At 46.6% G+C, this 72089-nt stretch overlaps 1 protein-coding gene across 1 annotated transcript; it reads left to right on the forward strand.

The window, feature by feature from the left end:
- Nucleotides 1-3685: 3685 nt before the first annotated feature.
- LOC141221152 (microtubule-associated serine/threonine-protein kinase 3-like) lies at nucleotides 3686-52177 on the forward strand. Its single transcript, XM_073666498.1, has 16 exons — nucleotides 3686-4435; nucleotides 43411-43512; nucleotides 43664-43733; nucleotides 44308-44375; nucleotides 44568-44653; nucleotides 45482-45690; nucleotides 47628-47766; nucleotides 47856-47988; nucleotides 49289-49454; nucleotides 49561-49659; nucleotides 49902-50024; nucleotides 50169-50278; nucleotides 50380-50471; nucleotides 50867-51003; nucleotides 51491-51583; nucleotides 51817-52177. Exons 6-16 carry the CDS (start codon nucleotides 45537-45539, stop codon nucleotides 51912-51914), a joined length of 1344 nt encoding a protein of 447 aa, XP_073522599.1. The 5' UTR covers nucleotides 3686-4435; nucleotides 43411-43512; nucleotides 43664-43733; nucleotides 44308-44375; nucleotides 44568-44653; nucleotides 45482-45536; the 3' UTR covers nucleotides 51915-52177.
- Nucleotides 52178-72089: the final 19912 nt, after the last annotated feature.

Raw genomic sequence — 72089 nt, forward strand, 5'->3', positions numbered from 1 at the left:
GTAAAGAGGTGACTAGATCAGAGTTGCTGTACTGAGATTCATAGTTTGTGTGCACCGTACTGTGTATAAGGACGTCCTCTGTACAGTAACCTCAATCTAGATGTCTCAGTACAGAGGTGACTAGATCAGAGTTGCTGCAGTAAATTTCATGATTTCTGTGCACTGTACTGTGTATAAGGACGTCCTCTGTGCAGTAACTTCAGTCTAGATGTCTCAGTACAGAGGTAACTAGATCAGAGTTGCTGTACTGAGATTCATAGTTTGTGTGCACCGTACTGTGTATAAGGACGTCCTCTATACAGTAACTTCAGTCTAGATGTCTCAGTACAGAGGTGACTAGATCAGAGTTGCTGTACTGAGATTCATAGTTTGTGTGCACTGTACTGTGTATAAGGACGTCCTCTGTGCAGTAACTTCAGTCTAGATGTCTCAGTACAGAGGTGACTAGATCAGAGTTGCTGTAGTGAGATTCATAGTTTGTGTGCACCGTACTTTGTATAAGGACGTCCTCTGTACAGTAACCTCAATCTAGATGTCTCAGTACAGAGGTGACTAGATCAGAGTTGCTGCAGTAAGGTTCATGATCTCTGTGCACTGTACTGTGTATAAGGACGTCCTCTGTACAGTAACTTCAGTCTAGTTGTCTCAGTACAGAGGTAACTAGATCAGAGTTGCTGTACTGAGATTCATAGTTTGTGTGCACCGTACTGTGTATAAGGACGTCCTCTGTACAGTAACTTCAATTTAGATGTCTCAGTACAGAGGTAACTAGATCAGAATTGCTGCAGTAAGGTTCATGATCTCTGTGCACTGTACTGTGTATAAGGACGTCCTCTGTACAGTAACCTCAATCTAGATGTCTCAGTACAGAGGTGACTAGATCAGAGTTGCAGCACTGAGGTCTATGATCTCTGTGCACTGTACTGTGTATAAGGACGTCCACTGTACGGTAACTTCAATTTAGATGTCGCAGTACAGAGGTGACTAGATCAGAGTTGCTGTACTGAGATTCATAGTTTGTGTGCACTGTACTGTGTATAAGGACTTCCTCTGTATAGTAACTTCAGTCTAGTTGTCTCAGTACAGAGGTAACTAGATCAGAGTTGCTGTACTGAGACTCATAGTTTGTGTGCACTGTACTGTGTATAAGGACGTCCTCTGTGCAGTAACTTCAGTCTAGTTGTCTCAGTACAGAGGTAACTAGATCAGAGCTGCTGTACTGAGATTCATAGTTTGTGTGCACCGTACTGTGTATAAGGACGTCCTCTGTACAGTAACCTCAATCTAGATGTCTCAGTACAGAGGTGACTAGATCAGAGTTGCTGCAGTAAGTTTCATGATTTCTGTGCACTGTACTGTGTATAAGGACGTCCTCTGTACGGTAACTTCAATTTAGATGTCTCAGTACAGAGGTGACTAGATCAGAGTTGCTGCACTGAGGTCCATGATTTCTGTGCACTGTACTGTGTATAAGGACGTCCTCTATACAGTAACTTCAGTCTAGTTGTCTCAGTACAGAGGTGGCTAGATCAGAGTTGCTGTACTGAGATTCATAGTTTGTGTGCACTGTACTGTGTATAAGGACGTCCTCTATACAGTAACTTCAGTATAGATGTCTCAGTACAGAGGTGACTAGATCAGAGTTGCTGTAGTGAGATTCATAGTTTGTGTGCACCGTACTGTGTATAAGGACGTCCTCTATACAGTAACTTCAGTATAGATGTCTCAGTACAGAGGTGACTAGATCAGAGTTGCTGTACTGAGATTCATAGTTTGTGTGCACTGTACTGTGTATAAGGACGTCCTCTATACAGTAACTTCAGTATAGATGTCTCAGTACAGAGGTGACTAGATCAGAGTTGCTGTACTGAGATTCATAATTTGTGTGCACTGTACTGTGTATAAGGACGTCCTCTGTACAGTAACTTCAGTCAAGTTGTCTCAGTACAGAGGTGACTAGATCAGAGTTGCTGTACTGAGATTCATAGTTTTTGTGCACCGTACTGTGTATAAGGACGTCCTCTGTACAGTAACTTCAGTCAAGTTGTCTCAGTACAGAGGTAACATGATCAGAGTTGCTGTACTGAGATTCATAGTTTGTGTGCACTGTACTGTGTATAAGGACGTCCTCTGTACAGTAACTTCAGTCAAGTTGTCTCAGTACAGAGGTGGCTAGATCAGAGCTGCTGTACTGAGATTCATAGTTTGTGTGCACCGTACTGTGTATAAGGACGTCCTCTGTACAGTAACTTCAGTCAAGTTGTCTCAGTACAGAGGTAACTAGATCAGAGTTGCTGTACTGAGATTCATAGTTTGTGTGCACCGTACTGTGTATAAGGACGTCCTCTATACAGTAACTTCAGTATAGATGTCTCAGTACAGAGGTAACAAGATCAGAGTTGCTGTACTGAGATTCATAGTTTGTGTGCACCTTACTGTGTATAAGGACGTCCTCTGTACAGTAACTTCAGTATAGATGTCTCAGTACAGAGGTAACAAGATCAGAGTTGCTGTACTGAGATTCATAGTTTGTGTGCACCGTACTGTGTATAAGGACGTCCTGTATACAGTAACTTCAGTATAGATGTCTCAGTACAGAGGTGACTAGATCAGAGTTGCTGTAGTGAGATTCATAGTTTGTGTGCACCGTACTGTGTATAAGGACGTCCTCTGTACAGTAACCTTAGTCTAGATGTCTCAGTACAGAGGTGACTGGATCAGAGTTTCAGCACTAAGGTCCATGATCTCTGTGCACTGTACTGTGTATAAGGACGTCCTCTGTACAGTAACTTCAATTTAGATGTCTCAGTACAGAGGTGACTAGATCAGAGTTGCTGTAGTGAGATTCATAGTTTGTGTGCACCGTACTGTGTATAAGGACGTCCTCTGTACAGTAACTTCAGTCTAGTTGTCTCAGTACAGAGGTAACTAGATCAGAGTTGCTGTACTGAGATTCATAGTTTGTGTGCACTGTACTGTGTATAAGGACGTCCTCTGTACAGTAACTTCAGTCTAGATGTCTCAGTACAGAGGTGACTAGTTGGGAGTTGCTGTACTGAGATTCATAGTTTGTGTGCACCGTACTGTGTATAAGGACGTCCTCTGTACAGTAACCTCAATCTAGATGTCTCAGTACAGAGGTGACTAGATCAGAGTTGCTGCACTGAGGTCCATGATTTCTGTGCACTGTACTGTGTATAAGGACGTCCTCTATACAGTAACTTCAGTCTAGTTGTCTCAGTACAGAGGTGACTAGATCAGAGTTGCTGTACTGATATTCATAGTTTGTGTGCACTGTACTGTGTATAAGGACGTCCTCTGTACAGTAACTTCAGTCTAGTTGTCTCAGTACAGAGGTAACTAGATCAGAGTTGCTGTAGTGAGATTCATAGTTTGTGTGCACCGTACTGTGTATAAGGACGTCCTCTGTACAGTAACTTCAGTCTAGATGTCTCAGTACAGAGGTGACTAGATCAGAGTGGCAGCTGTAAGGTTCATGATCTCTGTGCACTGTACTGTGTATAAGGACGTCCTCTGTACAGTAACTTCAATCTAGATATCTCAGTACAGAGGTGACTAGATCAGAGTTGCAGCTGTAAGGTTCATGATCTCTGTGCACTGTACTGTGTATAAGGACGTCCTCTGTACAGTAACTTTGTTAAATGGTTATTTATGGAAATTCATTTGGAATGTTAATTAATAATCGATAATCATTTTTCTTAAATTTGAGTTCTATACAAGGATTGCATCAGCCATCGTGTCTAGTTGACATGCGCTATTTGTGTGTGTATTTTTGGTTCACTACCATATGTAGAACAGGTGTCCATACGACTGGCTATAAAAGCCCATGGTACAGAAAGGGGGGGGCTCTCTTGTTCTTCCCACCCCACAAGAAGAATCTTCATGCTGAGAAACAGATGGCATGTAGGCCTGGACACGTGCTGGACAAAGACATGATTTACCAGCCAGGATCCAAGGAAAGATGGGTGAATCTCAACAATGAAGCTAATTATGGACAATTACTTTATAACTAATTATTATATGTACCTGCTGCAATCTGATTCTTTTTAATGGACAATCCAAGAATAAATAGATACATTTTTTTATAAGAATATCGTGATATTGATACTTTGAGAAGTCCTCAGTAGAAAAAATAATACAGAGAAGAGTATTATTTTACAATGGTGAGCCAGCCAGCCCTGTTTTTTCCTTTTTTTAAATTAAGTAAGTGAATTTCTTCCCGTGAACAAGGGGGGAAGTCCTGACGAGCTGAACAGCTGTTGTTCACGTGTCAGTAAATTCACTAATTTGTCACGAGAAGCAGAAAGGAGCCTACAGACTGAGGACTAACGGGAAGCAGAGGTACTAACAAGGAACAGAATCAGACGAACTGAAGACAGGACGTGCTGATAAAGAAAAGCTAAGGAATCTTAAGGTAAGCAAAATATGGGTATAATTTCTTCTTTTGCTAAACAAAGTAATATTAATTTTCAAATTAATGTAGGAAATGACTTAGACGTTTTGTGGCTCAGTTTATACAAAGAATGTGAATTGCAGAATTTACAGTTAACTTCTAAATTGGTAAATAGAGACAAACAGAAATTGAGAAATATTCTACATTTGGTAGATTTTTTTCATAGTCTTGTGTCAGAGATATTTAAGCAGAAAAATAGTGCAGAAGTGTCAGATGGTGACAATGATTCTGACTGTAATGTGGAAAATGAACAAGAAGTAAGACACGTGTCTGTAACTGAAGGTGACCTTGGGTCTGACCAAGAGACGGACATACAGAAACCTGACATGGGAGGAGACATGACTGACATACGAGAAACCGACATACTAGGTGATGTGGGAGGAGACGTGAGTGACGTAGGAGGAGCGGACGTACAAGAGCCACTAAAAATATCAGAGAATTCAGGAATTACCCAGGCTCAACTGCAAATTAAAAGGAGGAAAAATTTGCTGAAATTATACAAAATCATGCCAAGATATGATGTCAAAATCCATGCCTGTAGAAATTCAGAGACATTTGAGAGCTTTTCTGATAAGTTTGATCTAACCAATGAGGAGAGGAATCAATTATTTAAAATATGGATTCCTGTGACATTGTCCAGATGTTACTCTCCTAATGGATGGGAAAAATGATTCGGACAGGTTAAGATATTTGATTTATTGTGTCACAAAGGATTTTCCCAACATAGAAGATCTGCAGAAACTAAGGATTGGTAGGAAGGAATGTACATATACATTCATGTCCATATTTGAACGGTTGTACAAAGCTCTTATCAAAAATGGAAAAGTACAACAAATGGTAACAACTTTTGTACAAAAATTGAAATTCCTAGATCCAGTATCTAGAGTTATAGCATCACAAAAAGAATCCCTATTCAAATGTGTGCAGTTGCTGGATTATGTTAGAAAACATGAGAATCGTGCAAAGAAAAGAAATCAAGTTAAATTTATAAAACCAGGAAAGGTAAAATCTTACCAAAAGCCAATATCAAACTCTTCTAGACTGAGTCATCCACATAGTGAACTCTATCAAATACGCAGGAGATTTCATATCTGTTATAAGCCATATCAGCCAGGGCAAAGGTCCATCTCTTCACAGAAAGAGTTAAAAATCCAAAGCTGTGACTTCTCCCTGGAAAGGAAAATGGCCGAAATAGATGGACAGAGACAGGTGAGACGACCAGGTGAGAGTGACGTCAGGGAATGTGGACAGAAGGACAAGCAGTTCTCGGAGGTTTTGAAGGATAGAAAAATGTCTTTCCTAAATAGGACGTTCCTGGAGATATTTGAGAGAGACAGAAGATTTGGTTTAGGGAGTGGCTAAGGAAAAACTGTAATTATAATGTAGCATAGAAGTGTTACAATGTCTCAATATTTATTTATAATCTTATACAGTAAAATTGTAGTTACATAGTTTCTAATAGTTCATATATATATATGACGCGCCCCTGGGCCTGCTGTGTCGCGCAGCGTCTCGCGCACGGGGGCTTACCCGGAACCGGATCAGATGAGGGTTGTAGTCTCCGAGTGGCGGGGACCCGATCCGTGCCCAGGGAGTCAACTCAGTGTGTTGCAGTCTTGATAGATGTTATTTGAGTGTCGACTACGCCACCCGTTGATTTGCAGCTATGGAGCTGCCGCTGCAGGGCAGACCGCTGAGGCCGGTGTAGAATTGTGCAGCGTGATAGTATAACCCCCAACGGGAGGGGTATGGCCTCAGGGCAGCCGACGTGGAAGATGAGGGTAGCAGGAACCACTCAGAGACGGTGCGGTGTAATTCAGGGTCTTTACTGGTAACAACGATAGACCCTCCCGGAGTACTTGCTAGCGAACGGGGCCTGGTCAGTCCTTGAGCAGATGGGATCTCCCCTGGCCAGGCGGAGTTGTAGGCCTCCCAAACTGACTGTACTCTTCTGGCTACCTTGCTAGAAGCGGATATAAGTAGCCCACGTCCCTGAGTGCACCGTGTGGTGCTCACCCGTATGGCCGGTGACTCGGGGCCTTCTAATGGCTTCCGCTCCACGATGGCGGTGCTGGTCCCACGCGTGTGACCGTGCCTTCGGGTTTCTGGGCCTGAGGACCTGAAATCCCCTGCCGGTCGGCTTCTGCTGCTGGGTAAGAGTTAGTCCCCACAGCCTCGGACGCCGGGTCCGGTAAGAAAGCTTCTCAGTCAGGGCGAGCTCTGCAGCTGCCAGCCCCTGACTTGTAGTAGTATTGCTCCCACTGAGCTTCTGCTGTTTCTTCCTGTGACTGTTTCTTGTCTCTACTCTCCTTGACTGACTAACCCTGCTTCAGCCCCGGGTTTATATAGGGGAAGGTCTTCCCCTCCCAAGACTGGGCAGGAGGTGTGGCATGCACAGGATCCCTGACCAAAGGACCTCCCACCTGCTCTCAGACATAACATTACATTACTGTGGGAAACCAGACCCCTGGGGTGCCACATTCCCCCCTAGTGAAATTTAGTACTCCGGGACTAAACATATTTTAGAAAAACATAACAAGATATAACAACAATAATAGTACAATAAGAAGAAACACATAAAGGTGGTCACGGCATGTCCGTAACCGGGTGTAGTCTTTGAAGAAAAGCAAGGTGTCCATTTCACCAAAACAGGGAGACGTAACCAGGTAGGGGTTTGTCCTGCCCCGAGTCCTTAACAGTCTTTAGTCCGTCCTGGGTTACGCTCCAACTATGTACAAAGGATTCCCGGTAAATCCACCAAGGACTCCTACAAATAACTAGAAACTCAAAATTATACACAAGCAACAATACACAGGTAAACATAAATAAAACAATTTATACACTTCAAATCCTCCAACGTGCGGGTAACTGGCCTCTAGTGGCCCTAGTGGACCTACGGAGCTGACTGTCTAGCCCTGAACTACAGGGTGTAGGAGCTGTCAAGGGTAAACTGGGCAGCTGTCTACCGGCTCTTTGGCTCACTAGGGATATGGCAGGCTCACTGCAAGCAGAGGGTTGATCCTCCTGGTCTGCGGGTGTGGGGTCTTCTGCCTCCTGGACCGGCTGTTCTTCCAGCTCTACCTGTTGCTCCGTAGGTGCTTGGGATGCTGGTTGGAGGAAGGTGAGTACGGGTACCACAACTGCACCATTGACTTGAGTCCAAGACCGAGGGAAGTCCCCGAGCACAGTACTAACCATATCTTCCCTTTCCTCTACGGGTTGATGGTCTTCTTGTTCCTCTTCAGGGTTCCTCAGTTGTTCGGGACACTTCTTCAGGTGGTCCCGGGATACAATGGCTGTAGTTTCCCCTCCGTCTTTACTGATGGTACAAACCTTCGGGTTCTCGTGGCTTGAGGGCAGTACGGTGTACGGGTCCTTCTCCCACTGGTCGTCCAACTTGTGGAGCCGTCTCTTCCTCTTCAAGACCTGCTCTCCGGGTACCAGGGGAACAGCGGGAGCATACTGGTTGTAAGTTTTCTCTTGTCTTTCCCTAGCCTGACAGAGACTTCGCTCCACGCTCTCCTGTACTCTCCGGTACTGCTGCTGCCTCTCTGTGTCCCAGTCTGCTTCTGGTGAAGTGTCCTCGGGTGTCAGGACTCCCATTTCCAGGTCAACAGGTAACTTACCAGGTCTTGCCCTCATTAGGTAAGCCGGGGTACAGTTGGTGGAACCTACCGGGATGTGGTTGTATAGGTCCACCAGATCGGGCAGCTTCTCAGGCCACAGACTGCGTTCTTCCAGGGGCAACGTTTTCAGAAGATCCATTACCACCTGGTTCATTTTCTCACAAAGTCCATTAGTTTGCGGATGATAGGGTGTCGTCCTTATCTTCCGGCAAACATACAGAGTGCAGAATTCTTGGAAGACCTCCGCTTCAAAGGCAGGACCCTGGTCTGTCAACACTTGGTCCGGGTACCCGTGTGGACGGCAGAAATGCTGCTGGAAGGCTCTCGCTGCTGTTCGAGCTGTTAAGTCCTTGACGGGGACGACAACCAAGAACCGGGAGTAGTGATCCACGATGGTTAGTGCGTAGACGTAGCCACTTCTGCTTGGGGTCAGTTTTACATGATCCAAGGCTACCAGTTCCAACGGCTGCCGGGTGACGATGGACTGCAGGGGAGTCTTCTGGCTGGCACGATCCTTCCTTCTTAGGTTGCACGGGCCACAGTCTCTGCACCACTTCTCAATGGTTCCCCTCATGCCTACCCAGTGGAATCGCTCGCGCAGCAGGAACTCCAGCTTCTTCCACCCGAAGTGTCCAGCTCCGTCGTGGTATGCCTCCATCACCATGGCTGCGTCTCTTCGTGGCACCACTACTTGCCAGAGTAGTTCATGCGTCCGGGAGTTAACCATTCTGCGGCACAACTTCCCCTTGTAAAGGAACAGTCGACTCCTCTCTGCCCATAGTTGTTTGGCTTCCTCCGGAGCGTCTGGTTCAAGGCAAGCCTCCGGGCGAGTCAGCATCTCCTTCACCAGTCGGACGGCAGGGTCGCTGTCTTGCGTTTCCGCCCAGTTGTAGTGAGGTAAGGGGTTCAACGTAGCAGCCTGCTTACTCCTTACCCGGTGGGAGTACTGGATAGTCCCATGACGGTGGAACGCAGGGAGTTCAACTTCTTCCAGTCCCTCCGGATCTTCTCCTTCGTCCGGCAGGTTGGGCATCCTGGACAGGGCGTCCGCGTTGGTATTGGAGCGTCCGGCCCGGTATTTGATTGTGAACTCGTAGTTGGACAGACGGGCCATCCACCTCTGCTCCAGGGCACCGAGTCTTGCCGTGTCCAGGTGTGTCAACGGGTTGTTATCCGTGTACACGGTGAACCGGGAAGAAGCGAGGTAATGCTTAAAGCGCTCGGTGACTGCCCATACTACGGCCAGGAACTCTAGCTTAAATGAGCTGTAATTCTCGGGATTCCTTTCGGTGGGTCGCAGCTTTCGGCTGGCGTAGGCGATTACTCGTTCCTTCCCCTGCTGGATCTGGGACAGTACGGCTCCTAGCCCGATGTTACTGGCGTCGGTGTAGAGGATAAAGGGCTGGCTATAATCCGGGTACGCCAGGATTTCGTCCCCCGTGAGGGCCATCTTCAGCTGGCGGAAGGACTCTTCTTCCAGCTCCTCCCATTTGAAGGGCGGCTTCTGGTTCTTGGCCTTCCGGGACTGGCCTATCAGGAGGTCCTGCATAGGTGCTGCCTTTTTGGTGAAACCGGGAATAAACCTTCGGTAGTAGCCTACCAACCCGAGGAACTGCCGCACTTCTTTTACGCTGGAGGGGCTTGGCCATTCCTTAATTGCGGTGATCTTATCAGGGTCGGGAGCCACTCCGTCAGCGCTCACCACGTGTCCCAGGTACTGCACCTTTGGTTTCAGGAGGTGACACTTGGAGGGTTTCACCTTTAGGCCGTAACTCGCCAGAGCTTCGAACACTTCCGCCAGGTGTTTCAGGTGGTCCTCATACGTCTTGGAATATACGATGACATCGTCCAGGTACAACAGGACCGTCTCGAAGTTTCTGTGGCCCAGACAACACTGCATTAGTCGTTGGAAGGTTCCTGGTGCGTTGCAGAGTCCGAACGGCATGCAGGTGAACTCGCTAAGTCCCATCGGGGTGGTGAATGCGGTCTTCTCCCGGTCTGCCTCTGCTACAGGAACCTGCCAGTACCCGCTAGTGAGATCCAAGGTAGAGAAGAAGTTAGCAGATCTTAAAGCAGCCAATGACTCCTCTATCCTTGGTAAGGGGTACGCATCCTTGTGTGTGATACGGTTGATTTTCCGGTAATCTACACACATCCTCATGGTGTTGTCTTTTTTTCTGACTAAGACTAGTGGAGCTGCCCAGGGGCTACAGCTATCCCTGATCACCCCAGCCTCCTTCATGTCTCTAAGCATCCCCTTGGCGTGTTGGTAGTGTGCAGGGGGTACGGGTCGATACCTCTCTTTTATGGGAGGATGGTCTCCCGTGGGGATGTGGTGTTCTACCCCCTTGACTCGCCCGAAGTCTAACGGGTGTTTACTAAACACTCTCTCGTACTCTTGAACCACCCGATAGACTCCCTGTTTCTGATGTGAGGGAGTGGAGTCAGTACCCAAATGTAGTTGCTGACACCAGTCCTCCTTTGTTTTCTTAGAGCCGTTACCTTCCTCCGGGTGAGATGGAGGCAAGGGTTCCACAGATTGTATAGCATTTTGGTTAATGGTATATAATTTGGCTAGCGTGGCATACCGGGGCAGGTACACTTCCCTCTTCCCGATATTGATTATGCGAACGGGCACCCTCCCATGGCGTACATTAACCACCCCCCGTGCTGTCAAGATGGTGGGCCTACTGTCTGAGTAAACTGGTTCTACCATTGCCTGGTAATCTCTACCTCTCAGACCAATAGCTGCCCGGCACCAAATCATCATTTCACTTTTTGGGGGCATGGCAATAGGAAAAGGGTCACACATTCTTACGCTACCAATCTCACCGCCGGAGAGTTCCACCTGTTGCCGTCGCATCAGTGCCCGGATCTCTTTCTGGAGCACTCGCTGCTGGCCGGAGCTGGCGTTCTTGGCAACCTGCTGTAAAAGGAAAATCACCTCTGCAAGACAATTTTCAATTACATTAGTTCCTAGAGTTATTTTTGGGTGACTCTCATGTTTGTCAATATCTACAATGATCAGTCCCTGTGCTGCCAGTTCGACTCTACCGATTTTGATTGTCACCTCTTTAAATCCGATCTGTGACACGGGCTGGCCATTGCTGGCGATGATACTCAAGTCGTCGTCAGGGTAGCGGGTAATATCCGAGTCATTCCAGTACTGCTTAAAGAGCACGTACGGGATGGTGGTGACCTGTGACCCGGTGTCCAGTAGGGCACTCATAGGGATGCCATCCAGTACCACAGGCAAGACTGGACGTCCTCCCACATATCTGTCGCGCCAGTTCGATGGGCCTGGTGATCTTTTTCCTGGGGGTTGGCCCTCTACCCCAGGTTGTGCCCGTTTAAAGAACAGTACCTTGCCATATGTCCGGGTTGATTGCAGCGGCGGCAGATGGGTCGTCCGTCTTCGCTGTATCGGTCACTGGGTCTTCCTCTGGCCGGTGGGGTCCTCCTTGGTCGACGCCACGGGATGTCCTCCGGTCCGGATGCCAGCTGGATCTTCCCTGGGGTGGAAACCTGTAAAGACTGCACAGTTCGGGTTAGCGCAGCAACGCTCTTAGCTAGCTCTTGGACCTGATGGTGTAGGTCTGGAGCCGGGTCATTGTCCAAAGCCTGCGCATCAGCTCCCACAGGCCCTGCCGACAAGGGCGCCGCCTCCTGGTGGTAAGTGATAGCTGGGCGCCTGTGGGTCACAACGCCACCCGGTGCCGGTTCTCGGAGCACCCGGATGGCTCTGTCCTTGAACTGTGCAAAGCCCAGATGGGGATCCTGTAAGGCCATCGCCCGCAACTGGGTTCGGTGGGAATTACAATATAGTCCCTCTATAAATTGTTCGGTCAACAGCCTGTCCTCGTTTCCCACTCCATCAGGGTCGGTCTGCTTAATGGCCCTCAGGGCCTCTTGAAGGTTTAGTGCATAGTCCCTTATACTCTCATGCGCTCGCTGCTTGCACCCGTAGAATCTAAGCTTAATCTCGGCTGAGGTGCGGGTATCAAAGGTATCCTTCAGCCGGGTTAGTATCCCTGCGACAGTCTTCCTCCCAGGTGGCCAGGATTTTACTTCCCTTTTGGCTGCCCCGGTTAGTTGGGCCACCAGGATGCTCACTTTTTGCTCTTCTGTGAGGGGGTACACCTGGAAGAGGCTATCCAGCTTTTCTCTAAAGTCATGCAGGGTATGTGACTCCCCTGAGTACTGGGGTAGCCAAGCTGCTCCCGGGATATAGGGCATGGTGAAGGGCATAACTGCAGCAGCGGTGGCGCTGGCGGGGGTTGAGGCAATGAAGCTCTCCTCCGCATCCGACATCTTCCTCCCCCCTAGTGGACCGTGACCTACCTTGCGATGATCCTGTTCCGTAGGCCGCGGCTCCGCAGTAGATCGTCAGGGTTGAGGACCTTCCGTCGCGCTCCGGTGACGTCGGCGTCTGCTGGGCTCCTTCCAGGACCTTACGCAACGTCCGGACGTGAGGCGGGGCTTCAGTTCTCGCGCGCTTTCGGAGTCCACGCCCCTCTTCTTCCCGCGCGGCGTCCTCAAGATGGCGTCCAACGGCGGGAAAACTCCACGGATGGCGGGAAGAAGGCTGAAGATGGCGCCGGATGGCGGGAATCTTCACAGATGGCGGGAAGAAGGCTGAAAATGGCGCCGGATGGCGGGAATCTTCACCGATGGCGGGAAAACTTCACGGATGGTAAGTTTTAAAAGTCTCTTTTTCAGGCACGCAGTACCCGGTGGTTGCGGGCACGAAATCCTGCCGACTACGCCAAAGTTGACGCGCCCCTGGGCCTGCTGTGTCGCGCAGCGTCTCGCGCACGGGGGCTTACCCGGAACCGGATCAGATGAGGGTTGTAGTCTCCGAGTGGCGGGGACCCGATCCGTGCCCAGGGAGTCAACTCAGTGTGTGGCAGTCTTGATAGATGTTATTTGAGTGTCGACTACGCCACCCGTTGATTTGCAGCTATGGAGCTGCCGCTGCAGGGCAGACCGCTGAGGCCGGTGTAGAATTGTGCAGCGTGATAGTATAACCCCCAACGGGAGGGGTATGGCCTCAGGGCAGCCGACGTGGAAGATGAGGGTAGCAGGAACCACTCAGAGACGGTGCGGTGTAATTCAGGGTCTTTACTGGTAACAACGATAGACCCTCCCGGAGTACTTGCTAGCGAACGGGGCCTGGTCAGTCCTTGAGCAGATGGGATCTCCCCTGGCCAGGCGGAGTTGTAGGCCTCCCAAACTGACTGTACTCTTCTGGCTACCTTGCTAGAAGCGGATATAAGTAGCCCACGTCCCTGAGTGTACCGTGTGGTGCTCACCCGTATGGCCGGTGACTCGGGGCCTTCTAATGGCTTCCGCTCCACGATGGCGGCGCTGGTCCCACGCGTGTGACCGTGCCTTCGGGTTTCTGGGCCTGAGGACCTGAAATCCCCTGCCGGTCGGCTTCTGCTGCTGGGTAAGAGTTAGTCCCCACAGCCTCGGACGCCGGGTCCGGTAAGAAAGCTTCTCAGTCAGGGCGAGCTCTGCAGCTGCCAGCCCCTGACTTGTAGTAGTATTGCTCCCACTGAGCTTCTGCTGTTTCTTCCTGTGACTGTTTCTTGTCTCTACTCTCCTTGACTGACTAACCCTGCTTCAGCCCCGGGTTTATATAGGGGAAGGTCTTCCCCTCCCAAGACTGGGCAGGAGGTGTGGCATGCACAGGATCCCTGACCAAAGGACCTCCCACCTGCTCTCAGACATAACATTACATTACTGTGGGAAACCAGACCCCTGGGGTGCCACATTCCCCCCTAGTGAAATTTAGTACTCCGGGACTAAACATATTTTAGAAAAACATAACAAGATATAACAACAATAATAGTACAATAAGAAGAAACACATAAAGGTGGTCACGGCATGTCCGTAACCGGGTGTAGTCTTTGAAGAAAAGCAAGGTGTCCATTTCACCAAAACAGGGAGACGTAACCAGGTAGGGGTTTGTCCTGCCCCGAGTCCTTAACAGTCTTTAGTCCGTCCTGGGTTACGCTCCAACTATGTACAAAGGATTCCCGGTAAATCCACCAAGGACTCCTACAAATAACTAGAAACACAAAATTATACACAAGCAACAATACACAGGTAAACATAAATAAAACAATTTATACACTTCAAATCCTCCAACGTGCGGGTAACTGGCCTCTAGTGGCCCTAGTGGACCTACGGAGCTGACTGTCTAGCCCTGAACTACAGGGTGTAGGAGCTGTCAAGGGTAAACTGGGCAGCTGTCTACCGGCTCTTTTGCTCACTAGGGATATGGCAGGCTCACTGCAAGCAGAGGGTTGATCCTCCTGGTCTGCGGGTGTGGGGTCTTCTGCCTCCTGGACCGGCTGTTCTTCCAGCTCTACCTGTTGCTCCGTAGGTGCTTGGGATGCTGGTTGGAGGAAGGTGAGTACGGGTACCACAACTGCACCATTGACTTGAGTCCAAGACCGAGGGAAGTCCCCGAGCACAGTACTAACCATATCTTCCCTTTCCTCTACGGGTCGATGGTCTTCTTGTTCCTCTTCAGGGTTCCTCAGTTGTTCGGGACACTTCTTCAGGTGGTCCCGGGATACAATGGCTGTAGTTTCCCCTCCGTCTTTACTGATGGTACAAACCTTCGGGTTCTCGTGGCTTGAGGGCAGTACGGTGTACGGGTCCTTCTCCCACTGGTCGTCCAACTTGTGGAGCCGTCTCTTCCTCTTCAAGACCTGCTCTCCGGGTACCAGGGGAACAGCGGGAGCATACTGGTTGTAAGTTTTCTCTTGTCTTTCCCTAGCCTGACAGAGACTTCGCTCCACGCTCTCCTGTACTCTCCGGTACTGCTGCTGCCTCTCTGTGTCCCAGTCTGCTTCTGGTGAAGTGTCCTCGGGTGTCAGGACTCCCATTTCCAGGTCAACAGGTAACTTACCAGGTCTTGCCCTCATTAGGTAAGCCGGGGTACAGTTGGTGGAACCTACCGGGATGTGGTTGTATAGGTCCACCAGATCGGGCAGCTTCTCAGGCCACAGACTGCGTTCTTCCAGGGGCAACGTTTTCAGAAGATCCATTACCACCTGGTTCATTTTCTCACAAAGTCCATTAGTTTGTGGATGATAGGGTGTCGTCCTTATCTTCCGGCAGCCATACAGAGTGCGGAATTCTTGGAAGACCTCCGCTTCAAAGGCAGGTCCCTGGTCTGTCAACACTTGGTCCGGGTACCCGTGTGGACGGCAGAAATGCTGCTGGAAGGCTCTCGCTGCTGTTCGAGCTGCTAAGTCTTTGACGGGGACGACAACCAAGAACCGGGAGTAGTGATCCACGATGGTTAGTGCGTAGACGTAGCCACTTCTGCTTGGGGTCAGTTTTACATGATCCAAGGCTACCAGTTCCAACGGCTGCCGGGTGACGATGGACTGCAGGGGAGTCTTCTGGCTGGCACGATCCTTCCTTCTTAGGTTGCACGGGCCACAGTCTCTGCACCACTTCTCAATGGTTCCCCTCATGCCTACCCAGTGGAATCGCTCGCGCAGCAGGAACTCCAGCTTCTTCCACCCGAAGTGTCCAGCTCCGTCGTGGTATGCCTCCATCACCATGGCTGCGTCTCTTCGTGGCACCACTACTTGCCAGAGTAGTTCATGCGTCCGGGAGTTAACCATTCTGCGGCACAACTTCCCCTTGTAAAGGAACAGTCGACTCCTCTCTGCCCATAGTTGTTTGGCTTCCTCCGGAGCGTCTGGTTCAAGGCAAGCCTCCGGGCGAGTCAGCATCTCCTTCACCAGTCGGACGGCAGGGTCGCTGTCTTGCGTTTCCGCCCAGTTGTAGTGAGGTAAGGGGTTCAACGTAGCAGCCTGCTTACTCCTTACCCGGTGGGAGTACTGGATAGTCCCATGACGGTGGAACGCAGGGAGTTCTACTTCTTCCAGTCCCTCCGGATCTTCTCCTTCGTCCGGCAGGTTGGGCATCCTGGACAGGGCGTCCGCGTTGGTATTGGAGCGTCCGGCCCGGTATTTGATTGTGAACTCGTAGTTGGACAGACGGGCCATCCACCTCTGCTCCAGGGCACCGAGTCTTGCCGTGTCCAGGTGTGTCAACGGGTTGTTATCCGTGTACACGGTGAACCGGGAAGAAGCGAGGTAATGCTTAAAGCGCTCGGTGACTGCCCATACTACGGCCAGGAACTCTAGCTTAAATGAGCTGTAATTCTCGGGATTCCTTTCGGTGGGTCGCAGCTTTCGGCTGGCGTAGGCGATTACTCGTTCCTTCCCCTGCTGGATCTGGGACAGTACGGCTCCTAGCCCGATGTTACTGGCGTCGGTGTAGAGGATAAAGGGCTGGCTATAATCCGGGTACGCCAGGATTTCGTCCCCCGTGAGGGCCATCTTCAGCTGGCGGAAGGACTCTTCTTCCAGCTCCTCCCATTTGAAGGGCGGCTTCTGGTTCTTGGCCTTCCGGGACTGGCCTATCAGGAGGTCCTGCATAGGTGCTGCCTTTTTGGTGAAACCGGGAATAAACCTTCGGTAGTAGCCTACCAACCCGAGGAACTGCCGCACTTCTTTTACGCTGGAGGGGCTTGGCCATTCCTTAATTGCGGTGATCTTATCAGGGTCGGGAGCCACTCCGTCAGCGCTCACCACGTGTCCCAGGTACTGCACCTTTGGTTTCAGGAGGTGACACTTGGAGGGTTTCACCTTTAGGCCGTAACTCGCCAGAGCTTCGAACACTTCCGCCAGGTGTTTCAGGTGGTCCTCATACGTCTTGGAATATACGATGACATCGTCCAGGTACAACAGGACCGTCTCGAAGTTTCTGTGGCCCAGACAACACTCCATTAGTCGTTGGAAGGTTCCTGGTGCGTTGCAGAGTCCGAACGGCATGCAGGTGAACTCGCTAAGTCCCATCGGGGTGGTGAATGCGGTCTTCTCCCGGTCCGCCTCTGCTACAGGAACCTGCCAGTACCCGCTAGTGAGATCCAAGGTAGAGAAGAAGTTAGCAGATCTTAAAGCAGCCAATGACTCCTCTATCCTTGGTAAGGGGTACGCATCCTTGTGTGTGATACGGTTGATTTTCCGGTAATCTACACACATCCTCATGGTGTTGTCTTTTTTTCTGACTAAGACTAATGGAGCTGCCCAGGGGCTACAGCTATCCCTGATCACCCCAGCCTCCTTCATGTCTCTAAGCATCCCCTTGGCGTGTTGGTAGTGTGCAGGGGGTACGGGTCGATACCTCTCTTTTATGGGAGGATGGTCTCCCGTGGGGATGTGGTGTTCTACCCCCTTGACTCGCCCGAAGTCTAACGGGTGTTTACTAAACACTCTCTCGTACTCTTGAACCACCCGATAGACTCCCTGTTTCTGATGTGAGGGAGTGGAGTCAGTACCCAAATGTAGTTGCTGACACCAGTCCTCCTTTGTTTTCTTAGAGCCGTTACCTTCCTCCGGGTGAGATGGAGGCAAGGGTTCCACAGATTGTATAGCATTTTGGTTAATGGTATATAATTTGGCTAGCGTGGCATACCGGAGCAGGTACACTTCCCTCTTCCCGATATTGATTATGCGAACGGGCACCCTCCCATGGCGTACATTAACCACCCCCCGTGCTGTCAAGATGGTGGGCCTACTGTCTGAGTAAACTGGTTCTACCATTGCCTGGTAATCTCTACCTCTCAGACCAATAGCTGCCCGGCACCAAATCATCATTTCACTTTTTGGGGGCATGGCAATAGGAAAAGGGTCACACATTCTTACGCTACCAATCTCACCGCCGGAGAGTTCCACCTGTTGCCGTCGCATCAGTGCCCGGATCTCTTTCTGGAGCACCCGCTGCTCGCCGGAGCTGGCGTTCTTGGCAACCTGCTGTAAAAGGAAAATCACCTCTGCAAGACAATTTTCAATTACATTAGTTCCTAGAGTTATTTTTGGGTGACTCTCATGTTTGTCAATATCTACAATGATCAGTCCCTGTGCTGCCAGTTCGACTCTACCGATTTTGATGGTCACCTCTTTAAATCCGATCTGTGGCACGGGCTGGCCATTGCTGGCGATGATACTCAAGTCGTCGTCAGGGTAGCGGGTAATATCCGAGTCATTCCAGTACTGCTTAAAGAGCACGTACGGGATGGTGGTGACCTGTGACCCGGTGTCCAGTAGGGCACTCATAGGGATGCCATCCAGTACCACAGGCAAGACTGGACGTCCTCCCACATATCTGTCGCGCCAGTTCGATGGGCCTGGTGATCTTTTTCCTGGGGGTTGGCCCTCTACCCCAGGTTGTGCCCGTTTAAAGAACAGTACCTTGCCATATGTCCGGGTTGATTGCAGCGGCGGCAGATGGGTCGTCCGTCTTCGCTGTATCGGTCACTGGGTCTTCCTCTGGCCGGTGGGGTCCTCCTTGGTCGACGCCACGGGATGTCCTCCGGTCCGGATGCCAGCTGGATCTTCCCTGGGGTGGAAACCTGTAAAGACTGCACAGTTCGGGTTAGCGCAGCAACGCTCTTAGCTAGCTCTTGGACCTGATGGTGTAGGTCTGGAGCCGGGTCATTGTCCAAAGCCTGCGCATCAGCTCCCACAGGCCCTGCCGACAAGGGCGCCGCCTCCTGGTGGTAAGTGATAGCTGGGCGCCTGTGGGTCACAACGCCACCCGGTGCCGGTTCTCGGAGCACCCGGATGGCTCTGTCCTTGAACTGTGCAAAGCCCAGATGGGGATCCTGTAAGGCCATCGCCCGCAACTGGGTTCGGTGGGCATTACAATATAGTCCCTCTATAAATTGTTCGGTCAACAGCCTGTCCTCGTTTCCCACTCCATCAGGGTCGGTCTGCTTAATGGCCCTCAGGGCCTCTTGAAGGTTTAGTGCATAGTCCCTTATACTCTCATGCGCTCGCTGCTTGCACCCGTAGAATCTAAGCTTAATCTCGGCTGAGGTGCGGGTATCAAAGGTATCCTTCAGCCGGGTTAGTATCCCTGCGACAGTCTTCCTCCCAGGTGGCCAGGATTTTACTTCCCTTTTGGCTGCCCCGGTTAGTTGGGCCACCAGGATGCTCACTTTTTGCTCTTCTGTGAGGGGGTACACCTGGAAGAGGCTATCCAGCTTTTCTCTAAAGTCATGCAGGGTATGTGACTCCCCTGAGTACTGGGGTAGCCAAGCTGCTCCCGGGATATAGGGCATGGTGAAGGGCATAACTGCAGCAGCGGTGGCGCTGGCGGGGGTTGAGGCAATGAAGCTCTCCTCCGCATCCGACATCTTCCTCCCCCCTAGTGGACCGTGGCCTACCTTGTGATGATCCTGTTCCGTAGGCCGCGGCTCCGCAGTAGATCGTCAGGGTTGAGGACCTTCCGTCGCGCTCCGGTGACGTCGGCGTCTGCTGGGCTCCTTCCAGGACCTTACGCAACGTCCGGACGTGAGGCGGGGCTTCAGTTCTCGCGCGCTTTCGGAGTCCACGCCCCTCTTCTTCCCGCGCGGCGTCCTCATGATGGCGTCCAACGGCGGGAAAACTCCACAGATGGCGGGAAGAAGGCTGAAAATGGCGCCGGATGGCGGGAATCTTCACCGATGGCGGGAAAACTTCACGGATGGTAAGTTTTAAAAGTCTCTTTTTCAGGCACGCAGTACCCGGTGGTTGCGGGCACGAAATCCTGCCGACTACGCCAAAGTTGACGCGCCCCTGGGCCTGCTGTGTCGCGCAGCGTCTCGCGCACGGGGGCTTACCCGGAACCGGATCAGATGAGGGTTGTAGTCTCCAAGTGGCGGGGACCCGATCCGTGCCCAGGGAGTCAACTCAGTGTGTGGCAGTCTTGATAGATGTTATTTGAGTGTCGACTACGCCACCCGTTGATTTGCAGCTATGGAGCTGCCGCTGCAGGGCAGACCGCTGAGGCCGGTGTAGAATTGTGCAGCGTGATAGTATAACCCCCAACGGGAGGGGTATGGCCTCAGGGCAGCCGACGTGGAAGATGAGGGTAGCAGGAACCACTCAGAGACGGTGCGGTGTAATTCAGGGTCTTTACTGGTAACAACGATAGACCCTCCCGGAGTACTTGCTAGCGAACGGGGCCTGGTCAGTCCTTGAGCAGATGGGATCTCCCCTGGCCAGGCGGAGTTGTAGGCCTCCCAAACTGACTGTACTCTTCTGGCTACCTTGCTAGAAGCGGATATAAGTAGCCCACGTCCCTGAGTGTACCGTGTGGTGCTCACCCGTATGGCCGGTGACTCGGGGCCTTCTAATGGCTTCCGCTCCACGATGGCGGCGCTGGTCCCACGCGTGTGACCGTGCCTTCGGGTTTCTGGGCCTGAGGACCTGAAATCCCCTGCCGGTCGGCTTCTGCTGCTGGGTAAGAGTTAGTCCCCACAGCCTCGGACGCCGGGTCCGGTAAGAAAGCTTCTCAGTCAGGGCGAGCTCTGCAGCTGCCAGCCCCTGACTTGTAGTAGTATTGCTCCCACTGAGCTTCTGCTGTTTCTTCCTGTGACTGTTTCTTGTCTCTACTCTCCTTGACTGACTAACCCTGCTTCAGCCCCGGGTTTATATAGGGGAAGGTCTTCCCCTCCCAAGACTGGGCAGGAGGTGTGGCATGCACAGGATCCCTGACCAAAGGACCTCCCACCTGCTCTCAGACATAACATTACATTACTGTGGGAAACCAGACCCCTGGGGTGCCACATATATATATATATATATTATATATATATATATATATATATATATATATATATATATATATATATATATATATATATATATATATATACACTTGTCTAAGTAGAGATTGTGTATAATTGTATTTATATATATATATTTATAAAAAATATATATATATTAATTAATAAATTAGAACTTCATATATAAATTTAAGTAGCAATATTTTGAATTACATTAGAACCAACCAATATATGTATAAGATATTTAAATAATTCTGTTTCTGTATGAATTTGATATTTAATTTTATTTTCTTATATTTCCTTAGAGGTTTCATTCCAAAGCAGGATTTGATCAAACAACTCTAAAATGGATTTATTTCTTTATTCACACAGGAAGTTGAAAAATTGCATGATTTTATGCGTATAACATTTTAAAATAATAACAATATAACTAGTTGGATTGTTATTAGTGTTGAGCCACCCCCGTAGTGTTCGAGTTCGGTTCGGTTCGTCGAACACCCGTGTGTTCGCCGAACTGTTCGTCGAACTCCTTCGAACACCGTTAAAACCAATGGCAGGCAAACAAAAACACATAGAAACACATAGAAAACACCTTCAAAGGTGTCCAAAAGCTGACAAACTGCTCAGAAGACACAACTAACACATGGAAAAGTGACAAGTACATATAGTCATGCGAAAAGAAAAGAGGTGGAGGAGTAAAAGGAGGGGGAGACACAGATATAGGCATGTCATGCCCTTCTAAAATCCAAAAAGTGAGAAGCCGACACGGCCAGTCCGCTCCTGCCCGTGCCACCTCCGTGTCGCCGGGTTTGTGCCAGAGCCGCGGTGAACCCTGACGGCCAGCCCCCCTCTCCCAATACTGGTGCCTGTCCGCTGGTGGGTCGAGCGAGCCCCCCTGTGGTGGAGGCAGCTCTAAGCTTTTTAATTTAAATTGTCTCTCTAATTTGAATGAATACACTTTAAATCCATTTACAAGGATCTATTGGAGGGCAAGTCTCATGCCAGCAGCCGCGTAATTCCAGCTCCAGTAGTGTCCACTAAAGCTGCTGCAGTTAAAAAGCTTTTATAAGGATCGAGCTCGGCTGTCCACCGCAAGGCATCCTACTGCCAGTCCCAGCCCCTATGCCTTGGGGTGCCTCCTGATGCTCTTCACTGAGTATCCCATGGTCCCGAAGCATTTCCTTTGAAAAAATTAAGTGTCCAAACTACAGGTGGTGTAGCTTGCTTAACAGCCGGGATAATCCGCTGACTAGCAGACACTGCTACTAGGCACAAAGTATTTCCTGGGCGAGATGCAGTTAAAAATTTGTAATTAGATACTCTCGTTGGATGCTGAGAAAGCATTCCATAGAGTCTCCTGGCACGCCATATATGATTCTCTTAAAAAGCTTGGGGTAGGGGTCTAGGGGACCCTTTTATAGCCAAAATCACTGCCCTGTATCGCAATACGTCACCTAGGCTGAAGATAAATGGAACTGTAGCACCCTGAGGGCTCGGTTGCTACAGAGGTATTGCACCTCACCCAGAGGTGTTGTAGCACCCTGAGGACTCGGCTGCTACAGGGGTATTACACCTCAAGCCAGAGGTGTGGTATTCCACTCCCGGGTAAGGATGGAGTGTGGAACTGAGCTCAGTAGGCTGCATGCACTACATACATCCCATTTCCGGGGGACAGATCGACGGTACTCCCACCAGTTTATGTGCAGGTACGATAGTGTCTGTCCCTGGCTGGAGTGGGAGGGGGGTGGAACATCCCAGTAGTGTAGGGGCAGATAGGGGGAGCAGTCTGGGTAAAGCTAGGAGCTCATTGGGTGCTGGTCACCTGAGCTCACACATAGAGGGAGTATATAAGGTGGGAACCATCTTAGATCAGGGTCAGACAGGCAGACAGCTACTAGTCAGTCTGTTGTAGAGGGTCAAGCAGTCCTGAAAGAAGAGAGAGAGGAGTTAGAAGGACCCAGAGGGGAAGAAGAGGGAACCCCAAGAGCCCAAATACAAGCAACAGGGTGAAGGGTTGGCACAAGGGTACCGGATCCCAAGCTGGTGGAGGGCACTAATCCTCAGCCAGAGACCGGAGGTTGTGGGCAGGATCTGCCACGACCCCCCACTAAATCCACCAGGAAGGCAGACCAAGTATAGGGTCAGGGAACCCAGTGGAGGTGTACCCACCAAGAGACCCGAGGGAGCCGGACATAGGTGGATCCCTGGTGGGGAAGGCCAGAGAAAAGGAACGTCAGAAAGGGAGCTCAGGATCACGCTCCAGAATTACCTGGGGGTTGGCCGAGTCCAGGACCTGGTGGACGCAGCACGGCTCGGGCGGTCACTCAAGGCCGGAGTGACCAGAACAACAGCAGTAAGTAAACACCCTGAACTGCACAGCCCGACTCTGAGTCTTAATACCATCCTCACTGCACCACCACAACCACCACCCTCTACAACTGACCCCCTGAGGCTATACCCCTCCCGTTGGGGGTTATACAACCAGAAGCTGCACACACACCACCAGCCTCAGCGGACCCTGCTGCAGCGGCGGCCGTATTAACCGCAAATCAACGGGTGGCGTAGTCGACACGAAAGAACATCCAGCAACATCTGTAGGACTGCCACACACTGAGCTTGACACCCTGGGCACGGACCGGGTCACCGCCACTCGGAGACTACGACCCCCATCTGATCCGGCTCCGGGTATCCCCCAAACAACACTGGCCCAGGGGGCGCGTCAGTGTGATATCTCACTCTCAGGTAAGGATGTAGTGTGGATCAGGACCCGACACCTGCATGCATTACACCACATTGCCGTGGGGCAGGGCGACCAATATGCCCCTGAGATGGGCACGACAGTCCCTGTCCCTGGCTGGAGTGGGGGGAGGGAACACTGAGGAAGGGGAACCCTGTAGTGCAGGAGCAGGGAGGAAGCAGTTCCTGGGTGCATTGAGAAGGGAGTATAAAAGGTGGGCACCATCTTAGTTCAGTGCAGAGAAGTCTGAGCAGAAGTGGCAGGGAGCAGGGGCTCTGCATGAGCTCTGCTCCGGAGGCGGGCCTAGTAACAGAGGCCCAGGCCTGGAAGAGGGAGAAGGAAGGAAGAGGAGCGGAGAAGGCTCCAGGAACGAGGAACGAAGGGATCCCAAGGGTGCGGACGGGCGAGTCGCCACCGCACGCCCGAATCCACCTGCGTGGAGGGGTCAGGCCAAAGGGGGAGACCGGTCCCCGAAACTAGTGGAGGCAGGAAACGACCCTCAGCTAGAAACAGGAGGCTGTGACATTTTATGTGGCGCAGCCCCTCGCTACACCCGCTAGGAAGGCACCACATAGGGTCAGGGAAACTGGCGCCAAGTTTACCAAGAGGAGGCCCGAGGCAGCCGGACAGAAGGGTTGGTAAGAAAGGCCAGACAAAGGACACACAAAGGGGGTCCTGTGAAGCGCTCCAAAGTTATCTGGGAGTTGTCTGAGCCCCTCACCTGGTGAGCACAGTACGACGTGGGCAGCCGTTACCTGCAGACGTGGTCTGGATAATAAGAACTGTGAGTAAAGGCCCTGGACTGCATCACTGACTCCGTGTCGTTACTGCTGCTGCCCTGCACCATCACCCCCATCCTCCGCATACACTGCCCTGAGGCTATACTCCTCCCGTGGGGAGTTATGCTACGCTCTGCTGCACCCACAACACCAGCCTCAGCGGTCTGCCCTGGAGCGGCGGTTCACTCTGACCGCAATCCACGGGTGGCGTAGTCGGACATTTAAACATCAAAACCACATAAATAGTTCCGCCACTGGTTTGACCGCCCTGAGCCACGGAACCGGGTCGCCGCCACGGAGACTACAACCACCAGCATCCACCAAAAAGGGTCCGGCTCCGGGTGTCCCAAGGCCCAGTGGGCGCGTCAGAACATTTTCATCACCTTTCACAATCACCAATGGGACAAGGCAGGGATGTCCTCTGTCCCCTCTCTTATACATCCTAGTGACGGAGCACCTGCTCTCATCAATTCGCCATAACCCCAATATTAGGTGGATTGAGGTGGGAGGCACCGAGTACAAGTGCTCTCTATTTGCTGATGATGTCCTAGTATATATCACTCAATCACATATATCCATCCATGCTGTTATGGCTTAAATAGATCACTTTGTTACATGGTCAAATTTTAAAATCAATGCAGCGAAGTCTGAGGCCCTCGATGTCTCCCTCCCCAAATCCATATAGGATTCCATCCAGTCCAACTTTCCCTTTGCCTGGCCCTCACAGGGTATCAAATACTTAGGAATTCCTATTCATAGAGACCTCTCCCATCTATGTTATCTTAATTTTGGGCCCTTTATTGAACAACTCCATACAGACCACGGTTGGCAAGTTAGAACTGTAAGATTCACTACGTGAACCACTGGTGTTTTGTGGAAAAGCACATGTACACTGTGTTCCAAATTATTATGCAAAAAGTGTTTAGGAGTGATAAGGGAAGAATTTGTTTGTCAGTTAAACTCATTGATGGTGATGTGTGTCAGGGCTCTTTATATCACTGTAAGCAATTGCAGACACCTGTGCTAATTAGTTTGGCAGGTGTGTCCAATGAAAGGCAAGACTACTTAAGAAGGCTGTCTCACATTATTAAGCAGCCTACATTTTCTGCCAAAATGGGAAAGAAAAAGGATGTGTCGGCTGCTGAGAAGCAACAAATTGTGGAGTGTTTAGGTCAAGGCATGACTACAATCAACATTGTGCGATGATCAGGATGAAGTGTCTTGGCAATCAAGAGGTATGTAGCTGATTCACAGTACACACGTGTGCGTGCTGATAAGGGCAAATTGAGGACTCTTTCCTACAGGCAATTACGTCAGGTTGAAAGAGCAGCGGCAAAAAAGCCTTGTCATAGCAGCAGACAAGTTTTTGAAGCTGCTGGTGCCTCCAACGTCCCCCGAACAACAAGATGCAGGGTCCTTCAGAGGTTTGCAGCTGTGCATACGCCATCCTGTCGACCTCCTCTATCCACTTCACACAAGCAGAAACGGCTCCAGTGGGCCAAACATTACATGAAGACTGATTTCAAAACTGTTTTGTTCACGGATGAGTGCCGTGCAGCGCTCGATGGTCCAGATGGATGGAGTGGAGGATGGCTGGTTGATGGACACCCCACGCAAACATGGCTACAGCGCCAACAAGGAGGAGGTGGAGTAATGTTTTGGGCTGGAATCATGGGGAGAGAGATTGTCGGCCCCTTTAGGATCCCTGAAGGCGCTAAAGATGAACTCCATAATGTATGTGGATTTTCTCAAACAGCACTTCCTGCCATGGTTCAAGAAGAAGAACCGTGTATTTCACAGCAAGATCATTTTTTTGCATGATAATGCACCATCTCATGCTGCACATAAAACATCTGCATCTCTGGCTGATATGGGCATAAAAGGGGACAAACTTATGGTGTGACCCCCATGCTCCCCTGACCTCTACCCCATTCAGAACCTTTGGAGCATCATTAAAAGGAGTGTCTATGATGGCGGGAGGCAGTTCACATTTAAGCAACAGCTCTGGGAGGGTATTCTGTCCTCATGCAAAACAATTGAAGCAGAAACCATCCAAAACCTGACAAATTCAATGGACGAGAGAGTTCAGAAGCTCCTTTCGAACAAGGGGTCCTATGTGAAAATGTAACATCACCTAGAATAAAGTTTTGAGTTGAAAACTGTTTGATTTCAGTTTCTAACAACCTGCTAATGCTTATAATTTCAAAAATGACCATTTTTTTGGTCTTTATTAAAATGAAAAGGTTGATCGAAAAGTTTGGGGGATCTAAGAGTGTGGCAACCCAGTAGTCATGATTACTTCGAATTCTGACAATATGAGGGTCATGCTGCAGGTAGTGCAGCAAGAAGGCACTTATGTGTCTTGCGCATCTCGGAGCCCCAAAATTATTTTCCGGGCTAGATGTAGCTAAAAATTATTATTAATTTTAAATCTGGTGAAGCTTTAGTATAGATGGCCTAATAGGATCAGTGCTGCACACTGCTACAAAGCCCAAATTATTTTCCAGTCAAGATACAGATAAACATGATTAGTAATTTTAAATCTGGTGGAGCTTATTATAGATGGCCTAATAGAATCAGTGCTGCACACTGCTACAAAGCCCAAATTATTTTCCAGCCAAGATACAGATAAACATGATTAGTAATTTGAAAGCTTAAAACGGTTGGTAGGGTGATTTTAACCAATCATCAAGCTTTTACTCTCCCCAGGATGACACAGGGGTAGAAAAGTCGTTTCGGATCCATGATTTGTTCATCTTTATGAACGTGAGTCTGTCTACATTATCAGTGGAGAGCCGCATGCGCTTATCTGTCAGCACACCACCAGCAGCGCTGAACACACGTTCAGACAGAACGCTGGCTGCGGGGCATGACAAGATCTCCAAGGCGTAAGTGGCTAGCTCCGGCCATTTATCCAGATTGGAAGCCCAAAAAGAGCAAGGGTCCAGTGACACAGTCATGGCTTCAATGTTTACTTGGTGATACTCCTGTACCATCGTCTCTAGGCGTTGACTATGTGTCAGACTTCTTGTCTCCTGTGGCCTTGCAAAGGATGGGCTAAAAAAGTGGTGAAATGATTCCGCAAAATTGATGTTACCAGCAGATACTGTGGTTCTGTTACGGTTTGAGTGCTGAACACTTGACGGTCCCACGGTTGGCAAGTTGGAACTGTGAGATTCACTACGTGCACCACTGGTATTTTGTGGAAAAGCACATGTAAGATTCTGCAACAGTCTCTGCTGATACTCCTGCATGCGTGCATCCCTTTCTATGGCAGGAATAATTTCTGCAAATTTACTTTTGTACCGGGGATCTAACAGTGTGGCAACCCAGTAGTCAGGATTATTTCTAATTCTCACAATTCGAGGGTCATGTTGCAGGTAGTGCAGCAAGAAGGCACTCATGTGTGTTGCGCATCCAGGAGCACCAAGTCCCTGTTGTGTTGGTGGCGAGGTAACAATCATGCTTCCTTCCTCTGTCCTCTCCCCCCAACCTCGCACAACAGAAATGTGATCAAGGTCTCCCTCATCTGATGAGTCTTCCATCAGTTCGTCCTCCACTTCTTCCTGGGCTCCTGCACCTTCCTCACTAGTTTGGCTGCTACCATGCGCCCTGGTAAAACCATCTCCCCCACCCTCACATGCCTGCCGCCTTGGTGCTGCCGACCGTCTGGACCTTGCAGATGTTAGCCCTTCCGCATACAACTCCTCCTCCTCTACTTCCTCCACCTCCTCTTGTGCCACCACCTGACTCCGAATTCTGTTTAACATGTGCTCCAGCATGTAAATCACCGGAATAGTCATGCTGATAATGGCATCGTCAGCACTAAACATCTTCGTCGCCATTTCAAAACTGTGCAGAAGGGTGCATAGGTCCCTGATCTGAGACCACTCCTCCAGCGTGATTTGCCCCACCTCTGAATCTCGTTGGCCCAGGCTATACGTCAGAACGTATTGCACCAGGGCTTGTCGGTGCTGCCACAGTCGCTGCAACATGTGCAGAGTTGAATTCCACCGGGTAGGCACATCGCATTTTAGCCGGTGAAGTGGCAGGCCCAACGACTTCTGTAGAGATGTAAGTCGCTGAGCTGCGGGATGCGAACGGCGGAAGTGAGCACACAGCGACCGTGCCCTCTGCAGAAGGCCATCTAGTCTGGGATAGTGGGCTAAAAATTGCTGGACAACCAGGTTCAACACGTGAGCCATACAAGGCACGTGTGTGACATTGCCCCGGCGAAGGGCCGCACCCAGGTTTGCAGCATTGTCGCACACGGCCTTCCCTGGTTTCAGGTCCAGTGGAGACAACCATTCATGAAATTGGTTCTCCAGAGCTGACCACAACTCCTCAGCTGTGTGACTCACATTTCCCAGACATTTCAATGTAAAAACCGCCTGATGACGTTGAGCCCTACTGCCAGCATAGTAAGGAGGTGTGCAGGATCCCTTCTGCGCAGTTAGAAAGCTTGTGGCATGACCAGACAGGCTTTGGGTGCAGGTGGAAGACCGAGAGGAGGTTGAGGAGGCAGAAGCAGTGGAGGAACTTTGACATAAAGAGGATTGACGCACAACTCGTGGGGACGGCAAGACTTGGACAGCAGCCCCTTGTCCTGCTGTCACCATAGTTACCCAGTGCCCAGTCAGCGACATGTAACGCCCCTGTCCATGCCTACTCGTCCAAGTGTCTGTGGTGAAATGCACCCTGTCACACACAGAGTTTCTCAAAGAAGCGGTGATGTTGTGTGCGACATGCTGGTGGAGCGCAGGCACACCTTTCTTTGAGAAGTAGTGCCGACTGGGCATCTGGTACTGGGGCACTGCGACGGACATAAGGTCTCGAAAATACTCTGTGTCCACCAGGCGGAAAGGCAGCATTTCTGTAGCCAAGAGCTTGCAGATGGTGAAATTCAACCTCTTAGCTTTCTCATGGCTAGGAGGAAATGGTCTTTTACTTGTCCACATCTGAGGGACCGAGGGCTGGCTATTGTGCTTAGACGGGGTTGATAAGGGTGTCCCCGGCAAACTGCCGGTCTGTGAGGAAGATGCAGGCGGACATGTTAGGTTGCCTTGATCCAAAGGTGGTGCTATCGATGTCGGACAGCGCTCAACACCAGCTGGTGTTACCACCTCCAAAGAAAATGATGACCTGCCAATCACGCTGGCTGTTGCGGGTAAAGAGGTGGCAGGTCTGCGCCCCAAAACAGGTGTGACTGCTGTCCCCCCAGTCACAGAGGATGAAGAGGCCGCAGATGCACAAGATATGGCAGACGGTGGTTGGCCCGGCCGGCTAGGCCGCATTGTAGCACACTGAGCTTCCCACTGCAACTTATGCTTCATGTCCATGTGCCGGTTCATGCATGAAGTACTCAAACTATGTATTTTTTGGCCTCTACTTAGCTTTTGCTGACAGATGTTACAGATAACACGAGTTGGGTCATCTTTATCGATCTGAAAAAATGCCCAGGCTATGCAAGGCTTAGCACCCATGCGACCTGAAGAGCCACCACGACTTGTGGTGAGAGGCAGAGTTGTGTTTGAGGATGCAGTTGTTGACGTGCTTCCAGTACTACGTCTCTGTCCAGGAAGGCGCAACCTGACCTCGTCGTCACTAGCATCTTCCTCCTCTGCTGACCTCATCTCTTGGCTGACTGTGGGTTGACAGTAAGTGGGATCTCCAACCTCATCATCATCACCCTGTGCGTTATCACACCCGTCGTCCTCAGAGCCAACCTGTTCCTGCCCTGACAAAAAACTAAAGTTGTCGCTCCAATCAGGTATTTGAGTCTTATCATCGTCTTCCTCATTGTCTCCACCAACAGGAGTTACAGTTTGGGAATGAGGGTCTACATTATGGTCAGAACCTTCTGCGTCTGGTCCTGGATCCGACTCATAAAGATTCTGGGCATCAGTGCAGATCATTTCCTCGTCTGGATTCACAGAAGCGCTGGAGTCGACCTCTGATTCGCAGGCTATAGTATGAGTAAACAGCTCTGCAGACTCAACCATCTGTTCTACCTCATACTCAGACGGGCAGCTGGAGATTTGGGAGCTGTGAGGAAGCAAGTGCGATTTGGGTGACACCTTTGAGGACTGGAGTATTTGTGATGTTGATGTGGAGGAGAGCCCACTTAAAGGAGCACTTGATATCCGTTGAAGCACCTGCTGTTTTTGTGCCTCATCTGGAATTTGTAGCGATTGGCGTGGCCGTAAGAAAGGGGTCTTATCACATTGTCCGCTAAAAGAAGTAGACATTTTAGTTTGGCTGGAAGATGGTCTTTCTTCTGCAGATGTTACTGTTGCTTTAACACCTACCCCACGGACACAACCTTTTTTCCCCTTCCCAACACGCCTATTCCCCTTTCCACCAGCAGCAGGCCTTTTTCCACTCATTTTGGTGGTTAACTAATTCACAACTCTGGAGTTGTTTGCACAAAAAAACAATGGATGGGAACCGAGCAGAGCTGAGTGGCCAAACTGTGGTATTAGGCCAAAACTATTGGCTGGGTTAGATGCAGAAAAAAATTATATTCAGTTTGCAACCTGATGGAGGTCTGTATAGATGGATTAATAGAACAAGTCCCACACACAGCTACAAGCCCAATATTTTTTCAGAGGTAGATGCAGAAAAAAAATATATTCAGTTTGCAACCTGATGGAGGTCAGTATAGATGGACTAATAGAGAAAGTCCCACACACTGCTAGAAGGCCAAATATTTTTTCAAAGCTAGATGCAGACAAAAAATTATTTTGAATTTGCAACCTGATGGAGGTCAGTATAGGTGGACTAATAGAACAAGTCCCACACACTGCTAGAAGGCCAAATATTTTTTCAGAGCTAGATGCAGAAAAAAATTATATTCAGTTTGCAACCTGATGGAGGTCTGTATAGATGGATTAATAGAACAAGTCCCACACACAGCTAGAAGCCCAAATATTTTTTCAGAGCTAGATGCAGATAAAAATTATTTTTAATTTGCAACCTGATGGAGGTCAGTATAGATGGACTAATAGAGAAAGTCCCACACACTGCTAGAAGGCCAAATATTTTTTCAGAGCTAGATGCAGAAAAAAATTATATTCAGTTTGCAACCTGATGGAGGTCAGTATAGATGGACTAATAGAGAAAGTCCCACACACTGCTAGAAGGCCACATATTTTTTCAGAGGTAGATGCAGAAAAAAATATATTCAGTTTGCAACCTGATGGAGGTCTGTATAGATGGATTAATAGAACAAGTCCCACACACAGCTAGAAGCCCAATATTTTTTCAGAGGTAGATGCAGAAAAAAATATATTCAGTTTGCAACCTGATGGAGGTCAGTATAGATGGACTAATACAACAAGTCCCACACACAGCTAGAAGCCCAATATTTTTTCAGAGGTAGATGCAGAAAAAAATATATTCAGTTTGCAACCTGATGGAGGTCTGTATAGATGGATTAATAGAACAAGTCCCACACACAGCTAGAAGCCCAATATTTTTTCAGAGGTAGATGCAGAAAAAAATATATTCAGTTTGCAACCTGATGGAGGTCAGTATAGATGGACTAATACAACAAGTCCCACACACAGCTAGAAGCCCAATATTTTTTCAGAGCTAGATGCAGAAAAAAATATATTCAATTTGCAACCTGATGGAGGTCAGTATAGATGGATTAATAGAACAAGTCCCACACACAGCTAGAAGCCCAATATTTTTTCAGAGCTAGATGCAGAAAAAAATATATTCAATTTGCAACCTGATGGAGGTCAGTATAGATGGACTAATAGAATGATGCTATGCCCAAAAGATTTTACTTCACTAGGTGCAGTAAAAAAATTGGTATTCTATACACAGGTGGTATATCTTGCAACACAGATAGGCTACTCCACTGACTAACACACTCTGCAATAGGCCAAAAAGGATTAGCTTTGCTAGATTCAGCCAAATGCTGTGAAAAAAACTTGCACAGCACTGGCACAGACCTGCCTGGCAAAAACTGATAGGAACTGATGTAACCTAGTCCTGAAAAGGACTCCAATTACAATTAGTCTTTACTCCCACAATCTATCTATTTAAGAGCACAGACCTGCCTGATAAAAGTCGTAGGAAATGCTGTAACCTAGTCCTTAAAAGGACTGCAATCACAACTATTCCCTACTCTCAAGCTAGCTGTAGATTTGTGCGAAAATTGGCTTGAAATTAACAAGGCATAGCGCACACAGCAACAGCGGTGCCGTCTAACACGCAGCTGCAGCAGTGAGAAAATGGTGGCGACGGGGAAAATGGCTTGGTCTTATAGGGCAAGGACATGTGACATACACTGCCAATGACACATGCCCTTGCTTGTGTGAAAAAAAGCACTTCGCTCCGTGTGTGCGCTGCTGATAGGCTGACAGATTGCACCTATCCACTGTAAATGCGGGAAAGAGAAAAAAAAAATGGAGATCTTCATTGTTCCTGCAGAGATCCATCCCCTGCCCCTCCCCCCACCCCGCTGTACACTCAAACTGCGTATTAACATTAATTTTCATCATTACTGAGAAAAAATCCAGTTATGATTTTGGTGCACGAACAGTTATCGAACATAACCTCGAACAGCCAAATTTTTCTCAAATTGTTCGTGTTCGCCGAACGGCTCGAAGACCGCCCAAAACAGCTCGAATTTGAGATTGGCGAACAGTTCGAGTAGAACAACGCTCATCTCTAATTATTATGTGTAGCACTTATGAATTAATATTTTCTGTGCATGAAGTGTTCGTTATAACAAGTAGCTTTACAGCATGACGTGTGACAGCTGCGGCCTTTGAACTTTGAGCTAATAGTATAGATCCCATTCATTCTATTTTCAGCTGATGTAACCTAAAACCTGGCAGCCAGTGAAAAAAGAATCTAAGTCAAGAGTTTTTTCAAGTGTCTGAAATTCCAGTGACTTACTCTCATATTATATAATATGTACTTGGGGAATATTCAAAGAAATATAAAGATATTCAATTTAACTGATAGTTTACAATGCGCATTAATAAATTGGGATACAATTTTGGGTTAAATATATATATATATATATATATATAAAACTTCATATGTGGAATGTTTGAGTTGAACAGATCTGTGAATGTCAGAGTGAAGGTGACAGATGAGTAAATCAGCAGCTGCTAAGTGTGATTGATGTGACAGAGGCCTCGTACGTTTGTATGTTTGGAAAAAAAAAAAATGTTTCTTTATGTGAAGGTACAAAAATATATTTAATTCTGAGGAAATTATAATACATAATTAGGTATTATCTACATATATATATTTCTATATTTCTTTAATAATTATTATTTCTTGATTTAACTAATAGTGGATAAGAGCAACCACACATCAAATGGTTTACAAAGCAAATTTACATTTAGAATAATTTTCCACATGATATTCTTGAATAACTATAATATTATTTTTAATGGTTACCTAAATAGGTACACACCTCTCTTTAGACAAATCTATGCTACTCATCGATATGAAATTTATGCAAAATATTTCTAGAAGAATAATTATTTTAATTTGGTTCTGATATATACATAAATTTTATAAAATAATATTTTTTGGTATTAAGGGGGAAAATGTGTTTTTGATCCTGATTACATAATCACTTTTGATCAATACTTATTTTCCACACATTTTAATAAAGGTAAAACAATAATAAGGTACAATGATATAATTAAGAAGGGTATTACATGCAAAGTTGCATAGTTTAATAATTTTTTGGTGATACAAGGTTATGACAAATATGAAATCATCCAGATAATGGAGATATAAGGGTATTTTTTATGGAGAATATAATTACTCTGCATTTGTCATTACAATTTAAAGGCCTTATTTTTATTTTTATTCTTATTTTTACTCTTAATTTTATTTTTCATTTTTAAAATTGTATTCTTACTTATTTTCTTATTTTTCCATTTTTCATTTTTAATTCTCAATTTTTGATTTTAATTCAGTTCAAGATTTCAATTGAGAAAACACATTAATATTTAATGGGGTAATGTCAAGTACAAGAATATTGCTTCATCAAATATAATGATATGAATTAATATAAGAAAAAAGTTTACATTTTCTGAGTAAACACAACAATTCATTCATTCATTCATTTATATATTCATATATATTTATTCATTTTAGTTCAGCAGTATACATTCTTTGGTATTATTGGTTTAATAAAGATATAAACACTTGTTGTTTCAAAACACACTGACACCTATGGGTTGGAAAAGGTAATTACACCTATGACATAAAAATATTTTATCACATGGAGAACTTGATAGTAATTCAATCTATTATTGTTTATTATTCCAAACATAATTTATTTTAATATTTTGATAATAATTAGATGGATATTATTGATTGCTATGGTACGCTGTGATATTATAGGTTAGGAAAAATTGCCAGATTTGGTATCAGATTAGGGAATGAAGACTTCAATCAAGACATCGCAATTATGAATTCTATCTTAATAAAGACTTTTCATATTTATAAATCAAAGAGACTCTCAAAGGTTACAAGAAGAAGCAACCGATATCCGGAGGTCTCAGAAGGTAACAGGTGTGAATGCTGAGTGATAATAGACTGTGTCAGATACAATTCACACCGCTGATCACCGGGACGGCAGAGGACGATGATCCTATATGAACTGTGTTGTGTTCAGGTTTCATCACGTTCCAGTGGTTTCTTATCACCTGCAACGCTTCAATGAAAGCTGGTGAACAGGTAATACCTGGCATATGTGTCCTGTATATAAAGGACTGAGTACTGGTTATGGGGCTATATAAAGCAGGGAAGTGTCAAGTTAACCCTTGCTTTACTGACCAAAGACGTCACATCTGTTCCAAAAGTGACACGAGACCAGTGCGGACGACACGGAAGATTATCTGAAGACGATCCAACGTAAGTCCAGGTGACATCACACAGATATTAAAGCTACATTTCATCCATGGACTTTGTTTTCTTATCAGTTGACACACATGATGTTTCTAATAAAGAGCACAGTTTATAGACTGCACAATAATGAATACAATTATGGACTGTACAATATCTACACGCTGTCATTTATTTCAAAGGAGTTTTCATCTAAAGACTGTGTTATAAAAGAACCAAGAAGAAGACGAGACGACGACCCGATGACACCAGACGATGACGATTGAACCCGCGATTACTTCAATTTAGATATAGGGAAGTATAATTATACATATTAAATGAATATTAGTCACGGCTTACCATAACATGAATTCACATCATTATATAACAACAATCAGATATTGATATTAATAATAATAATAATAATAATAATATCAATATTATTATTATGGAAATTTAATAATATTGCCAAGGAAGAAGAAAAGGAAAAAAATGATTGTTATCCTAATGATAAACCTGTCTTCTTTTGAGGATTTTTCAGTCCTTTTTATCCTCAAAAAGGGGGGAATGTTAAATAATTAATAATCCATAATCATTTTTCTTAAATCTGAGTCCTATGCCTCAGCCATCGTGTCTAGTTGACATGCGCTATTTGTGTGTGTATTTTTGGTTCACTACCATATGTAGAACAGGTGTCCATACGACTGGCTATAAAAGCCCATGGTACAGAAAGGGGGGACTCTCTTGCTCTTCCCACCCCACAAGACACAGAAGAAGAATCTTCATGCTGAGAAACAGATGACATGTAGGCCTGGACACGTGCTGGACAAAGACATGATTTACCAGCCAGGATCCAAGGAAAGATGGGTGAATCTCAACAATTAAGCTAATTATGGACAAATGGACAATTACTTTATAACTAATTATTGTATGTACCTGCTGCAATCTGATTCTATTTAATGGACAATCCAAGAATAAATAGATACATTTTTTTTATAAGAATATCGTGATATTGATACTTTGCGAAGTCCTCAGTAGAAAAAAATAATACAGAAAGAGTATTATTTTACAGTGTTACAGGGGCCCACTGAGACCCTTTCGCCCAGGGCCCACGAAAACCTGGAGCCGGCCCTGGATGAAAGCAGTGATGGAGGAGGGAGCTTCATGTGACACTCCCTCTCCCATCATTCCTCCTCTGCATCTGACGCAGCAGCATGATGACGCGCCACGCTGTGCCAGACAGTGGAGCTGGCAGCTGCTGAGGTGATCAGCTGCAGAGACTGAAGCAGCGGGGAACGAGGAGCGGTAAGTATGTATTTATTTATTTATTTTTAAATCAGTATGTCCTGATAATACTGGAGGACTGGGGCTGCATTTTACCCTATGGTGGGGGACCGCATTTTACCCTTTGGGGGGCTGCACTATACTGCGTACAGGACCATGGGGAGTGCATTATACTGTGTGCAGGACCATGGCGAGTGCATTATACTGTGTGGAGGACCATGGGGTGTGCATTATACTGTGTGGAGGACCATAGGGTGTGCATTATACTGTGTGGAGGACCATAGGGAGTACGTTATACTGTGTGGATGACCATAGGGAGTGCATTATACTGTGTGGAAGACCATAGGGAGTTCATTATACTGCGTGGAGGACCATAGGGAGTGCATTATACTTAGTGGAAGACCATAGGGAGTGCAATGTACTGTGTGGAGAACCATAGGGAGTTCATTATACTGTGTGGAGAACCATAGGGAGTTCATTATACTGCGTGGAGGACCTTAGGGAGTTCATTATACTGTGTGGAGGACCTTAGGGAGTGCATTATACTGTGTGGAGGACCTTAGGGAGTGCATTAATCTGCGTGGAGGACCATGGCGAGTGTCTTATACTGTGTGGAGGACCATGGCGAGAGTCTTACAATGTGTGGAGGACCATGGTGAGGATCTTACACTGTGTGCACTTTCTGCTGCTCACGGCACTTTACTAAAACTGTGGATGGATGTTAGCAGAAATAACCATATCAAACCCACTAAAATGTAACGCTAATTCCCAGGTGCCGGTACGTGTGATCCTGATGCGGCACACTGTTGCCACACGTGTGACAAACAGGGACACACGGGACACGGATATCTCTGGTACCGTTTTTTCCTTTCCGGTACTGGAAATATATGGACGTGTGAAACCGGCTTTATAGGGAGTCTGGCCGACTCTGACAGCGGCTCACCGCTCCTGCAGCTGCACGATCTCGCGACCTAAACACAACAAGGTAAAGGATTGAACTTTATAAAGACACAACGATCAATGACAATGATGTAAATGATTTATCACTTTTTATTAATTCTTCAATACCTTCAATATTTGTCACAGTTGTTAATAGTAAACTAAAATGTTCTATGGAGAAAAAAAAGACAAATGAGGAATAAACCTACACATTATTTCCCATATGACTGAGTATATCTTTTGGGTGTGTTCACAATTGGCTGTTTTTCTGCGGCAATAACACTGCACTTTAAAGTACGAGCTTAGTGAATGAGATTTCTGAAGTCTCATTCACATGCTGCGTTTCTTTTCTAGTGTGTTTTGTATTCTGCAGCTTGTCAATCCTTTTAGGGCCGTTGCAGCGTTTTTCACCAATTCAAATGAATGAGAAAAAAAACAATTAAAAACACAGCAAAAACGTGCGTATTTTACTCAGTGTTTTTCCTGCCACCAGTTTGGTTTTTGTTGAACAAAAAATGCTGCAAAAATGCAGCGTGTGAACATACCCTTATACTGGTTGTGTTCTAACTGGAAATAAAAGAGAACGGTCATGATAACATGGAGATGGATTTTATTCTATGGAGTTTCCACTGTACACATTGCTCGGCAGCATCTGTTTGTGCAGAATCGCCTCATGAAGATTCTATCACAAGATTCCATCATGACATCACTGGTGATGCTCGCCCATTATGACATCACAGCTCACAGTCACTACTTCTACAATGTACACAGGGTAGCGGGTGCCATTTTGGCTCCATAGCTAGTTACTGAGCGCACTTACAGTTTCTCACTATGGCCGGATTTTTTCTGGATAATTTTCAGGTACAAGCACTATGGGGTATTCTTATCAACAATCGCCCTAACATTGTGCTTCTACCACCCGATGGCGTCCTCAGCTTCACTCACCGGCTGGTGGTGCAGCTAGTAAGGAACTGCCTGACCAAACACCAACAAGGTCATCTCACCTCAGAGTATGTGACGGATTTACTTCATAACATCAGGACATTACTGCAGCAGGTAAATAGCGGACGCTCCACACAAAACTTCTCCATATAGATAACTAGCTATTGAACCCGTTCTACACCCTGGTGACAAGCATTTTTATTGGTACAATTTCGGCACCATTTTTTTAAAGACTGTGTCTGCGAATTCACACATAGAGTTTCTTCAATAAAATGCAGCCGGATAGCGTAGTATGCGCACACGTAAACCCCCATAGCCTCCCCACGTCCAGCAGGAGACCCCCATACCCTCCCCACGTCCAGCAGGAGAACCCCATAACCTCCCCACCTCCAGCAGGAGACCCCCATAACCCCCCCACCTCCAACAGGAGACCCCCATAGCCTCCCCACGTCCAGCAGAAGACCCCCATAGCCTCCCTACGTCCAGCAGGAGACCCCCATAGCCTCCCTACGTCCAGCAGGAGACTCTCATAAACTCCCCACGTCCAGCAAGAGACCCCCATAGCCACCCCACATCCAGCAGGAGACCCTCATAGCCTCCCTACGTCCAGCAGGAGACCCCCATAGCCTCAATGCATCAAGCAGGAGACCCCTATAACCTCCCCACGTCCAGCAGGAGACCCCTATAGCCTCCGCACGTTTAACAGGAGACCCCCATAGTCTCCCCCGGTCCAGCAGGAGACCCTCATAGCCTCCCCACGTCCAGCAGGAGACCCCCATAGCCTCCCCATGTCCATCAGGAGACCCCCATAGCCTAAACACGTCCAGCAGGAGACCCCCATAGCCTCCCCACCTCCAACAGGAGACCCCCCATAGCCTCCCCACGTCCAGCAGAAGACCCCCATACCCTCCCCATGTCCAGCAGGAGAACCCCATAACCTCCCCACCTCCAGCAGGAGACCCCCATAGCCCCCCACCTCCAACAGGAGACCCCCATAGCCTCCCCACATCCAGCAGAAGACCCCCATAGCCTCCCTGCATCCAGCAGGAGACCCCCATAGCCTCAATGCATAAAGCAGGAGACCCCTATAACCTACCCACGTCCAGCAGGAGACCCCTATAGCCTCCACACGTCTAGCAGGAGACCCCCATAGTCTCCCCCGGTCCAGCAGGAGACCCTCATAGCCTCCCCACATCCAGCAGGAGACCCCCATAGCCTCCCCACGTCCATCAGGAGACCCCCAGAGCCTCCACACATCCAGCAGGAGACCCCCATAGCCTCAATGCATCGAGCAGGAGACCCCTATAGCCTCCCCACGTCCAGCAGGAAACCCCCATAGCCTCCGCAGGTCTAGCAGGAGACCCCATAGCCTCCCGTGGTCCAGCAGGAGACCCTCATAACCTCCCCACATCCAGCAAGAGACCCCCATAGCCTCCCCACATCCAGCAGGAGGCCCTCATAGCCTCAATGCATAGAGCAGGAGACCCCCATAGCCTCCCCATGTCCAGCAGGAGAACCCCATAGCCTCCCCACGTCCAGAAGGAGACCCCTTTAGCCTCCACACATCCAGCAGGAGACCCCATAGCCTCCCCATGTCCAGCAGGAGAACCTCATAGCCTCCGCACATCCAGCAGGAGACCCCCATAGCCTCCCCTGGTCCAGCAGGAGACCCTCATAGCCTCCCCACATCCAGAAGGAGACCCCCATAGCCTTCCCACGTCCAGCAGGAGACCCCCATAGCCTCCACACATCCAGCAGGAGACCCCCATAACCTCCGCACATCCAGCAGGAGACCCCCATAGCCTCCCCACATCCAGCAGGACACCCCCATAGCCTCCATACATCCAGCAGGAGACCCCCATAGCCTCCGCATGTCCAGCAGGAGACCCGCATAGCCTCCCCACCTCCAGCAGGAGACCCCCATAGCCTCCATACATCCAGCAGGAGACCTCATAGCCTCCACACGTCCAGCAGGAGACCCCCATAGCCTCCGCACATCCAGCAGGAGACCCCCATAGCCTCCTCATGTCCAGCAGGAGACCCCCATATCCTCTGCATGTCCAGCAGGAGACTCCCATAGCCTCTGCACGTCCAGCAGGAGACTCCCATAGACTTCTCACGTCCAGCAGGAGACCCTCATAGCCTCCACACGTCCAGCAGGAGACCCCCATAGCCTCAATGCATTGAGCAAGATACCGCATAACCTCCCCATGTACAGCAGTAGAACCCCATAAACTCCTCATGTCCAGCAGGAGACCCCCATAGCCTCCCCACATCCAGTAGGAGACTCCTATAGCCTCCCCACGTCCAGCAGGAGACCCCATAGCCTCTGCACGTCCAGCAGCAGACCCCCATAGACTCCCCACGTCCAGCAGGAGACCTCCATAGCCTCCACCCCTCCAGCAGGAGACCCCCTTAGCATCCGCATGTCCAGCAGGAGACTCCCATAGCCTCCGCACATCCAGCAAGAGACCCCGATAGCCTCCCCACGTCCAGCAGAAGACCCCCATAGCATTTGCACGTCTAGCAGGAGACCCCTATAGCCTTCCCCGGTCCAGCAGGAGACCCTCAAAGCCTCCCCACGTTCAGCAGGAGACCCCCATAGCCTCCCCACGTCCAGCAGGAAACCCCCATAGCCTCTGCACGTCCAGCAGGAGACTCCCATAGACTCCCCATGTCCAGCAAGAGACCCCCATAACCACCCCACATCCAGCAGGAGACCCTCATAGCCTCAACGCATCGAGCAGGAGATCCCCCATGGCCTCCCTACGTCCAGCAGGAGACCCCCATAGCCTCCGCACGTCCTGCAGGAGACCCCCATAGCCTCTGCACGTCCAGCAGGAGACCCCCATAGCCTCCGCACGTCCAGCAGGAGACCCCCATAGCCTCCGCACGTCCAGCAGGAGACCCCCATAGCCTCCGCATGTCCAGCATGAGACCGCCATAGCCTCCTCACGTCCAGCAGGAGACCCCTATAGCCTCTGCATGTCCAGCAGGAGACCCCCATAGCCTCTGCATGTCCAGCAGGAGACCCCCATAGCCTCCGCACATCCAGCAGGAGACCCCCATAGCCTCCCCACATCCAGCAGGAGACCCCCATTGCCTCCCCACGTCCAGCAGGAGACCTCCATACAGGGGCGTACATAGGAATCATGGGGCCCCATAGCAGAAGCGCTAAATGGAGCCCCTCCAAAAAAGTGAAAATTGTCGGGGGTCAAGGAAGAGCATATCTCATAACTTTCCAGCCTTTACACAGTAATTTTTCTCCTGCTGAAGTCCTAGATTCCTCTTTTATTTCCCCATAAGGTATGATGCCAACAACAGTGCCCCCCCTAAACACAGTATGTTACCCCAATGGTGAATTCCTCCACATGCACAGTATAATGACTCTACCGTACCCCACCTCAACTCTCAAGGCAAAGTATGGTGACTCCAACACAGTATGATCCCCAACTGTGACCCCCACACAGCCCTCCATGTAGTATAATGGCCCCACACCTCTCCACACAGTATAATGCACTCGCCATGGTCCTCCACACAGTATAATGCACTCGCCATGGTCCTCCACACAGTATAATGCACTCGCCATGGTCTTCCACACAGTATAATGCACTCCCTATGGTCCTCCACGCAGTATAATGCACTCCCTATGGTCCTCCACACAGTATAATGCACTCCCTATGGTCCTCCACACAGTATAATGCACTCCCTATGGTCCTCCACACAGTATAAGACATTCTTCATACAGAATACTGGCCCCCATATAGTCCTCTCCATACAGTATACTGGCCTGCATATAGTCCTCCATACAGTGTACTGGCCCCCATATAGTCCTCCATACAGTATACCGGCCTCCTTATAGTCCTCTATAGAGAATACTGGCCTCATATAGTCCTCCACACAGTGTATGGGTCCCAATATAGCCCTCCATACAGTGTATTGGCCCCCATATAGTCCTCCATACAGTATACTGGCCCCCATATAGTCCTCCATACAGAATACTGGCCCCCATAGAGAATACTGGCCCCCATATAGTCCTCCATACAGTGTACTGGCCCCCATATAGTCCCATATAGTCCTCAATACAGTATACTGGCCCTCATATAGTCCTCCACGCAGTGTATGGGCCCCCATATAGTCCTCCCTACAGAATACTGGCCCCCATATAGTCATCCATACAGTATACTGCCCCTCATATAGTCCTCCACACAGTGTATGGGCCCCCATATAGTCCTCCATACAGAATACTGGCCCCCATATAGTGCTCCATACAGTGTACGAGCCCTTATATAGTGTATGGGCCCCAGGCCTCCATACATTAAAAAAAAAAAAAATGACATACTCACCTCACCTGCTGCCGCTGCTCTGCTCCGGACTCCTCAGCGTCGCTGTCTTCCCGCTCTGCACTGTGACTGCTCAGCAGAGGGTGTGGTGGAAAGACGTCATCCCACCCTCTAACCTGAGACGTCACAGCACAGGACGCGGAAGACACCGGAGCTGCGGAGGCACGGGGAGAGGTAAGTATTGTGCCGGGGCCCTGAGCGGAGTGGGGCCCCCTGCCTGCTCAGGGACCTGGCACTTGCCCGGGTGCTAACGCCGGGCCTGGGAGCGGAGCCTGTTGCAAGGGCCCCGATGCAGGGCATACACGGTGCAGGCGACTGCTATGGGCCCCCCCCCCCCGGCTCACGGGCCCCATAGCAGTGGCGTGGCCTGCCGCCATTGGCGGTACGCCACTGCCTCCATAGCCTCCCCACTTTTAGCAGGAGACCCCCCATAGCCATGATGAAATGACGCATACCTCTATTTCTGGCACCACACTCCTCCTCCATCCCCGTCCTCCTCCCGGTCTGGATGTGTTCTTCTGTCTGCGGCCACATTGTGCAGGTACAGTGCGCTTGCGCAGTCTATAGCGGCTTCGGAAAGAAGGACCCATCCCTGGTTATATTATAGATAATGGTGGGATAGAAGTTTCTTTCCTCCAATATAAAACACGATGAGTCCCCAGAGTTATTGTATCTGCAGAGAGGAGCAAATGTCACATACAATGGCGGCCTCCTCCATTGTGACCTTTCTCATCTCAAAATTTTCCTTTTTGTTTCTTTTCCTCTTTGTAGGCTGAAGAAAGATCTCAATATGGAGATTTGGCTTTTATTAAAGACCTGGCCGAAAAAGTCCTGTGTGTACTGGAGCGTCCGGCTCGCTCCTCGGAACGCCTGGTAAGGAGCCGTCATCTTCTCTAGCACACGTCTGATTTGTACAGTTACAATTGGCTGCATCTGTAAATGCAGGTTTAGTCCTTCCTGATTTATCTATGTGATGATTTAGTGTAAGGTTCCACATGTTAATTATATATATTATATCTATCAGGAAACAGCAGAAGGCGACACCAAAGACGAGCAAAATCTAATCCCGGGACTGAACAGCGATCTGACTACAGGTAAGCCGATCACCCGACCTCCTACAAGAAATATCCAGATATTATAGAGAACAGGGAATAATCTTACATTTACTCTGTATATTCTGTGTAATGGGAACCTGTCAGCACATTTTTGCATATTGTGGTATGACTGTACTGGCCATTTCTCTGTAATAATTTTTTGCAGAAATCCAATGTCTCAGTCAAGGGAAATCTAATGTAGAAGCCGTATACAAATCAGCATGGAAGTGCACTGGGGGCGTGGAAGAAGAAATCCATACTGTGACACGCCCCCAGTGCACTTCCAGGATAATCTGCATATGGCTCCTACGCTTCAGATCTCTTACCATCACTCACATGTACAGCGAGGGTGGGGGGGTCCTCATTCATGTGATGATTGGGGGAGTCCTTCATCATTTCCATTACGTTTATTCATGGATGCTCCGTACGTTCTCATATTTAGAATCCCTATATAATAAGTATTATTCCCATTTACAGACATCTTGTCATGTCTGAGTTATATTGTTGTAATATATATGTAGGATTAATATCGTCTAATACATTTTATTTCTTCATCATTTTTTCACTCTTTTAGAAACAACTGTGTTGGCGGATGCTGACAGTAGAATCTGTGAGATCCCGGAGATCCAAGAATCTGACGGTGTAAGTATCATGGAGAGAGATGTCGGTGTATCACCAGATTATGGGGTGGGAATGACACCTCCAGTATTGTCTCCCATATAACCATGGGATGTCTCTATTCTAAGAGGAGATGACAGAAGGGAGACGTTTTTGCATCTGGAGCTTTTTTCCAGCAGCTTCTATATCTTTATATAATTTCTTATTCTTTTATAGAGCGTGATCAAATCATTGACCCCGTCAAGACAGCCGCATAAGAGCGACTATGGGACATCCAAACTGATCAGCAGTGGAAGTTTTGGGTGAGTTTTCTGTTGGCATAATCCACATTTCTCAAGGTTCCCAATGACAATGCTCCAGACTCTGTGCTCTTCCCTTCAGTGTTATCATAGGGAAATTATATGATCTGTAGGAAAACAAACTGTTAAGGAAAGGGATTAAAATAGAATAATATATTACACCTGCCTGTCCTAGACCCTCATCTGTTCTTACACTGCCACCCCCATCAGAGCTTCCCCCTCCTCCGCACCGGTCTGTTCTTTTCGGAATCCATTAGCGAACTGATAAGAGTAATTGGCAACACATGGTCAAGTGAGGGGGTGACACGAAATTTCATCAATGACATCTGCACCCCCCAACCTCCACCATGACCATGTGAGTCTACTCCCTGGTCTCAGCAATAAAGACTGGCACAGAGGACAAGTGGCTATAATGGGTTTCATTTTTTGTAACTCCTTCGCTCCCCTCCATTTATTATGTTGTTATGTCTTGGGGTATGCGGGAGCATAATTAACGTCATGTTATGGCAATTGGAGCACTTTTAATTTGGACCAACTTTTATTTGCACTGAATCGTATCTACTGGTCTAATGTAGTGAATCTGCCCAAGAATAATTTCAGTAGATTCTCTCACCTGTAATGTGACCTGGGTGAGGGCTCCGGCGGACGTGGCATTGTGGACACCTCCCATAGGTGATCTATGTAGTGATCTTTTATCAAATTCTAGACATGGACTTCCAGTGACGGACAGACTTCTAGCATTAAACATTAGTACAAAACATTATATAATGACTTCTATAGATGTTCTTGTAGTAAAGATTCATTCTAACCATTGATTCTCTTTCTCTCCAGTGCCGTCTACTTAGCGCACCATAAAGACTCACACCAGATCTTTGCTTTGAAGAAAATGTTCAAGCGAAACCTGAACACTCCAAAAAGAGTGGCATTGGCCTTTCTGGAGAGGGACATCCTAACATTCGCAGATTGTCCCTTCGTGGTCTCCATGCTCTGCTCCTTTCCAACAAAATCTCACCTGTGTGTGGTCATGGAGTATGTAGGAGGTAGGACATGTATATTGTAGTATATTCAGCCCATGTCTGCTTACATCTTATCACTGCTCTTATAATTAGGATAATTAGGACAGTTACATCCTCACAGTGCATTTACTGTAGGTTTTCTATTACCAAGATGCCTGGAAATTCATTGATCTGTGTGCAGCAGTGCTATGGTGCCAGTGAGTCAGATCAGGCCTGGCACCGCTCGGCACTGGGCCCCATTCCACCACCTGTCATCACAATTTCAGTGGTATTCACATTGTCAGAATATGAATACCGATGAAAACAATGGTGGATCAGGGAGCCAAAGGTTCCTAAATCCACCATTCAGCCTCCGCAGATGGGTCCGAGACTCCGTGTACTGCAGGTTCTTCGATGTCGCCACAATATTGCATCTGTAGTGTGGAGTCTCAGTACTTACACTGCACAGGTGGGGCTGGTGGGGGCCATAACACTGAGTGATGGGGCAGGTGGAGACCATATGTTGAGTAGTAGGGCTGGTTGGGGCCATAATACTGAGTGGTGAGGCTGGTGAGGGCGATAATTCTAAATGGTGAGGCTCGTGGGGGCCATAACACTAAGTAGTGGTGGGGGCCATAATACTGAGAGGTAGGGCTGGTGGGGGCTATAGTACTGAGTGGTGGGGCTGGTGGGTGCCTTACTACTAAGTGGTGGGGCTGGTGGGGGCCATAACACTGAGTGGTGGGGTTAATAAGGGCCATAATTCTGAGTAGTGGGGTTGGTGAGAGCGATAATACTGAGTGTTGATGCTGGTGGGGGCCATAATACTGAGAGGTGGGGCTGGTGGAGGTGGTAGTACTGAGTGGTGGGTGCCTTACTACTAAGTGGTGGGGCTGGTAGGGGCCGTAACAATGAGTGGTGGGGCTGGTGAGCGCCATAATACTGAGTCTTGAGGCTGGTGGGGGCCATAATACTGAGTAGTGGGGCTATTGTGTGCCTTACTACTAAGTGGAGGGACTGTTGGGGGCAATAACACTGAGTGGTGGGGCTGCTGAGGGCCATAATACTGAGTGGTGGGGCTGGTGAGAGCAATTATACTTAGTTGTTGGGCTGGTGGGGGCATAATACTGAGTTGCGAGATTGGTGGAAGCCATAATACTGAGAATTGAGGGTTGTGGGTACCATAATACTGAATGGTGTGCCGTGTGTGGGGCTATGGGGGACTGTGAATGCTGCTATATTGAGTTGGTGACTGTACATGCCCCTACACCCCCTGGGGGTCCTCATATTGAATGGTGTGCAGTGGGGGTCCTTATTCTGTGTGGGGATCCTAATTCTGTTTGATTGGCTTTGGGGGCCATCATACTGAGTGGGCAGTGGTGGAGACCATTATATTGTCTGAGGGGCTATGGGGGCCATCATATTAAGTAGGGGGGGCTGTGGGCGCCATTATACTGAGTAGGGGGCTGTGACTGGCCTCATACTGAGTGGGGACATTATAGACAGGTGCTACATTATATCTGTAAGGTGAAACTGGATTAAGATTTCACTGTGGGGATATCTAACTCAGTCTGTGGGTGGGGGCATTTTTGGGAGCATCATATGCTAAAATGGCTATAAAAGGTGTATTGCTGTTGAGAACATTGATTGACTTCAGTAAGGGTTTTTTTTGAAGGGGCGTGCAGTTAGAACTTTTGCTATGGGGCCCTGAGATTTCTCTGTCCGCCACTGTCTGTGTGATCTCCCTGTAAGTCCGCACTGAGCATGTCAGTATCTCCAGCTGTAGACGAGATGTGACATCACTTTATGTTATTAGTTACATGGAGGACATTTCTCCATCGATTCAGACTAATATTATGTGCACTATACATTATATCTGTTTATATTCTCTCCTATCCCAATGTCTCCGCTCACTTCCCATTATACATCATGGTGATCTGCTGTGTAAACCACTCACCGGTCATATTTCCTTTCTTCTATAGGTGGTGACTGTGAGACCCTCCTAAGCACCAGGGGTCCTCTATCTGTCCCCTTGGCCCGCTTATACTTTGGAGAAGCGGTTCTTGCTGTGGAATACCTCCATAGCTACGGTGTGGTGCACAGAGACCTGAAGCCGGATAAGTAAGTGCCCCTCGTAGTATAATAAAGGGGGGAAGTTATCATTTATTATCATACGGTCTGTGAGGCTAAAACCATCTTCTCTTCCACAGCCTCCTGATTACATCTGCTGGACACATAAAAGTTACCGATTTTGGGATTTCAAAAGTTGGTGTCATGATACCAAAAACCAACACCTACAAGGAATTAGCGGAGGACATCACCAGGGAGTTCCTGGACCGTGAGGTGGGTAACACTTACAGGAATTTAGCTTGTTCTTTACAAATCTCCAAGGACCAAAGCAAAGAAAGACCTTAAATATAACTTTTAATTGATACATTTAAAAGCACCCATATCAATATATAAAGACAAAATCCATAAAATGTGGCGGCAGCAGTATTCTCCGATCGGGGTGTATTTATCTCCCGCGTCTGTCCACTGACTCATTGTGGCTATCTCCTAATATGATCCCCTGATGAACCCCAAATTAGGAGGGGGAGAAACGTGTTGGGACAATTTACAGATAAGTCCTCTGGTTACTGCTGACTAAAATGCTTTTTTGGCAACTTTTTTTGTAATTCGCACACTGGATAATGCTGTGTCCCAACATTTGGACGTGTCCTGTGTAGATCAGTCCTGACTATAGATTAGCCAGGGGGATTTTGAGGTTGTCTATATGTACCGTCTGTCCTAGACTATTATCTTCATGCTCAATGTCATTATATAGGTGACTTGTTACTACTTTGGACATATTTATGTTCCTATGTTTACCGTTAATTGAGCACACGTGCTTTTATAATATTGTTCTTGTTGCCCGTAATTGCCAGCACTAATGTACTTTATGTATCTATAATAGGCTTCTGAATGATGGTTTACATATCATACTGAATTGTGTATAGATTGGTGCATTTGATATCCTATCTGTACTAGTGGAACTACATTATATCAGCTTCCCTGTTTCCATATAATTGATACATTGAATATTGCCTTTTTTTCATTCAGCATGTTAGCAGCGACATGACTGTCTGCCTTTCATCATTATCTGTATATGTGTATGTCTGTCTAGGGGTGGATAGCGTCACGGAGGGAGTGCCGATGTGGAGCGGGGGCGCCAAACCGATTAGCTAGGGTGTCAACCTCCACTGGCATGCGGGATCTCAGCCCATTTGGGATCTCTAGGGCAAGCCTGCATGTCAATTATCCTACATTTATCCCACTACCCATATATTGTACATTTTATGCATTTTGTCTTCATATATTGATATGGGTGCTTTTAAATGTAGCTATTAAAGATTATATTTTAAGGGGTTTTCTTTGTTTTGCTTTGGTATTTGGTTAACTAATATACCCCATCTGTTCACCTTGCCTTTGGCATATGTTTTTTTTTCTTTACAAATCTCATCACACTATTGTGTCTTCTCTACATTCTTCATTTCTAGAGAACGTTTCCATTGATATTTTATCTTTTGTCATTGTGTTTTTATGGCGAGAACGTGTTATAATAACCATTTTATCATTTTCATCTTTATCTTCTGTTGTTTTCCAGTTATGTGGCACCCCATATTACATCGCCCCAGAGGTCATCCTCAAAGAAGGCTATGGAAGACCTGTTGACTGGTGGTCAATGGGGATAATCCTACATAAATTTCTCACGGGATCTGTACCATTTGATGGAGATTCTGTAGCTGAGCTTTATGACAGGATTGTCATTGGTAAGTGGAATGATCCGACCATTGCTTTGATCAGTTACATTGGTTTAGGTGTTTACTTTGCTTTAGCTTACAGTCCAGTAAAGAGATTTTATTTTCTGTATAACAGGTGACATAATTTGGGATTGTAATTCCGCTCCTACTCCCAATGCACAGAACCTGATTACTGAGCTGCTCAGAACAAATCCTGCAGATAGACTTGGGACAGGTAAGAGATATAATACTATTCATATTAGTATTAATATTAACCTATCACACTTATCACTCATGTCCTTGAGGATCAACACTTCTCTATCAGATTGTCCATTTCTAGTTCTCCACACTATGACTTTCAGTCTTCTTCCTTCATGTTGACTCAGTTATGTCATTAATTCAGATTAAGTTAAACTGTTCAGATGTGAAGCAATCTCTGACAATGTCCACATCACTTTTGTTTTGTTCTTTTTCCAGGAGGATCACTTGAGATCAAGAGTCATCCATTCCTGAGTGACTTAGATTTTAACAACCTTCTAAGTCAGAAGCCAGAGTACATTCCTCAGCTTGCCTCAGATGTGGACAACAGCTTATTTATCGGTAAGTAGAAGAAGACATCATCTAGACTAAGCGGCTGTTTGTCTTGTCTTCCATAAAATGTAATAATCAGTACCCACTAATATTGTGATAAATGACGCCTGTTTTATACTAACAACCTCTAATAATACTTCATTACTTTTGTAGATCACTCTGAAATAGACCATTCGGTCTCAGAGGATGAGGAGGGTACAAGTGAGAACAATGAGAACCTTGACTTTCAAAATTTTACATCATCTTCTGAAAGGCTTTCTAAAGTAAGTACCGTATGTGATCAATAAATCCAAAATATGTGAAACAAAAAAGACCTCTAAAAGTAAAAAAAAGTATTTCATATCTTGTTTTTGTCCATGTTTAGCTCTGTACCATCACTACCAGAACGATGAATGATGAGGACCAGAAGTCTCCTCCAGAGTGTACACCAGCAACCAATGCAAATATCTCAGAAATGTGAGTAGATTATGGGGTCATTAATGGGAGTTCCAGGCTGATATATATGCACAACACATAATATAGGACATAAATACCATAATATCAAATTCAGCCTCAATGATTAGCGTCATTGTGCTTTTGGCTTCAGAAACCGTTGGTGATAATAGCCCATAATTGCAGCCATTCACGCGTATTAGAGCTGCCCATACTGTAGGAGAGATGTAGTATTACATGCCAGCCATTATTGCTAGTTGTTTTTCGCTCTGATCCATAGAAGGTAGATTGGAGCATAAAACCTTCCTCACTATGACAGTCATATGTCCTATTAGGCCCTCTAGTCGGTGTTCTTCTAGTGAGACCACCCCTTTTATTCTGCATTGACTTGTGATTTACATGTTTTTCTTAAATCATAGAATGGGAGAGTTGGAAGTTACCTCCTGGGTCTTCTGGTCCGACCCCCTGATTCTTCCTGACAGGCAGACAGAATCGCTTTCTGAATCTGATAGCGACAATGCTATAAACAGCTTGCCCTCCTCGTCCCCATCATCAGGTATGTATGTACAGCATCAAAAGGTGAATGTTGACTTCAAGGCTCAAATATTTGGTTTCTCTGTATTAGGTCTCCTATGTTGTCCAGGTTTCATGGATCCCAATTATATTTTCCATGGGCCCATACTGTATTTCTATTTCCTTCATTTTATCCAGGAATTGTTTTCATGGATTCTGTAAAATACGTTTTAGCATCCAGGAACTCACTTCAATATAAGAAGACATCGTCTCCTATAGTAGAATATCGCTCATTAGTGATGCACCACGTGGCGGCACACAGGGCGCTTACTGCTCCATATCAGTGATACATCTAATGCCCCTCAGATTAGGTCATGAACGGTATATAGGACTTATTCTGCCCTATAATAATGCAATGCCAGATTATCAGGACTATAGGGGACAGGACTAGAACAATTCTTCTATATACAGTACACAAAGCAGATCCTATAAGAATATTTCTTTACTGAGTTTTTTTACTTTCTGATCAGAATTTACAACTGAAGAGGAAAGAAAATCTGAAATGAATCTGAGTATAGACCAACAAAACTCAGAAAATGGGAAAAAGGGGAAAAAGAGACGAGGTAAGTGTGAGAATCATCTCCATGTTGTGTGATGTTAGTGATGAGAATAAGTCATGGGGAGCAGATGTCATCTGTCAGTGATGGGATTGTCACATGTATGATGGCTGACAATGACCCCGGACATCTGTGTGAATAAGATTCCTCTGCTGTCCGGCCGGCCACACTGACCGCACAGTAGCATCATGTAATATGGAGTCCCATCACTTACACTGTATGTATTTCTCTTCTCTTAGGTTCCATCTTCCGCCGGATCTTATCATCCTGCCGGCGTGGATTATCTAGGGCTGCTCGCGCATTTGCATGCTGTCGCTGTTGCCCAAGTGTCATCTAAAAGACGGAAAAGCTCCGCATCTAGCGGAGTACAGCCGATCCACCATCACTGCTGGACCTGTAAAGAAGGACCTTCACCATCTACCTGTGGCCTTCTAACTGTAACATCTCTACCCGGACTTGTTTCGGTAATGCCTCTGTCACCAGGCTCCGCTCTATCCATACTGCTCGCCTGACTTGGCTTTTTTTACTGATCACCTGGTATCTGACCCGGATTTCTTCCTGACTATGATTTTGTCTACTGATTCTGTCCCTGATTTTGTTCATCCCTTATCCTTCTACCCTATCCCTAATAAAAAAAAAAACAACTTCTATATTTATTGAGATTTTCTTATATCTATCAAACTTCACTCTGCATTCTGCTAAGCGATAAAAAATACATATTAACACTTCTGCTTTTAAAAGAATTTTAATTATATATATATATATATATATATATATATATATATATATATATATATATATATATAGAGAGAGAGAGAGAGAGAGAGAGAGAGAGAGAGAGAGAGAGAGAGAGAGAGAGAGAGAGAGAGAGAGAGAGAGAGAGAGAGAGAGAGAGAGAGAGAGAGAGAGAGAGAGAGAGAGAGAGAGAGAGAGAGAGAGAGAGAGAGAGAGAGAGAGAGAGAGAGAGAGAGAGAGAGAGAGAGAGAGAGAGAGAGAGAGAGAGAGAGAGAGAGAGAGAGAGAGAGAGAGAGAGAGAGAGAGAGAGATCAGGGCTGGAATGGGATGAAAAATGAAAAAGCACGCCTGTCACACAAACCCCACCAGCCCACATACCAAATCACCACCCCCCTCATCCCATTGAGGCACAATGAAAAGTTCAGCACATTTTGCTTTCTTGTTCATGCCCCTCACCACTCCATTATAGGGGATGTTTATTAAGCCACGTGTGAATGGAGCTGCAGTGCGAATGATCGACTACCGCTCCATTCACCCAGAGCTCTTCAGATCCCTGGTTCTCGGAAACAGTGGGGGTCCCGGCTGTTGGACCCCCAGCAATCAGAAAATTATTCCATATCCCAATGATAGAGGACAATTTCCAAACTTCAGATAACCCCTTTAAACAAGTTGTTCAGGATTAATTTTTATTTAACCATAGGATTGTAGACATAGAAAATAATAAACCCATCAGTACTGACCCTCCCCAAAGCCAATGCCACCTCTTCTTCAGCAGAACAGGAGAAGTGGTACTGTGCAGTGTATATATACAGAATAATACAGATACTGAGAATTACACCCAGTATACAGGACAAGAGAAGTGGTACTGTGCAGTGTATATATACAGAATAATACAGATACTGAGAATGACACCCAGTATACAGGACAAGAGAAGTGGTACTGTGCAGAGTATATATACAGAATAATACAGATACTGAGAATGACACCCAGTATACAGGACAGGAGAAGTGGTACTGTGCAGTGTATATATACAGAATAATACAGATACTGAGAATTACACCCAGTATACAGGACAAGAGAAGTGGTACTGTGCAGTGTATATATGCAGAATAATACAGATACTGAGAATGACACCCAGTATACAGGACAGGAGAACTGGTACTGTGCAGTGTATATATACAGAATAATACAGATACTGAGAATTACACCCAGTATACAGGACAGGAGAACTGGTACTGTGCAGTGTATATATACAGAATAATACAGATAGTGAGAATTACACCCAGTATACAGGACAAGAGAAGTGGCACTGTGCAGTGTATATATACAGAATAATACAGATACTGAGAATTACATCCACGATTCAGGACAGGAGAAGTGGTACTGTGCAGTGTTTATATACAGAATAATACAGATACTGAGAATTACATCCACTATACAGGACAAGAGAAGTGGTACTGTGCAGTGTATATATACAGAATAATGCAAATACTGAGAATTACATCCACAATTCAGGACAGGAGAAGTGGTACTGTGCAGTGTTTATATACAGAATAATACAGATACTGAGAATTACATCCACTATACAGGACAAGAGAAGTAGTACTGTGCAGAGTATATATACAGAATAATACAGATACTGAGAATTACATCCACTATACAGGACAAGAGAAGTGGTACTGTGCAGTGTATATATACAGAATAATACAGATACTGAGAATTACATCCACGATTCAGGACAGGAGAAGTGGTACTGTGCAGTGTTTATATACAGAATAATACAGATACTGAGAATTACATCCACTATACAGGACAAGAGAAGTAGTACTGTGCAGAGTATATATACAGAATAATACAGATACTGAGAATGACACCCAGTATACAGGACAAGAGAAGTGGCACTGTGCAGTGTATATATACAGAATAATACAGATAGTGAGAATGACACCCAGTATACAGGGCAGGAGAAGTGGTACTGTGCAGTGTATATATACAGAATAATACAGATAGTGAGAATGACACCCAGTATACAGGGCAGGAGAAGTGGTACTGTGCAGTGTATATATACAGAATAATACAGATAGTGAGAATGACACCCAGTATACAGGGCAGGAGAAGTGGTACTGTGCAGTGTATATATACAGAATAATACAGATAGTGAGAATGACACCCAGTATACAGGACAGGAGAAGTGGTACTGTGCAGTGTATATATACAGAATAATACAGATACTGAGCATTACACCCAGTGTAATATACAGAATAATACAGATAGTGAGAATTACACCCAGTATACAGGACAAGAGAAGTGGTACTGTGCAGTGTATATATACAGAATAATAGAGATACTGAGAATGACACCCAGTATACAGGACAAGAGAAGTGGTACTGTGCAGTGTATATATACAGAATAATACAGATACTGAGAATTACACCCAGTGTAATATACAGAATAATAGAGATACTGAGAATTACACCCAGTATACAGGACAAGAGAAGTGGTACTGTGCAGTGTATATATACAGAATAATACAGATAGTGAGAATTACACCCAGTATACAGGACAAGAGAAGTGGCACTGTGCAGTGTATATATACAGAATAATACAGATACTGAGAATTACACCCAGTGTAATATACAGAATAATACAGATACTGAGAATTACACCCAGTATACAGGACAAGAGAAGTGGTACTGTGCAGTGTATATATACAGAATAATACAGATACTGAGAATGACACCCAGTATACAGGACAAGAGAAGTGGCACTGTGCAGTGTATATATACACAGAATAATACAGATACTGAGAATGACACCCAGTATACAGGACAAGAGAAGTGGTACTGTGCAGTGTATATATACAGAATAATACAGATACTGAGAATTACATCCACTATACAGGACAAGAGAAGTGGTACTGTGCAGTGTATATATACAGAATAATACAGATACTGAGAATGACACCCAGTATAATATACAGAATAATACAGATTGTAAGGCAGCGCTAGTCATCATACTGGGGGTTACTCGCTTCGCTGCGTCAATCAATGCACACGTGCAATGTCTTTACGTTTTTCTCACATTGTTGCAGTTTATTACATCATAAGCCACAGTTCACCAGGTCCAACTCCGTGGCACGCCGACACACATATCTACAACATTCATGAGACAAGTGGCACACAGGCCCACTTGCTCCAGGTTACAGCCTACGGCAAGGTAATAAATTATCAAGGACCATAACACAGTCCATGTAACAAAGTGTATTACCTTTGCCGGGTTTAGTTGCTGCAGTCCATTTTAATCCGCCACCACTGTGGCTTTGCGGCTTCCCAGGTGGGGGTCTCCAGCCCTCGTTCCCTCAAAGGCCACTGACATCCACACAGGATCCAGGCTCTGCCTTTCAGGACTCTTCCTCAATAATCCGCCACCACTGTGGCTTTGCGGCTTCCCAGGTAGGGGTCTCCAGCCGTCATTCCCTCAAAGGCCACTGACATCCACACAGGATCCAGGCTCGACCTTTCAGGTACCAGGCTTCACTCCAAAGCCGCTGCCTTCCAAGGCCACTAGCATCCGCACAGGATCCAGTCTTTGCCTTTCAGGCTGCCAGGCTTCACTCGGCCTCACTAGGCCTCTCACAAACGGTGTCCCACACACACGGAGCACAGGCCTCACGCCTCACACCGAACACACCTGTCTCCAATTACCGGGGTTTATATATCCTGTGCACACATACACCCATACTGACAGGACCTTGCTGATGTCACAGTCATGTGATCAGTCAGCTGTGTGTATAGGTCCTGTGTGCTGTCCCAGTCATGTGTACAGACCTTTACTGTGCATACAGGACCTGTGTGATGTCACAGTCATGTGACCAGTCAGTTAAAGGGGAAGGTACATGGTCAGGTAAAACACATCCTGGACCATTTACAGTAATGCTAGCAAGCTGCTGCATTACAAGATACTGAGAATTACACCCAGTATACAGGACAAGAGAAGTGGTACTGTGCAGTGTATATATACAGAATAATACAGATACTGAGAATGACACCCAGTATACAGGACAAGAGAAGTAGTACTGTGCAGAGTATATATACAGAATAATACAGATACTGAGAATGACACCCAGTATACAGGACAAGAGAAGTAGTACTGTGCAGAGTATATATACAGAATAATACAGATACTGAGAATGACACCCAGTATACAGGACAAGAGAAGTGGCACTTTGCAGTGTATATATACAGAATAATACAGATACTGAGAATGACACCCAGTATACAGGACAAGAGAAGTGGCACTGTGCAGTGTATATATACAGAATAATACAGATACTGAGAATTACACCCAGTATACAGGACAAGAGAAGTAGTACTGTGCAGAGTATATATACAGAATAATACAGATACTGAGAATGACACCCAGTATACAGGACAAGAGAAGTGGTACTGTGCAGTGTATATATACAGAATAATACAGATACTGAGAATTACACCCAGCATACAGGACAAGAGAAGTAGTACTGTGCAGAGTATATATACAGAATAATACAGATACTGAGAATGACACCCAGTATACAGGACAAGAGAAGTGGCACTGTGCAGTGTATATATACAGAATAATACAGATACTGAGAATGACACCCAGCATACAGGACAGGAGAAGTAGTACTGTGCAGAGTATATATACAGAATAATACAGATACTGAGAATTACACCCAGTATACAGGACAGGAGAAGTGGTACTGTGCAGTGTATATATACAGAATAATACAGATACTGAGAATGACACCCAGTATACAGGACAGGAGAAGTGGTACTGTGCAGTGTATATATACAGAATAATACAGATACTGAGAATGACACCCAGTATACAGGACAGGAGAAGTGATACTGTGCAGTGTATATATACAGAATAATACAGATACTGAGAATGACACCCAGTATACAGGACAGGAGAAGTGGTACTGTGCAGTGTATATATACAGAATAATACAGATACTGAGAATGACACCCAGTATACAGGACAAGAGAAGTGGTACTGTGCAGTGTATATATACAGAATAATACAGATACTGAGAATTACATCCACTATACAGGACAAGAGAAGTGGTACTGTGCAGTGTATATATACAGAATAATACAGATACTGAGAATTACACCCAGTATACAGGACAAGAGAAGTGGCACTGTGCAGTGTATATATACAGAATAATACAGATACTGAGAATGACACCCAGTATACAGGACAAGAGAAGTGGCACTGTGCAGTGTATATATACAGAATAATACAGATACTGAGAATGACACCCAGTATACAGGACAAGAGAAGTAGTACTGTGCAGAGTATATATACAGAATAATACAGATACTGAGAATTACACCCAGCATACAGGACAAGAGAAGTAGTACTGTGCAGAGTATATATACAGAATAATACAGATACTGAGAATGACACCCAGTATACAGGACAAGAGAAGTGGTACTGTGCAGTGTATATATACAGAATAATACAGATACTGAGAATTACACCCAGCATACAGGACAAGAGAAGTAGTACTGTGCAGAGTATATATACAGAATAATACAGATACTGAGAATGACACCCAGTATACAGGACAGGAGAAGTAGTACTGTGCAGAGTATATATACAGAATAATACAGATACTGAGAATTACACCCAGTATACAGGACAGGAGAAGTGGTACTGTGCAGTGTATATATACAGAATAATACAGATACTGAGAATGACACCCAGTATACAGGACAGGAGAAGTGGTACTGTGCAGTGTATATATACAGAATAATACAGATACTGAGAATGACACTCAGTATACAGGACAGGAGAAGTGGTACTGTGCAGTGTATATATACAGAATAATACAGATACTGAGAATTACACCCAGTATACAGGACAGGAGAAGTGGTACTGTGCAGTGTATATATACAGAATAATACAGATACTGAGAATTACACCCAGTATACAGGACAAGAGAAGTAGTACTATGCAGAGTATATATACAGAATAATACAGATACTGAGAATGACACCCAGTATAATATACAGAATAATACAGATACTGAGAATTACACCCAGTATACAGGACAAGAGAAGTGGTACTGTGCAGTGTATATATACAGAATAATACAGATACTGAGAATTACACCCACTATACAGGACAAGAGAAGTGGTACTGTGCAGTGTATATCTATATATATAATCGTCTTATCCCGTCTGTCTGTCTGTCTGTCTGTCTGTGTGTCTGTCGGTGTGTCTGTCTGTCCAGGAAATCCCGCGTCGCTCATTGGTCCGGCAGCGGCCAATCAGCGCCGGGGGATTTCTAAAAAAAGATGGCGGCCGTTAGCGGCTCATCTGCGGGATGGAGCTGAGCGGCGATGCAGCCGGGAGATGAGTGCCGCGAGGCGCTCATCTCCCGGCCGGCAACAGCAGAAGGAACCCGACCGCCAGACCCATCTGCGGGAAGGAGATGCAGCCGGGAGATGAGCGTCGCGAGGCGCTCATCTCCAGGCCGGTAGCAGCGGAAGGACCGCCGGCGCCGCTGACCTCCATGCGGAAGGGAGGACCGGGGACCAGCGCTGCGGGTCGGGATACTTCTGCTGCGAGCGCCCGCGATGTCCCGGGTTCTCGCAGCGTAAGTAGCCGCACAGGCAGCGCCGCTCCCCGGTCCTCACCAAGACGATTCGATGATTGGTCTGGGTCTTCGGACCCGACCAATCACTGATCTTAGCGCAAAACTTAAACACCGCTGTGCTGATTGGTCGCCGACGCTGCCCGCGACCAATCACCGATTTGGGCGCCAAATTTAAATATCGGCCGCGACCAATCACCACAGCGGTGTTTAAATGTGGAGCCAAGATCGGTGATTGGTCGCGGCCGATATTTAAATTTGGCGCCCAAATCGGTGATTGGTCGCGGGCAGTGCCAGCGACCAATCAGCGATTTTTAACACAAATGTCCGGACCTTTGTAACACCATGCGGATACTGTGGGGACATCAGCGGCTAGGGTGTGAAGGGAGGACCGGGGAGCGGCGCTGCGGGTCGGGATACTTCTTCTGCCAGCGCCCGCTCATGTCCCGGGTTATCGGAGCGGAACTATCCGCACAGGCAGCGCCGCTGACATCCATGCGGCTATGGTGTGAAGGGAGGACGGGGGAGCGGCGCTGACATCCAATTGGTCGCGGACGCTATTTAAAAGTGCCGCACAAATCGGTGATTGGTCGCGGTCTTGTCCCACGACCAATCACGGATCTTGCCGAAAAGTTAAACACTACGGTGCTGATTGGTCGCGGATGCTGCCCGCGACCAATCACCGATTTGGGCGCCACATTCAAATATCGGCCGCGACAAATCACCGATCTTGGCTCCACACCGCTGTGCGGATTGGTCGCGGACGCTATTTAAATGTGGCGCCAAAATCGGTGATTGGTCGTGCCCAGCGTCGGCGACCAATCAGCACAGCGGTGTTTAAATGTGGAGCCAAGATCGGTGATTGGTCGCGGCCGATATTTAAATTTGGCGCCCAAATCGGTGATTGGTCGCGGGCAGCGTCCGCGACCAATCAGCACAGTACTGTTTAACTTTGGCCGCAAGATCAGTGATTGGTCGCGGGCCAAGTCGGCGACCAATCACCGATTTGTGCGGCACATTTAAATAGCGGCCGTGACCAATTGGATGTCAGCACCGCTCCCCGGTCCTCCCTTCACGCCCTAGCCGCATGGATGTCAGCGCCGCTGCCTGTGCGGATACTTCCGCTCCGAGAACCCGGGACATGAGCGGGCGCTCGGAGCAGAAGTATCCCGACCCGCAGCGCCGCTCCCCGGTCCTCCCTTCACACCCTAGCCGCTGATGTCCCCACAGTATCCGCATGGTGTTACAAAGGTCTGGACATTTGTGTTAAAAATCGCTGATTGGTCGCTGGCACTGCCCGCGACCAATCACCGATTTGGGCGCCAAATTTAAATATCGGCCGCGACCAATCACCGATCTTGGCTCCACATTTAAACACCGCTGTACTGATTGGTCGCGGACGCTATTTAAATGTGCCGCCAAAATCGGTGATTGGTCGCGCACAGCATCGGCGACCAATCAGCACAGAGGTGTTTGAATTTGCCGCCAAGATCGGTGATTGGTCGCGGCCAGCGCCAACGACCAATCAGCGATTTTTAACACAAATGTCCGGACCTTTGTAACACCATGCGGATACTGTGGGGACATCAGCGGCTAGGGTGTGAAGGGAGGACCGGGGAGCGGCGCTGCGGGTCGGGACACTTCTGCTGCGAGCGCCCGCTCATGTCCCGGGTTCTTGCAGCGGAACTATCCGCACAGACAGCGGCGCTGACATCCATGCGGCTAGGGTGTGAAGGGAGGACCGGGGAGCGGCGCTGACATCCAATTGGTTGCAGCCGCTATTTAAATTTAAATGTGGCGCCAAAATCGGTGATTGGTCGCGCCCAGCGTCGGCGACCAATCAGCACAGCGGTGTTTAAATGTGGAGCCAAGATCGGTGATTGGTCGCGGCCGATATTTAAATTTGGCGCCCAAATCGGTGATTGGTCGCGAGCAGCGCCAGCGACCAATCAGCGATTTTTAACACAAATGTCCGGACCTTTGTAACACCATGCGGATACTGTGGGGACATCAGCGGCTAGGGTGTGAAGGGAGGACCGGGGAGCGGCGCTGCGGGTCGGGATACTTCTGCTCCGAGCGCCCGCTCATGTCCCGGGTTCTCGCAGCGGAAGTAGCCGCACAGGCAGCGGCGCTCCCCGGTCCTCACTAATACGATTCCGCTCCCCGCTCCTCACCAATACGATTCGCTGATTGGTCGCGCTCTCCACACTCGACCAATCAGTGATCTTGGCGCTAAAGTTAAACACCGCTCTGCTGATTGGTCACGGCCGCTGCCCGCAACCAATCACCGATTTGGGTGCCACATTTAAATACTGCTGTGCTGATTGGACGCGGACGCCGGACGCGTCCAATCAGCGAGATTGGCGCCAAGTTTAAACAATGCTCTGCTGATTGGTTGCGGACTCCAGCCGCGACCAATCAACGAGATTGGCGCCAAATTTAAGCAACGCTCTGCTGATTGATCGCGGTCGCTGGCCGAGATCAATCAGCAGTATTGGCGCAAAATTTAAACAACGCTCTGCTGATTGGTCGCGGTTGTCGGCCGTGACCAGTCAGCAGTATTGGCGCCAAATTTAAACCTCACTCTGCTGATTGGTCGCAACCACCGGCCTCGACCAATCTGCGTTTTTTGTGCCAAATTTAAACAACGCTCTGCTGATTGGTCGCGGTCGCCGGCCGCGACCCATCAGCATTATTGGTGCCAAATTTAAACCCTGCTCTGCTGATTGGTCGCGGCCGCCAGCCGCGAACAATCAGCGAGATTGGCGCAAAATTTAAACACCGCTCTGCTGATTGGTCGCGGTTTTCGGCCGTGACCAATCAGCAGTATTGGCGCCAAATGTAAACCTCACTCTGCTGATTGGTCGCAACATTTGGCGCAAAATTTAAACACCTCTTTGCTGATTGGTCGCGGTCGCGACTAATCAGCGATTTTGGTGCCAAATTTAAACACCGCACTGCTGATTGGTCGCGGCCGCCATCCGCGACCAATCAGCGAGATTGGTGCCAAATTTAAACACCGCTTTGCTGATTGGTCGCGGTTGCCGAACGCGACCAATCAGCGATTTTGGCCCCAAATTTAAACACACAGCTCTGCTGATTGCACCCGGTCGGCCGCATACCTATTCTAGAATACCTGATGCATTAGAATCGGGCCACCATCTAGTCTATATATATAATCGTCTTATCCCGTCTGTCTGTCTGTGTGTCTGTGTGTCTATGTGTCTGTCTGTCCAGGAAATCCCGCGTCGCTCATTGGTCCGGCAGCAGCCAATCAGCACCGCGGGATTTCTGAAAAAAGATGGCGGCCGTTAGCGGCTCATCTGCGGGACGGAGCTGAGCGGCGATGCAGCCGGGAGATGAGCGCCGCGAGGCGCTCATCTCCCGGCCGGCAACAGCAGAAGGAACCCGACCGCCGGACCCATCTGCGGGACGGAGATGCAGCCGGGAGATGAGCGGCGCGAGGCGCTCATCTCCCGGCCGGTAGCAGCGGAAGGACCGCCGGCGTCGCTGACCTCCATGCGGAAGAGAGGACCGGGGAGCGGCGCTGCAGGTCGGGATACTTCTCCTGCAAGCGCCCGCTCATGTCCCGGGTTCTCGCAGCGGAAGTAACCGCACAGGCAGCGTCGCTCCCCGGTCCTCACCAAGACGATTCGATGATTGGTCGCGGTCTTCGGACCCGACCAATCACCGATCTTGGCTCCACATTTAAATACCGCTGTGCTGATTGGTCGCCGACGCTGCCCGCGACCAATCACCGATTTGGGCGCAACATTTAAATATCGGCCGCGACCAATCAGCACAGTGGTGTTTAAATCTGGAGCCAAGATCGGTGATTGGTCGCGGCCGATATTTAAATTTGGCGCCCAAATGGGTGATTGGTCGCGGGCAGCGTCCGCGACCAATGAGCACAGTAGTGGTTAACTTTAGCCGCAAGATCAGTGATTGGTCGCGGGCCAAGACCGCGCCTAATCACCGATTTGTGCGGCACATTTAAATAGCGGCCGCGACCAATTGGATGTCAGCGCCGCTCCCCAGTCCTCCCTTCACACCCTAGCCGCATGAATGTCAGCGGCGCTGCCTGTGCGGATACTTCCGCTGCGAGAACCCGGAACATGAGAGGGCGCTCGCAGCAGAAGTATCCCTACCCGCAGCGCCGCTCCCCGGTCCTCCCTTCACACCCTAGCCGCTGATGTCCCCACAGTATCCGCATGGACCAATCACCCATTTGGGCGCCAAATTTAAATATCGGCCGCGACCAATCACCGAACTTGGCTCCACATTTAAACACCGCTGTACTGATTGGTCGCGGCCGATATTTAAATTTGGCGCCCAAATCGGTGATTGGTCGCGGGCAGCGGCCGCGACCAATCAGCAGAGCGGTGTTTAACTTTAGCGCCAAGATCACTGATTGGTCGCGTGCGGAGAGCGCAACCAATCAGCGAATCATATTGGTGAGGGGCGGGGAGCGGAATCGTATTAGTGAGGACCGGGGAGCGCCGCTGCCTGTGCGGCTACTTCCGCTGCGAGAACCCGGGACATGAGCGGGCGCTCGGAGCAGAAGTATCCCGACCCGCAGCGCCGCTCCCCGGTCCTCCCTTCACACCCTAACCGCTGATCTCCCCACAGTATGCGCATGGTGTTACAAAGATCCGGACATTTGTGTTAAAAATCGTTGATTGGTCGCTGGCGCTGCCCGCGACCAATCACCGATTTGGGCGCCAATTTTAAATATCGGCCGCGACCAATCAGCACAGCGGTGTTAAAATCTGGAGCCAAGATTGGTGATTGGTCGCGTCCGATATTTAAATTTGGCGCCCAAATTGGTGATTGGTCGCGGGCAGCGCCAGCGACCAATCAGCGATTTTAACACAAATGCCGCGACCAATCAGCAGTATTGTCGCCAAATTTAAACACCTCTTTGCTGATTGGTCGCGGTCGCGACTAATTAGCGATTTTGGTGCCAAATTTAAACACGCTCTCCATTCCTCACTAACACGGTTCGCTGATTGGTCGCGGCCGCCGCCCGCGACCAATCAGCGATTTTGGCGCCAAATTCAAACACCGCTCTGCTGATTGGTCGCGGTCGGCGACCGCGACCAATCATCAGAGCGATGCAGAGCGGGGTTTAAATTTGGCCCCAAAGTCGCTGATTAGTCGCGTATGACGGCCACGACCAATCAACAGAGCGTTGTTTAAATTTTGCGCCAAAATCGCTGATTGGTCGCGGCCGTCAGACGCGACTAATCAGCGACTTTGGGCCAAATTTAAACCCCGCGCTGCATCGCTTTGCTGATTGGTCGCGGTCGGCGGCCGCGACCAATCAGCAGTATTGGCGCCAAATTTAAACACCGCTCTGCTGATTGGTCGCGACTAATCAGCGATTTTGGTGCCAAATTTAAACACGCTCTCCAGTCCTCACTAACACGGTTCGCAGATTGGTCGCGGCCGCCGCCCGCGACCAATCACCGATATTGCCGCCAAATTTAAACACCGCTTTGCTGATTGGTCGCGGTTGCCGAACGCGACCAATCAGCGATTTGGGCGCCAAATTTAAACGCCGCTCTGCTAATTGCGCCCCGTCGGCCGCATACCTATTCTAGAATACCCGATGCGTTCGAATCGGGCCACCATCTAGTATACAGAATAATACAGATACTGAGAATTACACCCAGTATACAGGATAGGAGCAGTGGTACTGTGAAGTGTATATATACAGAATAATACAGATACTGAGAATGACACCCAGCATACAGGACAGGAGAAGTGGTACTGTGCAGTGTATATATACAGAATAATACAGATACTGAGAATGACACCCAGTATACAGGACAAGAGAAGTGGTACTGTGCAGTGTATATATACAGAATAATACAGATACTGAGAATTACATCCACTATACAGGACAGGAGAAGTGGTACTGTGCAGTGTATATATACAGAATAATACAGATACTGAGAATTACATCCACTATTCAGGACAGGAGAAGTGGTACTGTGCAGTGTATATATACAGAATAATACAGATACTGAGAATTACATCCACTATACAGGACAAGAGAAGTGGTACTGTGCAGTGTATATATACAGAATAATACAGATACTGAGAATTACATCCACTATACAGGACAAGAGAAGTGGTACTGTGCAATGTATATATACAGAATAATACAGATACTGAGAATGACACCCAGTATACAGGACAAGAGAAGTGGTACTGGGCAGTGTATATATACAGAATAATACAGATACTGAGAATGACACCCAGTATACAGGACAAGAGAAGTGGTACTGTGCAGTGTATATATACAGAATAATACAGATACTGAGAATTACATCCACTATTCAGGACAGGAGAAGTGGTACTGTGCAGTGTATATATACAGAATAATACAGATACTGAGAATTACACCCAGTATACAGGACAAGAGAACTGGTACTGTGCAGTGTATATATACAGAATAATACAGATACTGAGAATGACACCCAGTATACAGGACAAGAGAAGTGGTACTGTGCAGTGTATATATACAGAATAATACAGATACTAAGAATGACACCCAGTATAATATACAGAATAATACAGATACTGAGAATTACACCCAGTATACAGGACAAGAGAACTGGTACTGTGCAGTGTATATATACAGAATAATACAGATACTGAGAATGACACCCAGTATACAGGACAAGAGAAGTAGTACTGTGCAGTGTATATATACAGAATAATACAGATACTGAGAATGACACCCAGTATAATATATAGAATAATACAGATACTGAGAATTACACCCAGTATACAGGACAAGAGAAGTGGTACTGTGCAGTGTATATATACAGAATAATACAAATACTGAGAATTACATCCACGATTCAGGACAGGAGAAGTGGTACTGTGCAGTGTATATATACAGAATAATACAGATACTGAGAATTACATCCACTATACAGGACAAGAGAAGTGGTACTGTGCAGTGTATATATACAGAATAATACAGATACTGAGAATGACACCCAGTATACAGGACAAGAGAAGTGGTACTGGGCAGTGTATATATACAGAATAATACAGATACTGAGAATGACACCCAGTATACAGGACAAGAGAAGTGGTACTGTGCAGTGTATATATACAGAATAATACAGATACTGAGAATTACATCCACTATACAGGACAGGAGAAGTGGTACTGTGCAGTGTATATATACAGAATAATACAGATACTGAGAATTACATCCACTATTCAGGACAGGAGAAGTGGTACTGTGCAGTGTATATATACAGCATAATACAGATACTGAGAATTACATCCACTATACAGGACAAGAGAAGTGGTACTGTGCAGTGTATATATACAGAATAATACAGATACTGAGAATTACATCCACTATACAGGACAAGAGAAGTGGTACTGTGCAATGTATATATACAGAATAATACAGATACTGAGAATGACACCCAGTATACAGGACAAGAGAAGTGGTACTGTGCAGTGTATACATACAGAATAATACAGATACTGAGAATGACACCCAGTATACAGGACAGGAGAAGTGGTACTGTGCAGTGTATATATACAGAATAATACAGATACTAAGAATGACACCCAGTATAATATACAGAATAATACAGATACTGAGAATTACACCCAGTATACAGGACAAGAGAACTGGTACTGTGCAGTGTATATATACAGAATAATACAGATACTGAGAATGACACCCAGTATACAGGACAAGAGAAGTAGTACTGTGCAGTGTATATATACAGAATAATACAGATACTGAGAATGACACCCAGTATAATATATAGAATAATACAGATACTGAGAATTACACCCAGTATACAGGACAAGAGAAGTGGTACTGTGCAGTGTATATATACAGAATAATACAAATACTGAGAATTACATCCACGATTCAGGACAGGAGAAGTGGTACTGTGCAGTGTATATATACAGAATAATACAGATACTGAGAATTACATCCACTATACAGGACAAGAGAAGTGGTACTGTGCAGTGTATATATACAGAATAATACAGATACTGAGAATGACACCCAGTATACAGGACAAGAGAAGTGGTACTGGGCAGTGTATATATACAGAATAATACAGATACTGAGAATGACACCCAGTATACAGGACAAGAGAAGTGGTACTGTGCAGTGTATATATACAGAATAATACAGATACTGAGAATTACATCCACTATACAGGACAGGAGAAGTGGTACTGTGCAGTGTATATATACAGAATAATACAGATACTGAGAATTACATCCACTATTCAGGACAGGAGAAGTGGTACTGTGCAGTGTATATATACAGAATAATACAGATACTGAGAATTACATCCACTATACAGGACAAGAGAAGTGGTACTGTGCAGTGTATATATACAGAATAATACAGATACTGAGAATTACATCCACTATACAGGACAAGAGAAGTGGTACTATGCAATGTATATATACAGAATAATACAGATACTGAGAATGACACCCAGTATACAGGACAAGAGAAGTGGTACTGTGCAGTGTATACATACAGAATAATACAGATACTGAGAATGACACCCAGTATACAGGACAGGAGAAGTGGTACTGTGCAGTGTATATATACAGAATAATACAGATACTAAGAATGACACCCAGTATAATATACAGAATAATACAGATACTGAGAATTACACCCAGTATACAGGACAAGAGAACTGGTACTGTGCAGTGTATATATACAGAATAATACAGATACTGAGAATGACACCCAGTATACAGGACAAGAGAAGTAGTACTGTGCAGTGTATATATACAGAATAATACAGATACTGAGAATGACACCCAGTATAATATATAGAATAATACAGATACTGAGAATTACACCCAGTATAATATACAGAATAATACAGATACTGAGAATTACACCCAGTATACAGGACAAGAGAAGTGGTACTGTGCAGTGTATATATGCAGAATAATACAAATACTGAGAATTACATCCACGATTCAGGACAAGAGAAGTGGTACTGTGCAGTGTATATATACAGAATAATACAGATACTGAGAATTACATCCACTATACAGGACAAGAGAAGTGGTACTGTGCAGTGTATATATACAGAATAATACAGATACTGAGAATTACATCCACTATACAGGACAGGAGAAGTGGTACTGTGCAGTGTATATATACAGAATAATACAGATACTGAGAATTACATCCACTATTCAGGACAGGAGAAGTGGTACTGTGCAGTGTATATATACAGAATAATACAGATACTGAGAATTACATCCACTATACAGGACAAGAGAAGTGGTACTGTGCAGTGTATATATACAGAATAATACAGATACTGAGAATTACATCCACTATTCAGGACATTAGAAGTGGTACTGTGCAGTCTATATATACAGAATAATACAGATACTGAGAATTACATCCACTATACAGGACAAGAGAAGTGGTACTGTGCAGTGTATATATACAGAATAATACAGATACTGAGAATTACATCCACTATTCAGGACAGGAGAAGTGGTACTGTGCAGTGTATATATACAGAATAATACAGATACTGAGAATTACATCCACTATACAGGACAAGAGAAGTGGTACTGTGCAGTGTATATATACAGAATAATGCAAATACTGAGAATTACATCCACAATTCAGGACAGGAGAAGTGGTACTGTGCAGTGTTTATATACAGAATAATACAGATACTGAGAATTACACCCACTATACAGGACAAGAGAAGTGGTACTGTGCAGTGTATATATACAGAATAATACAGATACTGAGAATTACATCCACTATACAGGACAAGAGAAGTGGTACTGTGCAGTGTATACATACAGAATAATACAGATACTGAGAATGACACCCAGTATAATATACAGAATAATACAGATACTGAGAATTACACCCAGTATACAGGACAAGAGAACTGGTACTGTGCAGTGTATATATACAGAATAATACAGATACTGAGAATGACACCCAGTATACAGGACAAGAGAAGTAGTACTGTGCAGTGTATATATACAGAATAATAGAGATACTGAGAATGACACCCAGTATAATATATAGAATAATACAGATACTGAGAATTACACCCAGTATACAGGACAAGAGAAGTGGTACTGTGCAGTGTATATATACAGAATAATACAAATACTGAGAATTACATCCACGATTCAGGACAGGAGAAGTGGTACTGTGCAGTGTATATATACAGAATAATACAGATACTGAGAATTACATCCACTATACAGGACAAGAGAAGTGGTACTGTGCAGTGTATATATACAGAATAATACAGATACTGAGAATGACACCCAGTATACAGGACAAGAGAAGTGGTACTGGGCAGTGTATATATACAGAATAATACAGATACTGAGAATGACACCCAGTATACAGGACAAGAGAAGTGGTACTGTGCAGTGTATATATACAGAATAATACAGATACTGAGAATTACATCCACTATACAGGACAGGAGAAGTGGTACTGTGCAGTGTATATATACAGAATAATACAGATACTGAGAATTACATCCACTATTCAGGACAGGAGAAGTGGTACTGTGCAGTGTATATATACAGAATAATACAGATACTGAGAATTACATCCACTATACAGGACAAGAGAAGTGGTACTGTGCAGTGTATATATACAGAATAATACAGATACTGAGAATTACATCCACTATACAGGACAAGAGAAGTGGTACTGTGCAATGTATATATACAGAATAATACAGATACTGAGAATGACACCCAGTATACAGGACAAGAGAAGTGGTACTGTGCAGTGTATACATACAGAATAATACAGATACTGAGAATGACACCCAGTATACAGGACAGGAGAAGTGGTACTGTGCAGTGTATATATACAGAATAATACAGATACTAAGAATGACACCCAGTATAATATACAGAATAATACAGATACTGAGAATTACACCCAGTATACAGGACAAGAGAACTGGTACTGTGCAGTGTATATATACAGAATAATACAGATACTGAGAATGACACCCAGTATACAGGACAAGAGAAGTAGTACTGTGCAGTGTATATATACAGAATAATACAGATACTGAGAATGACACCCAGTATAATATATAGAATAATACAGATACTGAGAATTACACCCAGTATACAGGACAAGAGAAGTGGCACTGTGCAGTGTATATATACAGAATAATACAAATACTGAGAATTACATCCACGATTCAGGACAGGAGAAGTGGTACTGTGCAGTGTATATATACAGAATAATACAGATACTGAGAATTACATCCACTATACAGGACAAGAGAAGTGGTACTGTGCAGTGTATATATACAGAATAATACAGATACTGAGAATGACACCCAGTATACAGGACAAGAGAAGTGGTACTGGGCAGTGTATATATACAGAATAATACAGATACTGAGAATGACACCCAGTATACAGGACAAGAGAAGTGGTACTGTGCAGTGTATATATACAGAATAATACAGATACTGAGAATTACATCCACTATACAGGACAGGAGAAGTGGTACTGTGCAGTGTATATATACAGAATAATACAGATACTGAGAATTACATCCACTATTCAGGACAGGAGAAGTGGTACTGTGCAGTGTATATATACAGAATAATACAGATACTGAGAATTACATCCACTATACAGGACAAGAGAAGTGGTACTGTGCAGTGTATATATACAGAATAATACAGATACTGAGAATTACATCCACTATACAGGACAAGAGAAGTGGTACTATGCAATGTATATATACAGAATAATACAGATACTGAGAATGACACCCAGTATACAGGACAAGAGAAGTGGTACTGTGCAGTGTATACATACAGAATAATACAGATACTGAGAATGACACCCAGTATACAGGACAGGAGAAGTGGTACTGTGCAGTGTATATATACAGAATAATACAGATACTAAGAATGACACCCAGTATAATATACAGAATAATACAGATACTGAGAATTACACCCAGTATACAGGACAAGAGAACTGGTACTGTGCAGTGTATATATACAGAATAATACAGATACTGAGAATGACACCCAGTATACAGGACAAGAGAAGTAGTACTGTGCAGTGTATATATACAGAATAATACAGATACTGAGAATGACACCCAGTATAATATATAGAATAATACAGATACTGAGAATTACACCCAGTATAATATACAGAATAATACAGATACTGAGAATTACACCCATTATACAGGACAAGAGAAGTGGTACTGTGCAGTGTATATATGCAGAATAATACAAATACTGAGAATTACATCCACGATTCAGGACAGGAGAAGTGGTACTGTGCAGTGTATATATACAGAATAATACAGATACTGAGAATTACATCCACTATACAGGACAAGAGAAGTGGTACTGTGCAGTGTATATATACAGAATAATACAGATACTGAGAATTACATCCACTATACAGGACAGGAGAAGTGGTACTGTGCAGTGTATATATACAGAATAATACAGATACTGAGAATTACATCCACTATTCAGGACAGGAGAAGTGGTACTGTGCAGTGTATATATACAGAATAATACAGATACTGAGAATTACATCCACTATACAGGACAAGAGAAGTGGCACTGTGCAGTGTATATATACAGAATAATACAGATACTGAGAATGACACCCAGTATACAGGACAAGAGAAGTGGTACTGTGCAGTGTATATATACAGAATAATACAGATACTGAGAATTACATCCACTATTCAGGACAGGAGAAGTGGTACTGTGCAGTCTATATATACAGAATAATACAGATACTGAGAATTACATCCACTATACAGGACAAGAGAAGTGGTACTGTGCAGTGTATATATACAGAATAATACAGATACTGAGAATTACATCCACTATTCAGGACAGGAGAAGTGGTACTGTGCAGTGTATATATACAGAATAATACAGATACTGAGAATTACATCCACTATACAGGACAAGAGAAGTGGTACTGTGCAGTGTATATATACAGAATAATGCAAATACTGAGAATTACATCCACAATTCAGGACAGGAGAAGTGGTACTGTGCAGTGTTTATATACAGAATAATACAGATACTGA

The sequence above is a fragment of the Phyllobates terribilis genome, unplaced genomic scaffold, assembly GCF_046119375.1.
Source record: "Phyllobates terribilis strain yellow unplaced genomic scaffold, ASM4611937v1 Scaffold_323__1_contigs__length_2155407, whole genome shotgun sequence".
NCBI lineage: Eukaryota > Metazoa > Chordata > Amphibia > Anura > Dendrobatidae > Phyllobates > Phyllobates terribilis.

What these genes read in the sequence shown, in the direction of transcription:
- LOC141221152 (XM_073666498.1), top strand. Translation starts at nt 45,537, where the DNA reads ATGTTCAAGCGAAACCTGAACACTCCAAAAAGAGTGGCATTGGCCTTT. An exon ending in TGCAGATAGACTTGGGACAG is followed by an intron (nt 49,660 to 49,901) that starts GTAAGAGATATA and finishes TTCTTTTTCCAG; the next exon opens with GAGGATCACTTGAGATCAAG. An exon ending in CTTCTGAAAGGCTTTCTAAA is followed by an intron (nt 50,279 to 50,379) that starts GTAAGTACCGTA and finishes GTCCATGTTTAG; the next exon opens with CTCTGTACCATCACTACCAG.